Source organism: Peromyscus californicus, unplaced genomic scaffold, assembly GCF_007827085.1.
Source record: "Peromyscus californicus insignis strain IS unplaced genomic scaffold, ASM782708v3 Scaffold_3__1_contigs__length_106647218, whole genome shotgun sequence".
In the NCBI taxonomy this organism is placed as follows: Eukaryota; Metazoa; Chordata; class Mammalia; order Rodentia; family Cricetidae; genus Peromyscus; species Peromyscus californicus.
Genome location: NW_026294551.1, coordinates 52547096 through 52613375, shown reverse-complemented (window position 1 = coordinate 52613375; position 66280 = coordinate 52547096). Strand labels below are relative to the sequence as shown.

The 66280-nt window shown below is 50.3% G+C and overlaps 6 protein-coding genes and 2 long non-coding RNA genes across 23 annotated transcripts; 2 read left to right on the top strand and 6 right to left on the bottom strand.

Moving 5' to 3' along the window:
* Positions 1-9763: 9763 nt before the first annotated feature.
* Positions 9764-20517, bottom strand: LOC128121760 (uncharacterized). 5 transcript variants are annotated; one of them, XR_008222250.1, is made up of 6 exons: positions 20345-20517; positions 19137-19286; positions 17781-17924; positions 17579-17670; positions 12833-13953; positions 9764-12129 (listed from the first exon to the last, which is right to left on the bottom strand). It is a non-coding gene; the product is annotated as an uncharacterized LOC128121760 (long non-coding RNA). The 5 variants fall into 5 exon arrangements; XR_008222252.1 differs by having other exon boundaries at positions 13799-13953; XR_008222253.1 differs by lacking the exon at positions 12833-13953 and having other exon boundaries at positions 9764-11713; positions 11915-12129.
* On the top strand, positions 19512-22624 carry Slc16a11 (solute carrier family 16 member 11). 3 transcript variants are annotated; one of them, XM_052756729.1, is made up of 6 exons: positions 19512-20084; positions 20400-20484; positions 20586-20932; positions 21175-21318; positions 21496-22263; positions 22348-22624. In XM_052756729.1, exons 1-6 carry the CDS (start codon positions 19937-19939, stop codon positions 22575-22577), a joined length of 1722 nt encoding a protein of 573 aa, XP_052612689.1. In that variant the 5' UTR covers positions 19512-19936; the 3' UTR covers positions 22578-22624. The 3 variants fall into 3 exon arrangements, with proteins under 3 accessions (XP_052612689.1, XP_052612690.1, XP_052612688.1); XM_052756730.1 differs by having other exon boundaries at positions 19836-20084; positions 20722-20932; XM_052756728.1 differs by having other exon boundaries at positions 19838-20084; positions 20400-20932.
* Positions 22625-23273: 649 nt separating this feature from the next.
* On the bottom strand, positions 23274-27363 carry Slc16a13 (solute carrier family 16 member 13). Its single transcript, XM_052756734.1, has 4 exons — positions 26771-27363; positions 26475-26618; positions 24827-25564; positions 23274-24155 (listed from the first exon to the last, which is right to left on the bottom strand). The coding sequence occupies exons 1-4, from the start codon at positions 26967-26969 to the stop codon at positions 23950-23952; spliced, it is 1287 nt and encodes a 428-aa protein (XP_052612694.1). The 5' UTR covers positions 26970-27363; the 3' UTR covers positions 23274-23949.
* A 3417-nt stretch (positions 27364-30780) lies between these two features.
* Bcl6b (BCL6B transcription repressor) lies at positions 30781-36717 on the bottom strand. Of its 2 annotated transcripts, none has more exons than XM_052756733.1 (9): positions 36588-36717; positions 35854-36044; positions 35353-35574; positions 34893-35246; positions 34468-34592; positions 33678-33842; positions 33473-33603; positions 33248-33385; positions 30781-32920 (listed from the first exon to the last, which is right to left on the bottom strand). In XM_052756733.1, exons 2-9 carry the CDS (start codon positions 36030-36032, stop codon positions 32804-32806), a joined length of 1431 nt encoding a protein of 476 aa, XP_052612693.1. In that variant the 5' UTR covers positions 36033-36044; positions 36588-36717; the 3' UTR covers positions 30781-32803. The 2 variants fall into 2 exon arrangements, with proteins under 2 accessions (XP_052612693.1, XP_052612692.1); XM_052756732.1 differs by having other exon boundaries at positions 36523-36656.
* Positions 36718-41949: 5232 nt separating this feature from the next.
* On the bottom strand, positions 41950-44686 carry CUNH17orf49 (chromosome unknown C17orf49 homolog). Of its 8 annotated transcripts, none has more exons than XM_052756464.1 (6): positions 44553-44683; positions 44300-44394; positions 43619-43720; positions 42768-42955; positions 42443-42547; positions 41950-42211 (listed from the first exon to the last, which is right to left on the bottom strand). In XM_052756464.1, exons 1-6 carry the CDS (start codon positions 44571-44573, stop codon positions 42147-42149), a joined length of 576 nt encoding a protein of 191 aa, XP_052612424.1. In that variant the 5' UTR covers positions 44574-44683; the 3' UTR covers positions 41950-42146. The 8 variants fall into 8 exon arrangements, with proteins under 8 accessions (XP_052612424.1, XP_052612422.1, XP_052612423.1 ...); XM_052756462.1 differs by having other exon boundaries at positions 44481-44678; XM_052756463.1 differs by having other exon boundaries at positions 41950-42207; positions 44481-44677.
* Positions 44687-44906: 220 nt separating this feature from the next.
* On the bottom strand, positions 44907-46646 carry Rnasek (ribonuclease K). Its single transcript, XM_052757783.1, has 3 exons — positions 46450-46646; positions 45733-45809; positions 44907-45245 (listed from the first exon to the last, which is right to left on the bottom strand). The coding sequence occupies exons 1-3, from the start codon at positions 46525-46527 to the stop codon at positions 45104-45106; spliced, it is 297 nt and encodes a 98-aa protein (XP_052613743.1). The 5' UTR covers positions 46528-46646; the 3' UTR covers positions 44907-45103.
* Positions 46647-46810: 164 nt separating this feature from the next.
* LOC128122318 (uncharacterized) lies at positions 46811-51671 on the top strand. 2 transcript variants are annotated; one of them, XR_008222400.1, is made up of 3 exons: positions 46811-47065; positions 49263-49711; positions 51436-51671. It is a non-coding gene; the product is annotated as an uncharacterized LOC128122318 (long non-coding RNA). The 2 variants fall into 2 exon arrangements; XR_008222399.1 differs by having other exon boundaries at positions 46917-47065; positions 49263-49439.
* Positions 47072-61840, bottom strand: Alox12 (arachidonate 12-lipoxygenase, 12S type). The gene is made up of 14 exons (XM_052757784.1): positions 61597-61840; positions 60866-61067; positions 59752-59833; positions 59526-59648; positions 59328-59431; positions 58916-59076; positions 57917-58060; positions 56583-56792; positions 54021-54107; positions 53627-53796; positions 52661-52782; positions 49660-49760; positions 49372-49542; positions 47072-49268 (listed from the first exon to the last, which is right to left on the bottom strand). The coding sequence occupies exons 1-14, from the start codon at positions 61729-61731 to the stop codon at positions 49089-49091; spliced, it is 1992 nt and encodes a 663-aa protein (XP_052613744.1). The 5' UTR covers positions 61732-61840; the 3' UTR covers positions 47072-49088.
* Between the last annotated feature and the right edge of the window lie 4440 nt (positions 61841-66280).

Genomic DNA, 66280 nt, shown 5'->3' with positions numbered 1-66280 from the left:
CTGTGATGTGTGTGTGTGTGTGTGTGTGTGTGTGTGTGTGTGTGTGTGTGAATGTGTTGGTGTTTTTCTAAGCTGTAAGCTCCTGGTTTTTGGAGATCTGTCTCTTTAAAATTTTTCAGGAATGGTTTAATAGTGTTGTGTTTGCTTCAGCCAGCGTCTGGGGCCTGTCCAGTCTGGCAGTACTTTACTATAAATGCTCAGCTCTGGGTATCTCGGACCTCAGGTGTGTCGTGTGTGCGTGCGTGTGTGTGTGTGTGTGTGTGTGTGTGTGTGTGTGTGTGTGTGTGTGTGTGTATGCCCTGCTCTGATTTGGAACAGGCATTTCTGGTTATCTTCATTGTTTGTTTGTTTGTTTATTTATTTTTCAGACAGAGTTTCACTATGTAGCCCTGGTGGCCTGGAACTCTAGGTAGACCAGGCTGGCCTCAAACTCACAGAGCTCTGCCTACCTCCCCTTCCCAAGTGCTAGGGTTAAAAGCATGCACCTCCATACCCAGTACTAGTTCTGAATTTTAGGAGATGTTTCTTCCTTCTCTGCCCAGAGATGGGGATAAGACAAACCAGGTTTCCTTTTGCCTATTTTGTGTCTTTTCTGAGCCTGCTGTCACAATCCTGCCCTCCACCGTGAGTCTTTGGTAACCCACATGGGAATCCCCCGATTCCACTGTGTCCACGGTCTCTTGTGCACTCAGCCTTTGTTTGCGTCTTATAATTTACACTTTAGATTCACACCCGCCTCCCATTACTTTCTTTATAGCTAAGTTGCTAACTTAAAAGACACTTTTCTTTCTTATTCTTTTTGTTTCTTTGTTTGTTTTTGTTTTTTGTTTTTTGAGACAGGGTTTCTCTGTGTAGCTTTGCACCTTTCCTGGAACTCACTCTGTAGCCCAGGCTGGCCTCGAACTCACAGAGATCCACCTGGCTCTGCCTCTCTAGTGCTGGGATTAAAGGTGTGCGCCACCACTGCCTGGCTTCTTTCTTACTTTTTAACCTACCTTTGGGCAGTTCTGTAGTGGGAAGGTTCCAAGAAACTTACTTGCCCTGTTGTTAGATTAGGAAGTTAAAAGCACTGTTTTACACCTACATAGTTTGTATCCAGCCGTCTTGCCAAATTTTATTATTAATTCTGCTATTTCATACTAAAGTTTTTGTATTTTCTAGGTGTTTAGTCTGTAATTATGTACTTGCTTTTTGTTCTTGCTAGAATTTCCAGAAATTTGATAACTAGAAGCTACATGGAATATCTTGCTTATTTTTTGTTTAAATTAAATAGATTTGGTGATTTTTCTTTTTAGAAAATTTTTCTTTTTAAAGAAATAACCTGGGGTTGGAGAGATGGCTCAGAGGTTAAGAGCACAGGCTGTTCTTCCAGAGGTCCTGAGTTCATTTCCCAGCACCCACATGGTGGCTCACAACCATCTGTAATGAGATCTGGTACCCTCTTTTATATACATAATCAATGAATTAAAAAAATAACCTTTATTAAATTAATAAATTTCCTAATAGGCCTATTTTATTTCATTTATTTGTTTTTTTGAGACAGGGTTTCTCTGTGTTGCCCTGGCTGTCCTGGAACTTGCTCTGTAGACCAGGCTGGCCTCGAACTCACAGTTCGCCTGCCTCTGCCTCCCGAGAGCTGAGATTAAAGGTGTGTGCCACCACCGCCTGGCCCAGGCCCAGGCCTATTTTATTTAACATTACTCTTTTCTTACTAAATTAAAAAAAACCCACATTTTTATTTTATATGCGTGTCTTGACTACGTGTGCGTCTATGGACCACACGTGTGCAGTACCCATGGTGGACAGAAGAAGGCATCAGATCCCCTGGAACTGAACTGGCCTTAAGGACAGTTGAGAGCTGCCATGTGGGTGCTGGGACTCGAACTCGAATCCTTTCCAAGAGCAGTCAATGTTCTTACCCACTGAGCCCTCTCTCCAGCCCCCTAAAGTTATATTTTTTTAGTTAGACTATGGTTGTTGAAACTCATCCTGGCAGCCGGGGTCTGGGGTGGTGTCCATGGCTCCTGTTTCCACGGAGGGATCTGTAGATGCCCAGGGTCTAGTCACCTGCCTGGGACCACGTGGATGCCTGGGGGCCACGCTGCTGCTGGGACCATGCTGTGGGTGGCCTGGGCTCCTACAGAAGCCATGATGTCATCTGGGCCTGAGCTGCTGCCGAAGGCCATCATGTCTGGGTCCGTAGGCCTGCTGGAGTTGGAGTCGGTGGTGATGTCCATGACCTGTGTTAGCATTGGGGTCATTGAAACCATGCAGTGCTGGCCCGGCCTGCCCTTCACTGGCCCTGGAATGGCTAGCTCTGTCCCTTGCTGGATACTCAGCAGGCAAGCTGGCTCTACCCCTCAGGAGAGAGTTCATCCTGGCTCCATCCCTCACCACAGGCGTGCACCTCACCTGGGCAGCACACTAGAGTTGACCCTGTTGTTGGGGATGCAGGTGAGCCTGCCCTGAGGGCAAGAGTTGACCCCACCCACCATCGACCGCCATGTGGTGGTGTCAGTGAAGGAAAGATGCCCTCCTCCTCCACCCCTTGCTACCTGAGAGCTGGCCCCAGGGTCACGAGAGGGAGAGAACTAACCCTGTCCCACACCAGTTGCAGCACACAGGAGAGTGGGCCCTGTACCCTACCTGGGCAGCACAGTCGAGCTGATTCTGTTGTGTGGTGTCTGTGTGTGTGTGTGTGTGTGTGTGTGTGTGTGTGTGTGTGTGTGTGCAAGTGAGCCAACCCTGAGGGCATGAGAGCAGAAGAACTGAGCTCTCCCCCACTCCTCATATTCTCCCTACAGCAATCAGGAGAGCAGGCCCTGCACCTAGCCTGGGCAAAACAGTAGAGCTGGTGCTGGTGGTGTGAGTGTGGAAGAGCCAGATCTGCGGACCCGAGAGCAGAACGGTCCCATCCTTGCGGCAGGCTGCATTGGGTGAGCTGGCTGAGGCGGTGCTGGAGAGCTCGCCTGGGTAGTGATGATGAGGGAAAGCAGGCAGGCTGACCAACCCAGCTACCACACAGGCCCAGAACCACGACTATGAGTTGGCCCACCCCAGCATCCACCAAATCTATGAACTGTTGGAGTATGTGAAGGGGATGAACCTACAGATCCAAAATGGCAGGATCTCCATGACACAGGACAACAACAGGATATCCAAGGGAAGCCCCAGAGAGAGCAGAAACCAGAGGCTTTGAGCCAGACCAAGGACTCAAGGCAATGAACACTTGCAAGCGAAGATGAATGGACTACAGGGTGAACTGTTTGACTCAACAGGCCACACCACAGCTTCCATGACAAGGTTCTTCTCTTCCTTTTTCTCTCTTTTCCTTTTGTTTCTTTGTTTTGTTTTTGTTTTTTCTTTTACATTTGGTTTTGATTTGAGCAGGGGTGGGGGGTGTACAAGGGCAGAGGGTGAACACAAGGGGACAGGGAGATAAGTCAGATTGGAATGCATGATGTGAAACCCACAAAGAATCAATAAAAATTAAAAACAATCGCACAAGATGTTGTTCCACCTTTGAGATACTATAACAAACCACTGTAGACAGATAATAGTTTATAAATGATAGAAAGGTGTTGATCACCAATCTGGAGGCTGAAAAGCCGGCAGATTCAGCGTCTCATGAGAGCCATCTCTCTGCTTCACAGATGGTGCCTTCTAGCTGAGGACTCATGTGGCAGGAGGCATCACAAGCTCCCAGACCTTTTACAAAGACACTAATCTCATTCACCAGGGCTTCGCTTAATTGCTTCCTAAAGGTCCCCCGCTTTTGGATGCTGTTGCACTGGAGATCAGATCTCACATATGGATTTTGGAGGGATATAGACACTCAGACCATAGAATTTAACCATCATTTTTTCATGGATTAGGGAATCGTTACACAGTAAGATTAAATACTTCCTCTCATTCATATGGCCGCTAAGCAGCTAAGGCAGAGCTAGAAGCCAGCTGGCCTCCTTTTGGGATTCATATTCTAACCACAGTCGACAGGACCTCTTGAGACTGCATGTATTAAAACACTCATATTCCATGCTGAATACAACATTTTTACTGACAACGCGTTTTCTGTGGCACCCAAAGCCTCACACACGTTAAACAGGTACTGTACTGCCAAGCTGTCCCTCTGGGCCTTTTACTTTTCTTTCTTTGTGACAGGGTCTCAATGTGCAGCCCTGGCTGGCCTGGAGTTCAGGATGTAGACCACACTGTCATCCAATTACAATCTCCAGAGTGCTGGGATTAAAGGCATGAACTATCATGCCTGGCTCTTTTTACCTTTTATTTGGGGACAAGGGCTTACTAAATTGCCCAGGCTGGCCTTGAGCTCACTCTGTAGCCCAGGCAAGTCTTACATGTTCAATTTCCCTGCCTTGGGCTCTCAAGCAAATAGGCTTATCCGCCTGCTCTGCCAGGCTCAGTGGCTGTTAAGTTTTTGAAAGGACATGTGTTATTTAAAAAACACATTTGTCTACAAAGAGCTCACCGAGTCTGGTGTTGACTGATTTCTCATCAATCATTATGGATCATAATGAAACAGAGTCTTGGGCAGTGAGAAAAGTGTGGAGGGGCCCCCAAACAGCTTGACCACACAGCAGCCATGACAGGCTTAGGGGCCTAGACACAGCTTCTGTGACAGGCTTCCTGGCAAGCAACACCCAGACCCAGGAAAAGCCTTAAGCTGATACCACCCAGGGATCCACCCAGGGGTGAGGAAGTACCTGACATCCCAAACATTCTAACCATTAGAATAGGTGGCCAGAGAGATGTTTTTGTTTTACAGATACTCCTAGACAATTGTCAGCCAATCAGGATCCTGGACCCTGGAAATCCCCTGACCCCAACCTCCCCTATGATAAAAACTCTGCCCCACTTGAGCCCAGGGCTCTCTGCTCTCACCGCTGTGTCAGACAGACAGAGGGATCAAGCTCTGGAGCTTGAAATAAAGGCTCTTTGCTTTTACATGCGGGATTCGGTCTCCGTGGTGGTCTTTTGGGGGACCTCAGGATCTGAGCGTGACAAAAAGAAAATCAACTTTCAAGTTGTTTTTCGGTATAGACACTTTAGGAACACAGAATCAAACAAAGGAGTTGACTGGTTACTGTTATGTTTTGTAGACACGTACCTAAGCATTCATTATTTTAGAACTTTCCTTTCCGTATTTTAGAGTCCATAAAGGTGGCCACCACTCAAGCATTTATGTAAACACTGGAGAAAGGTTAGCTCTAAGCCCTGCTTACCCAAGGGACAAGTCACCTCTGCCTAAGGACAACAAGGAAATAAACTCAGAAACCACAAACCTCCCAAGAGCCACCAAGAAGCCGGGAGAGGTGGCACCCACTTGTGGGTTCCAGCTGCTCATGAGGTTGAGGATCATTTGAGCCCAGGAGTTTGGGTCAGCTTGGGCAATACAGTGAGACCTTCCCTCCAAAAAGACAAAGGAAGGAAGAGGAGGAAGATGAAGAGAGGGAGGGAGAGAGAGAGAGAGAGAGAGAGAGAGAGAGAGAGAGAGAGAGAGAGAAGAAAGGATAGCCAGCAGACTTTATACATTGTGGCGTTCATTATAGACTCTCAGCTCTCAGCTGCGCTGTGCTCAGCGCTCTGAGCACTCACTGGCCCCAGTCCTAAAACATCTGCTCCAAGGCCTTTGGCACCAACTTCTCATCTCCCAAATCCCTGGGTCCAGTGAGGTGTAAGCGCATCACCTATAAACCAGAATATATCCGGTTGCCCAGTGCCTTGCCTCACCTCACCTCCAGGTAAGATCATGACACCACCCTCACAAATATGTTTTGAATGAGAGGCAGTGTCCTTGCAAATGACTCTATGGATCAAGGAAAAAGGCGCACCGATGAGAGTTTGAAATTCAGTTACATAAAGCTTGGTAAAGCTATTTGTCTGAATATGCTAGAGAGGAGGAATCTCTAGGGAGAGGCTGCCAGGGTTTTTGAAAGGTTGAAAAACAGCGGGGCAGGAGAAAGCTTTCAGAGGAAATAACACTGGGTTGGACAAGGGCAAAGGAGATTTGTGGCAGATAAGAGGAACTCAGTTCAGAAGCAAGAGTACGGACAGGGAAAAGATTGCCCTGTGGATAAACAAGAAGAGGGTGTGACCGCCTCCAGGTCATGAAACCTGCGGTTGGGGGACTTTCCCAGGCTTAGCCAACCCTCCAACTTCACCCAGGCAGCTGCCTCCATGAAGAAAGCAGGGCCCCCTGCTTCCTTGGTTCAGAAGAACACTTTGGCCGGAGTGTTGCACAAGGCATGTTTTTGCCCGGAGTATTGTTATTTCGAGCCCCAGGACCTCCTGCATGTTCTGGTTTGTTAGCGCCCACAGGGTATCTAGTTTACATTCCCACAGCTGCAGGGAGACCTGTTATCCGACTCCCTGTCTCCTCCCTCTTCTGGCTTCTAGTCCCAGTTGACATGACTCAGCTAAGTAGAGATACCGGCCTGGCCAAGCCCCTGCACCTCAATGGGATTACCTAGGGTTTATGTAGACACATCCTCTAAGAGACGGAGTAAGTTATGTCCTGAGGTACTGGTTTGGGACTGAAAAGGCAGATAAATAGGCACAGAAAACTCAGTGGTAACTGAAAAAACTGGGCCCAAAAGAGAGAAAAATGACAGACCCACTCTCAACCCCTTCTAGTCTGTCTAGCCCTTCAAAGATCAAACAGGAGAAGTACCACAGCCTGGGGCAGAGAGGACTGGGTGGAGATGTAGGGGTGAGACCTGGTGGGGAGAAAATTAGGATGAAATGAACTGGAAGGACGCCCATATTAATAAGCAGTGAACCTACTGTGCGCCTGGGCTTGTGATGGGTCCCTAGAGCAGCACTGATAATCCTTGGTCAATAGTATTGACCTTCCTTTATAGATGCCTCGGAACTGCGGGAGTCACGAACAATACTTTTCTTAGGTCACCAGGTCCCGGATGTCATAGTAAGACGCATGCACGTATGCCATTCTCATGGTTCATTCCTTTCTGATTGAGACAATCTGCTTACGTTTGGACTAAAACAGTTAAAAGCCACTGTGAACGGCTTTGAATCTGGACTCTTTCTTTTTAGAAATCCCTTACCTCATTGTTTATTTATTTGTGTGTTATTTTTAAGACAAGATCTTGCTATGTAGTCCAGGCTGGCCTTGCTCCTTCTTTCTCAGCCTCCTGAGTCCTGGGATCACAGGCATGTACCTCCTCACAAGGTTTTTGTTTGTTTGTTTTTTATATTTGTTTGTCTTTAATTCATTTATTTTTCAGAGAAAAATGTTTTGCTGTGTTTCCGACTCCTGACTTATTCTCCCGCCTCAGCCTCCAGAGAGGCTGGGATGACAGGTGTGCCCTTCTGGGTGTGGCTTTACCGTCCATCTGCAGACACAGAAAGCATGTGTTTGCTTTCCTGGCGCTCCATCACTCGAGGTTGAGCACACAGGACTAAGGCTGAAGAGGCCAGGACCATGGCTTTGAACTTAAATTTGGGAACTCGTGTCAAGAAGCGGAGAACATTTCCGAAGAGGAGCAAAGGCCACGAGACCCAGTGTCTGCAGAAGGCTGCCGGCAGCGACCCCTAGTGTCCTAGCGGTGGCTTGTGTCAGTCCCGTCCTGCCAAACCTGTTTCTGTAGCCTGGATGATTTTGTGGGTTATGCACTATCACGTAACCAATCATTTCTTTCCTTAGCTATGTTAGAGTTTCTATCTACGGATTTTTAGAAAAGGTTTATTTATAAGTGTATGTGTGAGTGCCTGTGTGAGTTTATATACACCACATGCATGCAGGTGCCTGGGGAGGCCAGAAGAGGCTGTCATATGCCCTGGAACTGGAGTTTCAGGTCGTTGTGCTCCCTCCACTGGATGTGGGTACTGGGAACCTGCCCTCTGCAAGAGCACTGAACCATCTCTCCAACGCTGACACAGATTTTAAACTCTAACACAGACGTTGGCCAAAGTCCCAGAACCAAAATATTCCAAATAAATCAAGTTGGGGCACAGAGTGCTTTTGTGAGGAATTCAGGACACAGTTCCTTCATACAAACTGTTAGCATGTTAACAGAGGTGGGAAGTGGGGGGAGGGGACAGAGGGGACGGATGGGGACAGCATGGAAAGAGGTAACAGTAACAGATTTGGTAGGGGAGTTGAGAGGGTGGTCATGTCGGGGAGGACTCCTATCTCAGTATAGGCTTTGGCTGATCCAAACCACAGCCCCCAACACACACACACACACACACACACACACACACACACACACACACATACACACACACACACACACAGGCTCAGGGAACTCAATGTGGTTTTCTTTTCTTTTTTTTTTTTTTTGGTTTTTTTGAGACAGGGTTTCTCTGTGTAGCCCTAGTTGTCCTGGAACTCACTCTGTAGACCAGGCTGGCCTCGAACTCACAGAGATCCGCCTGGCTCTGCCTCCCGAGTGCTGGGATTCAAGGCGTGCGCCACCACCGCCCAGCTCACAAGACCCTATCGTAAGCAAACAAACAAGTCTGGTAGGCCAGCAGTTCTCAACCTGTGGGTCACGACCTATAGCGGGGTGTCAAACAACCTTTTCACAGGAGTTGCCTAAAACCAACCGAAAACACAGAGATTTACATTACAACTCCTAACAGTAGCAAAATTGCAGTTATGAAGTAGCAACAAAATAATTTTATGGTTGGGGGTCAGACAACATGAGGACCTGTGTTAAAGGGTCGCAGCACTAGGAAGGTTGAGAACAGCTGCTGTAGGCAGATTTGGTGTGGTCTGGGGAGACTTCCTGGAGGAGTCCTTCTGTTCAATCTATGGGTATGTCACCCTTAACGGCAGTGTGCCAGGGCAAACAATAGCTTGGAACGATTGTGTGCATCTTCCTGGAGTGTTTTCCTTTTCTTGAAGAAATGAGGAGACAATGTGTAAGCATTCGTTTCCTATAAATAGTCATAAAAGTAAGGTGTAAAATTCCCTCTGAATTTTCAACATTAAACATGACGTTTTGAGAACTTCCTCCTGTGTAAAAGCCTGTCCTTTATATTCTCCTCAATCCTCTGACTATGGCATGACTCCTCTCTCCCGTGTCCAGCTTCCCATTTTAGTGGCCCCTCCTTCCACAGAAACTCGGGGGACATATCTCCTGGAAAACATTTCCGCTCTTTTGCTTGGCCTCAAGGCCTTCCAGACAGGCCTCCCTACCCCAAAATGTCCCCCCACCACTGCCCTACACAGTGACTTTTTCCAGCTCTGCAAACAGTAGACAATATGCCAAGCTACTTCATGCCTTCTCAACTTTCTCCAAGTTTTGCCATTTGCCTGGAATGCCTCGTACCCACCATATTCATCTGGCGAACTCCTACTCATCCTTCGAGGCCTTGCTTAAGGGATCCTCTTCTGTGAAGCCTGCAAGGAGGCCCAAACTAAATGAGTCAGTTTCCTCTCATGGGCCACTCCAGAGTAGTTTTCTTTGTCCTTGTGCTGAGGTTTCTTTTCTGTGACTGTTTCTCTGACTTGATTGTGGGGACTAGGAGAAGGAAGACTTAAATTATTATTCATGCATGTCTCCTTACTCCTCAGCCCAGGGATGGATATGATAGATGTCTATAAACACACACACACACACACACACACACACACACACACACACACACACACAGAGTTTTTCAGACAGGGCCTTCTGTATATAGCAGTGTATGACTTTTCCTGGAGAAGTGTGAACACACTCCTATTCACCCCCAGACTAGTGCGATGATGATAGAATAAAGGAAACAGTCTGGCTTGGTGAAACGATGAGTTTAGTTGGAGTTATTTACAGGATATTTACAGGATACGGGCAATCGGTGAGTGACACCATGAAAGACATGCCTCCCTTCTCAGCAATTATTAGCCACTTGAGTATCCCCAAGGGAGGATGGGAGCCTGAGACATCTCACGAGTCCCTCAAACACCACTCACGCCACCTTGTGAGCTTTGGGAGCTCTGCCCACTTCCGCATGGGGGATATTAGTAGGCCCAGTCATGTGAGTGTCTCATGCAGACAGCCACATGATTCCAAGATAGAAACAGTCCTGTCATGTCCAGAGCACACAGTTCCACAATATTCCACTCTTTTCTCCAGCTCTTATATTCTTTCCTCTCTCTCTTCTGCCATGTTTCCTGAGCCTTGGAGGAGGTGATATGGACATATGATTATTTTTCCCCACTTAAAGCTGAGCATTGTTCCACTCTACCACAGCAATTGTCATTTATACTTTCAATAGTAACCTCCACCCACTCTATAAAGAAGCTTCCAGCCAAGACCCACAAGAGCAATAACCTAGGGATCTAAACATAATGTTTACAAGGCAATTTGACAGGCATATCATATCCATTTCGGGAAACAACAGCAATAACTTCTCCACTAGGGATTTTTGTCTTACAATACCAAACACGTGTCATTTCCTGTAAAGGGGGCCTTAAAGTCAACTAGAGGGGGCTGGAGAGATGGTTCAGAGGTTAAGAGCACTGGCTGTTCTTCTAAAGGTCCTGAGTTCAATTCCCAGCAACCACATGGTGGCTCACAACCATCTGTAATGAGATCTGGCGCCCTCTTCTGGCCTGCAGGGATGCGTGCAGACAGAACACTACACATAATAAGTAAATCTGAAAAAAAAAGTCAACTAGAAAGCCGTGGGTTGCACTGGTAACAGTTGTACTGCTACTGGACCCGTGGGCACATCTTGCGTGGCATGTCATAGTGTAGCATGCAGGGTCCATAACCAAACAAGACTGTAGATGACAATCCTCCCCCGGAAGTCTGCAGAGTACCTTCTGGTACCACGAAAGCCAGTGAGCAAAGAAGGCCCTCTGGGTTCAATTCCAATCTGATTTCCCCATTTCTTGCAACTAAAGTGTGTGGTGTCTTCAGCAACAGGGTCTTGAAGTCTAGTTCTGGCATGCACCCAAAGACAGTGGCAATAGCCAGTCTTCAGCAGGGGGCATCTCTGATCAACATCTCATAAGATGGAGGCCCATTTCTGCCACTGAGATTTTCATTCAATAACCTTACAGCACTGGATGGTGGCGGTGAACACCTTGAATCCCAGCACTCAGGAGGCAGAGGCAGGCAGATGACTGAGTTTGAGGCCAGCCTGGTCTACAGAGTAAGTTACAGGATAGCCAGGGATACACAGAGAAATCCTGTCTCAAAACAAACAAACAAACAAAAAACTCTTACAGTTTCTGGGAATGCCTTTTCCCACCCAGACAAGGTACCTTAATTCAAAGTCTTTAACCATTATTTTAACTTACAGGCACTAGCTGTTGTTGTAGGATTCTTGTCAATCATCTTGTTGGGTGTCACACCTTAGGCAACCATAAACCCCCCCAAATAGCACCACTGTACCCGGCCCTTGTCCCTGTGTGGACTGTTCCCCACCGTCTCCATTAGGTACCTTCATCACTTTCCATGCTTGTCTAAACGGGTAAAACACTTGGAGGTGAGCATCCAATAATGAAACCTTTTCACAAAGGGTGGGCAGGATCTCAGACGTCCCACCAACAACCATTTCAGGCGAGTGCCAGTTGATCTTGGGATCTGTCAGCTAAACTGATGTTAGAAAATAATGTTAGGCCAGGCAGTGGTGATGGTGCACGCCTTTAATCCCAGCATTCGGGAAGCAGAGTTGGAGGCCAGCCTGGGCTACAGAGTGAGTTCCAGGACACGCTCCAAAGCTACACAGAGAAACCCTGTCTCGAAAAACCAAAAAAGAAAGAAAAGAAAAAAAAAAGAAAAAATAATGTTAGTAAGGTCCAAGCCAGCATGAAAATATTCCATCACTTTGCATCAGCTGCTTCCTCAAAAGAGCAATACTGGTTACAGCATCACAGATGAGAGGCGTGATCTGATTTTGGTTTCTGTCATTCTCCATAGCTATTCCATTTCCTCACCCTGGGTGCTGCTGCACTGTCTCCACACATCTTCACTCCCGAAGGGTCCAGTAAGTCTGGCTCGTGCTGTTCCATCTGCTATGAGGCCAGCCCAGGAGAAGGGCTGTACTGCTGTTTGCCATACACGTTCCGGCTTCCTGAATCTGATAGGCTCTAGGGTTGTCGCTGCCGTTCTGCTGGTCACATTTGCCTGGGCTTCGTGAGCAACCTCCTCCCTTGGAAAAGAAATATATTCAGCATCCTCTGGTGAGATAATTGCCCTCCCTTGGGAACAACGTACTCTGTTCCACATGCTCTGGTCTGTCGTTCACTCCTTTTGCCCCCACAGAGGCTCACGAGCACTGACTTTGGCTTTCTAACAGCTTTTCCCCCTAGGGACTCCAACTCCACAAAAACCTGCTACATTTGCTTTTGAGTGACCTGGAAAAGTCCCATGTCTGCTTTTCCTTTTTCTGATCCTGTATTGCTTGCTTTGGCACTCTATGAACATGATTTACATGCCAGCATCACTCAGATCTTCCAGCACTTCTCTTATCTTGTAAAGAAAATAGCCCACCGCAGGGCTCAGCCAAACCACTAAGCACTGATGTCAGGCCTTCTTTCCCGGCTCTCCTGTGCACAGAGTCCTATCAGGTCAGGGAAACGTCAGTTTGATGACAAACTCTCTCTCTCTTGTTTTTTTTTTTTTTTTTTTTTTTTGAGACAGGGTTTTTCTGTGTAGCTTTGCGCCTTTCCTGGAACTCACTCTGTAGCCCAGGCTGGCCTCGAACTCACAGAGATCCGCCTGCCTCTGCCTCCTGAGTGCTGGGATTAAAGGTGTGCGCCACCACTGCCCAGCTTACACTGCCTCTCTTACACACCCCCAAGTCCCCCAAGTGCTTGTCCTTCCTCTGTTATCTTCCAGTCCCCGATACTCACAGGGACCTCAACCAGTAACAAGCAAGTATCGCCAACAGGACTGCTTTCTCTCATGTTGTCTGAGATACACAATCTTTGAGTCAAGGATGAAGGAGTAGCTGTATTACTCAGTCTCTTTGCTTCCACAGCATCCAGACTGACTCCCCCCACCCCCCGCCCATGTCTCATATTCTCACCAGCCAAGGTTGGAGACACTGTATAATTTTTTGGTCTTTTCCAGCTAAAGCAGTTCAGAGTAGTCTCTGATTATCGTGGTTTTCTGCTCTGGACCACTATCAAGGTCTCTACCTGCTTGCTGAATCATGGGTTTTCCCTTCCTCTGTATTACAGGCTGGCCCTGAAGGGTATCTCCTGTCCCCCTACCCCTCTTCACTGTCAGATTTTTTCCTATGGGTTCTGTGTTTTTGGATCTCAAGTGGGGCTATTTAACACAGATCTAATTTGTATTCTCTTTCCCTTATATTCTTCACATGCCCCATCCTATGAAACAGCAAGTCAATGCCTTCCCTTTTTTCCTCTTGTTTTTCCACATTTCCTACCAATTAAGAGGCTATTGAAAAGGATAGACTCCAAACGTATTTTTCATGTTGCAATTTGTCCCTTAGATGAGCAGGTTCTTTCTGGGCAGACAGTTGAGCTACAGTTGTATGCCTTCCCTTCACCACACACACTTATGTGTGCATGCACACATATGTAGTCAGAGGAGAGCTTGTGGGAGTCAGTTTTCTCCTTCTACCATGTGGGTGTAGCAGATCAAGCTCAGGTCATCATGTATGGTGGTGACACGTGTCTTTATCCACTGAGTCGTCTTCAGGATCCTCGTGCCTTATCATCATAGCAAATGTCACACAACTGATACCAAAGCCTTCTTAGGAACTTGTCCCATATGTGCTCCTTTAGGGGACTGCAAAGTATTTTCTACCCATCAGCCATTTGGTGGGGTTGGGCAATGATTCTCATGGTTACGTGGCAGACTCTACTCATCAAGGAGGTGTGTCATTTCTAGCACATAGAAGAGGATGGTCATACTGGGATCCCTTCCATAGACGTTTCACCTTCAGATGGCACAGCCTTGGTTGAACAGCAGCAACAATATGACTGCTACCACAGCAAGAAGGATACTATGACATACAAGCAGGGAATAATGTAGACTATTGTTTTAAGATGGTTACATTTGTTTATGCTGTGGAACATTTGCTTAATGATGCAAAGATGTTAATGCTGCTTAATGATGCAGCATTCCTTTATGCTGCATTTGTTTAACTCTGTGAAGCTGAGTTACTTTGCCTGTCTAAAACACCTGATGGTCTAATAAAGAACTGAATGGCCAATAGCGAGGCAGGAGAAAGGATAGGTGGGGCTGGCAGGCAGAGAGAATAAATAGGAGAAATCTGGGAGGAAAAGGAAGAAGGAGCAAGAGAACAAGGAGAGAAGGATGCTAGGGGCCAGCCACATAGCCACACAGCCACACAGTCACACAGCCACACAGCCAGCCATGGAGTAAGAGTGAAAGTAAGATTACAGAAGTAAGAAGAGGAAAAAGCCCAGAGGCAAAAGGTAGATGGGATAATTTAAGAAAAGCTGGCAAGCAACAAGCCAAGCTAAGGCTGGGCACTGATAAGTAATAATAAGCCTCCGTCAGTGTGTATTTATTTGGGAGCTGGGTGGCAGGCCCCCAAAAGAGTAAAAACAACCAACAACCTTATGGCATGCCAAGGTGGGGCTAGAGTAAAAGAAAACCCAACAACAACAAAGTAAGGGTGCTTATCTCAGGATCCCCCCTGAAGATACTCCACCTTCAAATAGATCATCTTCAGCTGCATGTCTTATCATCCAGAGCGGGGGGACAAGGCAGCTGCTTCTCCCAAAATCATCTTTGGTTTTGTTGTATGGTTGTTTGGCTGCCAACGGGTACATAATTTTCCAGGGGAGATGTAAAAAAGTCTGTCCACCCCAGATGGGGCACTGAGGACAGACAAAAGAAATGCTTTCAGCCAGGCCTGGCAGTGAACACCCTTAACCCCTGCCCTTTAGCCCCAGTTTCCTCGTCAGATGGATCTCTGTGAGTTTGAGGCCAGCCTGGTCTACTGCATAAGAGGTTCAGGCTGGTCAAGAGTTCATGGTGAGATTCTGTTGTCCCCATCTCCCCCAAAAGGTGCCACTGAAGTCTAGCTTGGTGAGTCAATGAATTTAACTGGGATTACTTACAGAAGCATGGGTGAGGAAGAATTTCAGAAAGCCTGAGTTTCATCCTTATCAGTGCAAAAACAAACCCGGACCTGCAACACATCCCTGAAGGGGTGGCAGGGCCACTTACCGCCAGCTGAACCAGCAGAGGATCTTTTTCTGCAGCAGTTACTGGATGCTTGTGTATTCTCAAGAGGTGGTGGGGCCTTGTGAGTACCTCATGCACTGACTGCCTTTGTGCCTCCTGGTGATCTACCCCTGTGTCTCCACACGACCTTTGTGAGTCCTCTCCCATCCACAAGGAACTGTTAGTGTGCATCTCACACACAGGTAGCCACAGCGACTCTGGTGTCAAGATGGCAATGGCCATGTCATCCCTTAAGGACAGAGTTCCACAACAATACAACTGACCTGGAACTGTGTATGTAGCTCTATTATGTACTATTATGTAGCTCAGGCTGGCCTGGACCTTGTGACCCCTCTGTCCCTGCCACCTGAGTGCTAGGATTATAGGTGTACATTACCACTCTGTAAATATATAAAAATGAATACAACTTATTTTGATTCCTCTTTTGGTTTTGGAGTCAAGATAAGGAAGTTGGCATGTTCTCACAAACTTGGAAAGCACAAGAAAAACAAAAATGCCACAATGATTAAAAACAAAATTCTCTGTACCAGAGCAAGGTCTCTGGAGGAACAGAATAAATACATGTATTTATACATATGTGTGTGTAACAAAGATTCTGTGGGCTGGAGCTGAAGATCGGTTGAGAAATGTTTGCTTTGTGTGTGCGGGAGGTCTCAGGCTTCATCCTCAGCCCTGCAAAAACCAACCAAAACCAATGGCACATCCTGAAGGGGTGACAGAAATGAGTGCCACCATCAAGGACTTGAAAGATGCAGGGGTGGCGGTCCTTACAGTTCCCTTTAACCCTTCCATTTGGTCCATGCAGAAGACAGACGGATCATGGAGAATGACAGTTGAATGTCACAAACCTAATCAAGCAGAGATTCCAATCGTAATTGCTGTTCGATGTGATGTCCTTATTTGAGCAGATTAACACAACTCCTAGCACCTAGTATGCAGTGAGTGACCTAGACGATTTTTTTTCTTAGCACATGTACCTAAGGACCGCCAGAGACAAGTTGCTTTCACCTAACAAGGCCAGTAGTACACATTTACAGTTATACCTCAAAGGTATATTGATTCTCCAGCCTTGTTCAAAGTGACCTTGATCACATTTTCTTTCCACAAATTATCACACCAGTCCGCTGTATTGACAACATTATGCTGATTGGACCAAGTGAGCAGAGGATAGCAACCACTTTGAACTCATTGGTAACACGTATGCAAATCAGAAGATGGGAAATAAATCCAACCAAAATTCAAGGGTCTTCTACTTCAGTGAAATTCTTAAGAGTCCAATGGTGTGGGGCATGCCGGGATAGTCCTTCTAAGGTGAAGGGTAAGTTATCGCACCTGGCCCCTCCTATCACCAAGAGAGAAGCACAATGTCTAGTGGGCCTGTTTGGATTCTGGAGACAGCACATTCCTCACTTGGGTGTGCTATTCTGGCCCATATACCAAGTGACTTCGAAAGCTGCTAGCTCTGTGTGGGGCCTGGAAAGGAGAAGGCTCTTCACAGCAGGTCCAGGCTGCAGTGCAGGCTGATCTACCACTTGGACCATATGATCCAGCGGACCCGATGGTACTTGAGGTGTCAGTGGCAGATAGGGATGCTGTGTGGAGTCTCTGGCAGGCCGCTATAGGTGAACCACAGTGGAGGCCCTTGGGATTTTGGAGCATGGCTCTCCACCACGCTACTGGACCTTAGTGGAAACTGAACTTTTTTTAAAAAAATTATTGATTTTATTTTCTGTTTTATGTGCATTGGTGTTGCCTGCACGTGTGTCTGTGTGAAGGTGTCAGAACTCCTGGAGCTGCAATTACAGACCATTGTGAGCTGCCACGTGGTTGCTGGGAATTGAACCTATGTCCTATGGAAGAGCAGCCAGTGCTCTTAACTGGTAAGCCATCTCTCCAGCCCTAGAAACTAAACTTTTGATGATGAATTACCAGGTTACCATGTGACGTGAGCTGCCCATTATGAGCTAGGTGTTATCTGACCCGCCAAGTCACAAAGCTGTACATACACAGCTGCAATCCGTTGTCAAATGGAAGTGGTATCTATGTAACTGGGCCCGAGAAAAGCAAGTATATGAAGAAGCTGCCCAAATGCCTCTGATTTCTGCCCCTTTTGCCATGCTTTCTGTCCCCAGGCACACACCTACAGCTTCATGGGGTGTGCCTCATGGTGTGATGACTAAGGAAGAGAAGACTAGGTCCTGTTTTACAAATGCTCTGCACGCTGTGCAGACACCACCAAGAAATGAACCGCTGCAGCAATCCAGTCTCTGTCTGGGACTAGGGAACCTTAAATGGCGCAGGAAGGGACTCCTTACAGTGGTCAGAACTTCTGACAATGCACACGGCCATACATTTTGCTTGGAAGGAGAAACGGCCAGATGTGGGATTATATATTCATTCAAAGGGATTACCTGTGGTCCCAGCACGTAGCAGAAGTTCAAAGTCATTCTTGGCTACACAGTGAACTTGGGATCAGCCTGGGCTTCATGAGCCCCTGCCTCCCCTGCAAAAAGGAAAGGTGTCACAATTTCCGTTTAAATTCCTTATAAATATTCATACTTTATAACCCACGTGATTCTGCTAAAACTCACCGGATTGATGTGGTTCACTGACCTTGAATTTGCTAGCTCCGTTTTGAGTCGGAAGTAGCCACCTGGCAAAGGGAAACAATGCTGCGGAGTCTCGTCAAGTTGCCCTGAGTTACAGTGGTGACCATGGAGCACAGATCGTCTTCAGACTTTGTTCTAAGTCTCTTACCTGCACACGCATACACCATGACAAATTTAATCCTTATGACAACCCTATCAGGTAACTATTATTATAACCATTTTTAAAAATGAGGAAACAGACACTTGTTTGCAATCAGATAAGCGATAGAGCTGAGAATCAGGCTCAGTAAGTCTTGTTGGGGGTCCGTCTTTCCAATGCTATATTACCTCCAAGAACAACACACAACAATTCTGGCTAAGTCTTGTTGGGGGTCCATCTTTCCAATGCTATATTACCTCCAAGAACAACACACAACAATTCTGGCTAAGTCTTGTTGGGGGTCCGTTTTTCCAATGCTATATTACCTCCAAGAACAACACACAACAATTCTGGCTAAGTCTTGTTGGGGGTCCATCTTTCCAATGCTATATTACCTCCAAGAACAACACACAACAATTCTGGCTAAGTCTTGTTGGGGGTCCGTTTTTCCAATGCTATATTACCTCCAAGAACAACACACAACAATTCTGACTAAGTCTTGTTGGGGGTCCATCTTTCCAATGCTATATTACTTCCAAGAACAACACACAACAATTCTGGCTAAGTCTTGTTGGGGGTCCATTTTTCCAATGCTATATTACCTCCAAGAACAACACACAACAATTCTGGCTAAGTCTTGTGGGGGTCCGTTTTTCCAATGCTATATTACCTCCAAGAACAACACACAACAATTCTGGCTAAGAACATAAGGCAGAAGAGGAATGTGCCCTTTCACAACCGGTCATCCCAGGCTTCCGGGTTTTTCATACTGCCAAGGTGCACAGCATTACTTGGTACAACCCAGACCTAGAGGCCCCAGTCTCCTCCCTGGCTATATCTCTACTTCACCATGGAGAGAGCGATTTCTTTCGGTTGACCTGGTTCAACTTACAGCAGAGTCCTTACCAGCCTTCTGGGGAAACCAGTTCCCTGCCTCCCTGGTGACTGAGTACCTGCAGGCTCCACCACCCCAGTGGCTTTTACAAAGACAACTCCTGGCTGGTGAAACCAGTGAGGCCACTTTCCTAAGGCGTATGTAGCAGGGCCTTAAGCCTTCAAGGTCTCCTGTAATAGGACATTTCAGCAGAGAAAAGTGGCATATGCTAGAATTGACAAAAGAATAGACAGACTGGAGTAGGGAAGAAGCTAATTCCCCAGGGCAGGAGGGTGGGATGGAAAGGTAGCCTGGCTTGCCTTTGATGATTGTGGGGCTTTACCCACCATGGTCTGCCGCTGAAAGTCTGTCTGCGTTCTTTAGTTTCACAACTTTTGAACTGTTTTTCTTCTCTTTTTTCTAGCCAGATGCTTTCTCATTAGGAAACACTGCCATCCTGTGGCTATGGGTTGATACATGCTCCAACCTGCAAATTGCTGAAATTTCAATGGCATTGTTTAATGATTAAACCAAAGAACACACCTATTGAGTCAAACCAGCGAAGTAAAGCAAGAGCGATCTTTAAAGAGGGATGCTCACTAGAGTCTTCAAACAAACAAAAACATACAAAAACATCTGGTTCATTTCTCTGAACTCTTACTTTGCTTTTAAAAAAAAAAATCTAGCCTAAGCCTTTAGCGATTCTGGTGGCAAAGATGTCATCTATTCCCAGCCACCCTTGGTTTAGAATCCCACGTATTGTGGCTCTGCATAGATGCTGCCCGTTCCAGGGCAGTCCACATCAATCTGTCTCCAGGCTATTTCCCTCGACTGTGGCGGGCTCTGTTTTCACTCCTAGGTCTGTTCAGCCTATATCCTCCCACAGTACGCTAAACCTAAATTCAAATATTTCCCCTTTCTTTTTTGAAGCTGAACGATTTGGGGGTATGTCACCTAACCTCTTTAAGCATCAGTTACTCCATTTCTAAAATGGGGATAGCGCCTTCGTCATAGAGGTATTGTGAAGACAAAATGACAAAGTGTGTGTGTGTGTGAAGACAGCCTGGAACATCACAGGTCTTGGTACTGGGAAGTCATCTTCCCGGTGAGGGCTTGCTAGTATTGTCCATTGGAGGCCAGTGATTTGATGTCGGAGGTTTACAGGATCCTCAGCAACAAATGCGAGAATCGAAGAACTCTTTTAGGCTTTGGAGACCACCGCTATTTTCACGCGTGGGCAGCCGGCCGAGCAGGGATTGCAACCCGGCTGGTCTTGCGTGCGCAGCCGGCTGCAGGTGCGTGGGCGTGAGCCCCGCGGCGCCGAGAGGCGCGGGGAGGGGCGGGGCGCGGCCACCGGGCACACTCATTCCCCGCGGTTCCCTCTCCAGGACTGGGGGTTGTGTGTGGATAATTCAATCCCCGTGGGACTCGGCGTCAGGCCTGGGCCCAGGCTTGGTGGATTGGCTGTCTCGCTTGCCCCCGCCCTCGCAACTCACACCCCCACCCCCACCCCGCGTCCCAGGTGGCTCGGGCCCCTGTGGTGATCTCTGTTTACCGAGAGAGCGGGTCCAAGTTGGGCTCCATCTCTGCCCTGGTTGGCTGCTCGGCAGAACCCTGCCTGCCTGGAACGCGCAGAGAAAATCCGGCCGAACCCACCTTCGCCCTTTCCCTACCCCCAACGCCGGGAGAGGTCGGGTAAGAGAAAGAGGGTTTGGGAAGGAGGAGCCCCGGACCTGGGGGATCCTGCTGCCCCCCCATTCCAGGACCTCACGCGCACCCAGGACTTCTATCCCTAGGCCTGGTTCCCGCGCCCATGCTCGGGGCGACGTGCCCACCCTGGGCGAGCAGCCCGAGGCTGGATCTCAGGGACGTCAGCTCCCTAGCGGAGGCCCAGGCGTGGAGACTTCATTCACAGGTGTTTCCCCACCCCAGCAGACGGCGATGACCCCCAAGCCGGCCGGACCCCCGGACGGGGGCTGGGGCTGGGTGGTGGCGGCCGCAGCATTCGCCGTGAACGGGCTCTCCTACGGGCTCTTACGCTCCCTGGGCCTTGCCCTCCCCGACCTCGCGGAGCACTTTGAACGAAGCGCCCAGGACACTGCGTGGGTCAGCGCCCTGGCCTTGGCCGTGCAGCAGGCAGCCAGTGAGGGGGGGCCCCCGAGGTGGGAGGCGGGAACCGGGTGGAGAGGCCGTGAATGTAGTGATGGGAGACAGCAGACTTGATTACCAGACAACCTGAGAGCTACTGGTGGAACCAAGTTCTAGAAGAGTGGGTCTTGAGGTCAAAGGGAGGAGTTACCAGGCCAGGCAAAACAGCCAATGAGAAGTGTTGGAGATAGTTTGGGGGTCCCGGGGCATGTCTTCGTTGACTCCGCCCCCTTCTAGGCCCAGTGGGCAGCGCCCTGAGCACTCGCTGGGGGGCACGCCCCGTGGTGATGGTTGGGGGCGTCCTAACCTCGCTTGGCTTGGTCTTCTCGGCTTTCGCCCGAAGCCTCCTGCACCTCTACCTCGGCCTGGGCCTCCTCGCTGGTAAGAAGAGTGGGATGCTCGTATGCTTCAGGGGTGATAATGGGGGAGCCTCTTGTGGGGTAGGACACCGAACAAGGCGGGGTGTGTGTGTGTGTCCGCGCGCGCGCGGTAGAAGCAGGGCTAAGGAATGCTAGAACCACCATCCTCGGACCCTCATTCTGTCCTATCCGTTTGCAGGCTCCGGCTGGGCCCTGGTGTTCGCCCCTGCCCTGGGTACCCTCTCTCGGTACTTCTCCCGCCGCCGGGTCTTGGCGGTGGGGTTGGCGCTCACCGGTAATGGGGCATCCTCGCTGCTGCTGGCACCTGCCTTGCAGTTCCTCCTTGATACTTTCGGCTGGCGGGGTGCCTTGCTCCTCCTTGGCGCTGTCACCCTCCACCTCACGCCCTGTGGCGCCTTGCTACGACCCTTAGCTCTCTCTGGTGACCCCCTGGCCCCACCTCGCACCCCGCTAGCTGCCCTTGGCCTAGGTCTCTTCAGGCGCCGAGCCTTTTCCATCTTTGCTTTGGGCACCGCCTTGATTGGGGGCGGATACTTCGTCCCCTACGTGCACTTGGGTCCGCACGCTTTAGACCAGGGCATGGGGGGCTACGGGGCAGCGTTGGTGGTGGCTGTCGCTGCCGTGGGAGATGCAAGTGCCCGACTGGTCAGCGGATGGCTAGCAGACCAGGGCTGGGTGCCCCTTCCGCGGCTTCTGGTTGTGTTTGGGTCTCTGACTGGGCTAGGGGTACTGGCAGTGGGGCTAGTGCCCACTGAGGGGACGGAGGACGGATGGGGGGTGCCCCTGCTAGCCGCGGCTGGGGCCTACGGCCTGAGCGCCGGGAGTTACGCCCCGCTGGTTTTCGGTGTGCTCCCGGGGCTGGTGGGCATTGGCGGTGTGGTGCAGGCTACAGGGCTGGTGATGATGCTGATGAGCCTCGGGGGACTCCTGGGCCCTCCCCTGTCAGGTAAGGGCTGAGCCTGCCGATTCTCGCTCCAGACTTCTGCCCCTGGGATGCCAGGCCTCTAAATTCCTTTACCCCTTTTCTCAGGTTTCCTAAGGGATAAGACAGGAGACTTCAGTGCCTCTTTCGTGGTGTGCAGCTCTTTCATCCTCTCTGGCAGCTTCATCTACATGGGGCTGCCCAGGGCCCTCCCAACTTGCCGTCCAGTCTCACCTCCAGCAACCCCTCCCCCTGAGAGAGGGGAGCTGCTCCCAGTTCCACAGGTCCCCCTGCGCTCGGCAGGGGGCGCTGACTCCCCCCGGGACACCACTTGTTGATTATTTCCTTGTTGGAGTCCCTTCCCTAATAAAGGATTTTTATCTGACTCTCTTGGGAAAAATAAGTGAGTGAATGAATGAATGAATGAATGAATAAATAAATAAAATTCTAGCTGAAAGCAATAGGACCCCAGGGGCCCTGGCGGTGAGGAAGGATGCCTGTCTAGTCAGTTTTCCTTGGCTCAAATCCTTGCCTTAAGTGGGCCTTTGAGAAGTTGTGAGCTAGTCAGTTTCAATTTGTTAGGGAGCATATCTAAATCTTATACTTTAAATTTTTATTTGTGTGGGTTTGTGGAGGCCAGATCTCTTGGAGCTGGACTTCCAGGCAGTTGTGAGCTGCCTGGGGTGGATGCCCTGAGCCAAACGGCACCAGGAGGAGCAGCAAGCCCTCTGCTGAGCTCTGTCTCCAGGCCTATTTTAAAAAAGATTGATTTTTATTTATGCTATATGTGTGTGTGCGTTTGTGTGAATGTATGCCACGTGTGTGGGTGTCTACGGAAGCCAGGAGGACATCTGATCCCCGGGATCTGGATTAATAGGTGGTTGTGAACTACCATGTGTGGGTGTCTCTGGCCCTCTGGAAGAGCAGGAAGTGCTTTTAACTGCTGAGCTTTCTCTCCAGCTCCAAAACTTCATACTTTTTCTTGCATTTTGATCTGCCTTTGTTAGCCTAAGAGAAACAAAAATCCATCTGGGTATGATTGTGAGCACCTGTAATCTCAGCATTTGGGAGGAGGCCAGGTCTCAAGTTCAAGAGCAGCCTGGGCTACACGGTGAGGCTCTTGTCTTAAAAGTACAAGGATCTTAGGTTGCAGCTGGTGCTCCCAAGCCACATTCCTCCACACATAGATGTTTCTCTTCATTTTCTTCCTTCTGTATCACAGGAATAGTGGAGAAGAGGGAGGTAAGTGGATGGAGAGAAGAACTCTGGGTCACCAGAGCTCATGGACATCTCCACCTCTCTGCTCCGCCATGACCCCATTAGCAGCCCCAAACACCTGGGCCTCTGGCTCTTTTTGAGGTTACAATTATTGTCCAGTTTCCTTATTTGTTTTATATCCGAGGGACACCAGAAATCACATATAAATCATGAGAAGGCCCTCGACCTTTGATTTTCAGATTTGATTCAGAACTCAGTGGGTTGAGATCTCCTGGATCCTTCAGAAAAATCTTGGGAGAACAAAGGAGGTGATATGAGAGTCGTCCACAAAATACAAAGGGTTGGCACATAAATCGCAGGAACCCCAGGTCTGCTCTGGTGGAGGCAGATCAAGAATCCTAAGGCACTGTGCTTCTGTGGATGCCTTGATGGGGTAGAAGACCCGGTGCTGCCAAGCTCTGGCTCTCCATGACCACTGTCTCCTGGTGGAGTTCAGTCTTCTCCTAACCCCTCCTCCTTGGGCAGGGGAATTTTGGTATCCAGTGTCTCTATTCTAAGGTCCCGGGGTCTGGAGGTAGAAGCTGAGATGCAGGAGAAGAAATGGGGCAAGGTGGTAAGAACTCCACTTCCTGCCAGAAGGAAGGCCCCGGCCACCATAAAGGAAACCATGTAGTTGCCTGTCACATCCCGGAGGTAGCCTGGGTCCGAGAGAGAAAAACAAATACACATGGGTGATCTGCACACTGGGGCTAATGGCCTAGGTCCGTTTGGGGGCAAAGGAAGACCCATTATCTTAGAAGAGATGGGATTCCCAAGGTAGGACTGAATGAATATGAGCCTCTAGTCTCTTAAACAGCCTCAAATGTCATTTCAGCCACCGCCCTCCCTGGAGAAGACCTCAAACCAGCCTGTGGTAATCTGGTGAGCCATACTAAGTCAAGCATATCTGTGTGTTTTGTTCTGGCAACAGTGGCCCTTCTAAGCCTTCAGTTAATAGTTAAGAGGAAGGTGTTTAAAGATCAGGAGGTTCTGGCATCTTAAACATGGAGAACTTTAACCAGATGTTTCAGACATTTGGGCAGGGGCCCAGTGGGCCAAAGGAAAAGAAGACGGTATTAGGTCAAGCTAGGTCTTCTAAAAACCCAGCCTGCAGTTTCACTGGGCTCCTCTTCGTCTTTCCACCCAGACCTTCTCAGACCCAAGTTCTGTCCTTCTGTGACCCAACCTCAGGACCGTTATGACTGGCTATGCAGGCTGTGTACTGTAACATACTAAAGGGCAACATTAACATACCATAGTGAGAGTGGTTCCTTCCTCCAATTATGCAACATGACATCCCTGGCCCAGTTGGTGACCCCATTTCCCTTACCTGATAGAGGAGCTCCCAAGAGCCCTCCGATGCTCTCTATCATCTGCACCAGTCCCAGGCCACAGTAAATCCTTCCAGTCCCCACCAGTTCAGGAATCACGGAGAAGGCCACTGGGGTCAGGGCCCCTGATGTGAAGCCATAGGTCACAGCCAGAACCACCAGGGTTGTGGGAGACTGAGCCACGGGGAACAGAACCAGTGACACCCCAGTCAGGGTGGTCCAAAGCATCAACAGCCGCGCCACAGGTCCCGGGACGGCATCTCCCAGCCAACCAGATGCCACCCGGCCCACGAGGTCAGAAATAGCGGCCACTGATAGCAGGAAGGCAGCAGGCAGTGGGTCCCAACCCAGGTCCTGCAGATGGGCCACCAAATGGACGTAGGGGATGAAGTAGCCAGTGTTAATCAGAGTAAGGGCAAGTGTGTAACGGATGAAGGGGCCGTGACGGAGGAGGGAGGTGAGCTGGGACCCAGGGCCACCCACAGAAGTGTCTTCAGTCAGGGAGAGTGGGCGGAGGAGAGCACCACAGGCCATCAAGTGTAGGGAGAGGGCAGACACGAGCAAGAGGGCTCCCCGCCAGGCATAGCGGCTGATCAGCCACTGGAAGAGGGGAGCGAACGCAAAAGACGAGAGGCCCACTCCAGTCAGTGCCAGCCCCATGGCCAGAGATCGGCGACGAGAGAAGTAACGGGAGAGGCAGGCCAGGGTCGGAGTGAAGGTCAGGGCCCAGCCAGAGCCTGTCAAAAAGGAAATCGGGGCAGGCTGTGGACTTCGGAGGTGCTCAGAACTCCCAGGAATCCCAGTTCTACCTAGCAGAAGACCAGCCCCAGCTCTGGACTCCCACAGCTCTGGGTTATCTTAGTGCTGGCTTTGACACTTTCTAGCTCTGTGACCTTGAGTGTTCTGCTTACTCTCCCAGGCTCAATTATCTCATCCACAAAATGGGGTTAACACACTTTATGGAGGTGGTTCTCAACCTTCCTGATGCTGCGACCCTTTAACAGTTCCTCATGTTGTGGTGACCCCCTCCCCCCCGCATCATAAAATTATTTTCGTTGTTAACTTCATAACTGCAGTTTTGCTACTGTTATGAATGGTAATGTAAATATCTGATATGCAGGATATCTGAATGTGACCCCCGTGAAAGGGTCATTCAGTTCCTAAGGGGGCACAACTGACAGGTTGAGAACTGCTGCTTTATGGGATCTGGGAAGACAAGAGATGGTGTTCCTAAAGTAACTAAAACAGAACTTTGTAATTAGAGCCCCGTCTCTACGGTTTCTGGCTGCGTTAATCTTCCTTTGCCCAGGTGTATAAACATTGATAAGCATTGAAAGCCTTATTATTATTATTATTATTATTATTATTATTATTATTATTATTATTATTATTATTAAATAGGCCAATGATATCTATTTCAGTTAATACCTAGCACAATCTTAAAGAAATTCTCCCTTTTCCACGCCAGGCCGATGGGTTTGGGCTTGTATTTTCAGGATTCATTATCTCTGGTTTAGTCATTCAGCTTAAGAATTCCCTGCAGGGCACAGGTTCTTCCTAAGCCTTTTTGGAAAGAGGTGGAAGAAGGTGAAAATCCAGAGGCTTAAGATCCAGGCCTTGGACTTCTGCCCTTGCCCAGGGTCTCACCTGACAGCAGCCCAATACTCAGGTAGAGGTGGGTCAAGGAGGTAGCAAATGAAGCAAGCAGCATCCCCAGCGCGGCCAAGATGCCTCCAGTCATCACCACAGGCCTGGGCCCCAACTTCGTGCTCAGGGCACTGCCTATTGGGCCTGGGGAATTGGAAGGGGTTCTGCGAGGTGGTCTCCGCCGTCCTCCCTCAGCATCCTCCCGACCCTTCGCCTTCCCCTTTTCTGGTCCCCAGATTCCCTCTCTCTTTTCCGAGGGTGGTAGGCCATGGCAGGCACCCAGGCACAGCACTCACTCCCGAACTGCTGCACCGCGATCCCTATGGAAGCGATCCAGGAGACTCTGGCTGCCTGCTCCTCAAACGCCGCCACAAATTCCACGAAGAAGACACCGAAGGAACGGAGCACCCCAAACACGAGCGCCGACTGGATGAACGCTGATAGCACCACCATCCACCCCCAGCCCCCGTCGGGGGGCTCAGCCCTGCGCGCCATTCGGGAAGGAACAAAGCCGCCGCGGCCCCGAGGAGCCCGTGCCTGATCGGGGCTTTAGACCGCCCACTTTAACCCACCCACCCCGCAGGACGCTCGGCGCTAAGCTGTGGCTGGTCGCTAGGAAGTTCCTGCTAAAGCGTGGGGCGCCTGCGCCTTTTCCCCGACAGGAGGGAGGCCTACGAGTCGGGACCTGCCACGGAGACTGGGACCGGTTAGCCCACAGCTCAGAATCCAGACCCGGGCCAGATGATTTCTTTAGAAGCCAGAGAACAAAACTGGACTCGGGCCACAACCCCGAGGAGAGTCTGGATGTGGATTATGTTATCTTTGAGGATTCAGCACCTGCCTAAGTGGGCCCACATCCAACCCCCCAGCTCGCCAATTAGGATGCAGGTCTCTGGAGCAGGGGGTGGGCCCGGAGGGGTGGGCGGGGCTTACAGCAATGTTCCGAACCTGTAGTAAGGGGGGCGCATGCGTAAGGAGGGACATGAGGAAGCTAGATCCCACGTGACCAGGGACCTACCGCGAGGGTTCTGCGGGTGCTGGGGTCATTCACATTTCAAGACGTGCATCTAAGGGCTGGTGGTGGATGAACTGGTCCTGGCCAGGCAGGAACTAACTTGCTTAGTGAGGGATCCGAGAATTGCCAGGCAGCGTGGGTACGAAGGGATAGGTGAGGCAAGAGTTAAACAAACATAGAGCACCTGGGGCGGCTTTTTAGAAAAGCCTTGAAAATTCTAGACCGCTGGGGCCGAGAGGGGCAGAGGCAGAGGGGAAGACAGGAGAGCCCAGCCTGTGATTCTAGCTGCTCCCGAGGCAGAGGCAAACTCATGGTCAGCGTGGGCGATTTAGCAAACTCTGTCTCAAAATTGTAAAATAATTAAAGAGCCAGGCGGCGGTGGCGCACGCCTTTAATCCCAGCACTCGGGAGGCAGAGCCAGGCGGATCTCTGTGAGTTCGAGGCCAGCCTGGGCTACTGAGTTCCAGGAAAGGCGCAAAGCTACACAGAGAAACCCTGTCTCGAAAAACCATAAATAAACAAACAAACAAATAAATAAAAACAAAAATTAAAATAAAATAATTAAAGGGGGCATACAGTTTTGTGTAGGTCCTGGTTCAATCCCTACTGCTGTTGTGTTAAGGGGAGGGGAGTGGACGGACTTGTTGGACTCCTGGCATTCATGTCAGTAATGAGAATTTGTTCCTGCAGTTTCCAGACCCACTGACAGGAAACTTGCAGGTCACTGAGACCAAAAATAACTGAGGAGAGGAAGGCGGCTGTCCGACCATCAGTGTTGCCCAGGACCACCTACCTTTTCCTCCCTCCGCGGTGCTGGGAGCGTTCCCTTTGCCTTGTAGTGATGGCCACTTCCTGACCAGTTTTTGATCTCAAGCTGAACTGTTGTTACACAAGAGACAAGCCATAACCCTGGTCACTGGAGCAGTCAGCCCCGTTCATCTAGCCGGATCTCTAGCAGGCACTCCCTCACCTCATGACAGCAATGACGCGGGCTTTTCTGTTCCATTATTATACCTCAGGCTCCCCAGGACTCTGACCTTGAAACCTTGGGCTCAGAATTCATACCAGACCAGTGGGGAAAGAGGCAAACGAGGGGGATGGGATAAGGAGCTATGCTTTTAAGAAGTCTCAGCAGTTAAGAGCACTTGCTGTTCTTACAGAGCAGCAGGGTTCGGTTCTTGCCTGCACCCACACGAGTCAACACAGTGGCCTGTAACTCCTGTTCCAGGAGATCTGACACCCTCTTCTAGCCTCCACAGGCACTGTACCCATGTGGGTCACTTAAATTCACAGAGGGAAAAAACTCATCTACATAAAAATAAATATATAAACCAAGTTTGATTGCACAGGCCTGTCTGCAACCCCAGCTGTTTAAGGGACGGAGGTAAGAGGATGGCAAGCTCAAGGCTTGCCTGGACTACAGAGTGAAGGAAAAGCCAGCCTGAGCGACATAAGACTGTCTCAAAAACCCAAGGAGGGAGCCGGGTGGTGGTGGCGCAATCCTTTAGTCCCAGCACTCGGGAGGCAGAGGCAGGTGGATCTCTGTGAGTTTGAGGCCAGCCTGGTCTACAGAGTGAGATCCAGGCCAGGCTCCAAAACTACACAGAGAAACCCTGTCTCGAAAAACCAAAACCAAAACAAAACAAACAAAAAAACAAACAATCAAAAAAAAAAAAAAACAAATAAACAGACAAAAAACCCAGGGAGGGGCTAGAGAGATGGCTTAGTAGGGAAGGTGCTGATGACCTGAGTTCAATCCCTGGAACCCACAGAAACATGGAAGGGGAGAACTGACTCCACAGAGTTGTCCTCTGACCTCCACATGTACACATGCCATGGTGTATGCACACAAAAACATCATACACACATGTACAGTAATAGATATGTTAATAAAATTTGTGAAAACAAAAGCCCCTTCCCTAAACCCCAAGGGGGTTTTGGCTTAACAGGTTCAACCCCTTGCACCAAGCAAAACCAAACCAAACCATATTAACTTTCTCAGTTGCATATATGGAAAATAAAATAACTATGCCAAAATACCACGGGTCTGCAATCTCGTTGTAATTAGTCATAAGTAGGGGTACATCAATAGTATAGGAAATAGTTGAATCTCAGGAGTCGAGAGTCCAGTCTGGAGATCTCCAGATTCAGGGTACAGCCCCAGTCTTGACTTTATCACTTATTACTTGGTCAAGGCAGGTAACTTCTCAGTTCTTCCTCACCTGTAAACTGGGGAGAACACTCCCTACCTTTTAGGGCCACCAGGGGGCTAAATTAGTAAGTCTTGTGCACTAAAATGCTCTATTTAAGACCTGCCATTTAATAGATGGTAAGTAGCTGGTCTTATTTTCAAAAAGGGGACAAGCTGGAGTGGAAGGCGACAGAAACTTTTGCTTAGTATTTTGCCGCTTTTTTTTGTTTTTCAAATATAACCTAGGTTATGGACTTGTAAAAAAAAAAAAAATGAAGAAATCCAAGCAGTCCCTAAAATAGATGATCAGGCAGAACACTAGACTGAAGAAACATAATCACATTCATCTTTGTCACAGCTGAGGAAAGACCAGAGTGAGGTAACACTAGAATTAGTGACTTTTGGCCTTGGGCTAGAACACACCTGTGCACCCTGGACACATGGGTCAAGGGAAAAAAAGACATGTAGTGGACATTGGATAGATTCCAAGACATTAGGGCTGGGAGGTGGAGCGGGCACAGAGTGATGCACTCGGCCTTCTCCTGCTTGTTCTAGCTCACCTCGGTTGTTCCTTTTGTCTTTGTTTTCAAAACAGGGTTTCTCTGTATAGCTTTGGAGTCTGTCCTGGAACTTGCTCTGTAGACCAGGCTGGCCTTGAACTCAGAGAGATCTGCCTGGCTCTGCCTCCCGAGTGCTGGGATTAAATGCGTGTGCCACCGCCACCCAGCACCTCTGTTGTTCTTATGGGACCCAAGCCCTACCCATTTTCTTTGGAGATGGTTGTGTGTGACGGGTGGGTAGGTCACAAGTGTTAAGAACCCCTACTTGCATGGATGCATTTCCCAGCTTCTTGGTGCTTCCTACTTTCTCCCTGCAGCCTCCACACCTCAAGTCAGGAAGTGACTTCAGCAGGATGCAGGTGGCTCCGATAAGCTTCATGAAGTCACTGGTTCCTACACAATGAGCCGGAAGGCTTGGGCAGGGAGGGGAGAACCAGGACCATTGAAGAGGACTGGTGGGATGAACAGTGACATGAACACAGAATCCAAGTCCCCAGCCCCCTTCCCCTCCCCATAAACAGAAGCCTAGGACACACAGAGGGCATGAGAGGCTTCTTTATTCCAAGGATCTGATCTTGCAGGAGCTAACATCTCACCCCGGTACTTCCCACATGCCCATCCAGTCCGCCACACAGAAACCATAATACCTTCTCAATCTCTCCTCTGTTCCCACCCACCTTCAATTCTACATTCAGGTGATAGGAAAGGGGAGGAATGGCTTGCTCACCAGCCCTCAGCTGACTTAATTCTGGAAGCTCCGCCTTACAAATTCAAGTCTTCTTACCCAAGTCCTATCATCAAATAGGTCTCAGGGCAGCAAGAAGCAGGACTATAAATCAAGGCTCCCAAATACTGTCTAACATTCCAGACACTCCGTCTAACCAGGGAACTCCATCCCTAACACTTTCATCTACATGGTCTATACCGGGACCTGCAGCCCTCAGCTAACCTCATACACTATCTGGTAACCTGTTCACATAGAAGGGGCCTTTGGCCAATCCACCAACCAGTCTTTTAAAGCCTCGAAGCACGTAATTCCAAACACTAATCCTCCAATGACAACACATCCAGCATGGGACTCAGCCCCCTTTATCTTCCCCTGTAAAGTCCAGTATGTTCACTGGTCGCATGGAACTCGGCCCCCTTTATCTTCCCCTGTAAAGTCCAGTATGTTCACTGGTCGCATGGAACTCGGCCCCCTTTATCTTCCCCTGTAAAGTCCAGTACGTTCACTGGTCGCATGGAACTCGGCCCCCTTTAATCTTCCCCTGTAAAGTCCAGTACGTTCACTGGTCGCACACAGGAGTGTAGTGGGAGAAGACTGAGTCACAGACCCAGGTTCCCAGGTAAGAAAACTACCAAGCACCCATGAAAGAGGAAAGTTTTGTAATCTGGACACTTTCCAGAAGCTGTCCAAAAACATATTCAAAGACAAAGGGGCATATTGAACCCTAAGGAACATTCCAACCCAGCTGCTCATGCACTAAAGGATGGGTCAGACTTGTATTCAAGGTAAGGAATGTCATTAATTCTCTGGAGGTCATAACATTCTTAGGAACTGGACAGATAAGAACAGGTCGTAAAATCTCTGGTACAGATCTTTAGCTCTCTCCCCATGGAGATCCTAACTCAGTCCCAGTGGATCATGGGCTCAGCTCAGACCCTGAGGCAGGCTCTGTCTGAGATGGACACAGTGCATTCAAACCCAGGTGGATAGCTCAATGGAACAGTTTAGATGGTATGCCTTGTTGCAGGAAAGACTACCCACATCCATTTAGAATGAGGAGGAGGAGGAGGAATCCAGCCCCCACATCCCCAACCTTCAGGAGGAATTTATCATCTATATTTTGTGTTCATCAAAAAGTTCCCATCACCCTCCCAGACCTGAAAGGTTTCTTTCTATGACTAGCCTGCTAACAGGAGTTGCACCATCGGAATACCAGAGAGGATTCCTTACCCAATCTTCCATGTTCTCAGGGTTTGCCCCAGGAAAGCTGAAGGTTGCAGTCCTAGAACTGACAGACAAACCAACAGGCAGACAGACAGAAAAGGGACGATTCCAGAGAGAAAAGCCACCACAAAAACAAAGGAGAGAGCCAAGTGCTAGGTCGCCCTGCCAGCAGAGCAGCGCCCTCACCTTCTGTGATTCGGGTCACTTTTGATCACACTTGTGGAAGAGGCAAGTCAGAAATGCAAACAGAACAAAGGCCCTGTGCCGCCCACAGGCCTTAATAAATTATATTTACAGACAAACCATTTGAAATTGGGGGGGGGGGGGGGCGGTTCCCGTGAAGAGAGCAAGTTGTGTCTCTCCTTTTCCCCAGCCCCCTAGCTACCCAATCTGGATTGTGGGGAAGAGGTTTTGACCAGCAAAACGGAGACAGATCTAGCCAGGATCTGCCACCCCTGCTCTCCCCAGTACGAAATTAAGGTGACAGAAGTTTCTGATACCAGAGTGGCCTGGCACACTCCCATATTAAGCCCGTCAGGGAAGCCAAGCCTGGGCCTGGAGCTTTTGCAGCCCCCAGGGAGCAAGTGTGGTTCGGGTGTGGGGGGGACCCAGCTATGGCCCCCCGAGGATGTGGTAGCGCACTTTCGTGTTGGTGGCGGCCCCGTGTTTCTGACGCAGGTGCAGCCGTAGTTGACTCTTGTGCCGAAAATGCAGGCCGCAGGGGTCGCACTGTGGGAGGACAGGTCTGTTAGGGCCCCACCTTCCCACAACCACCTTTTGGTTGGGGCGGGAAGGGGAACTGTCCAGCTCTCCGCGGACAATCAGCCCTTCAGCATTCACACCCAGAATTCCCCTGGGGCGCCCAGGGCCTTGCCTTACTTAACAAACGCATCAACACCTGTTAGCGCCTTGGGACAACAATTACCCCGCCTCTCTCCGCAGTCCAAGCCCCTGATTCACTCGGACTCTTTTTCCAAGGAATCTAGCCCCGGTGGCCAGACCAGGCCCCTGCCTGCGTACGTGGGGGATAACGGCTGGGCCGTGTAGGGTACCCACGTGGTACGGCTTCTCCCCCGTGTGGATGCGAACGTGGCTTTTGAGGGTCTGTAGGTGGCGGAAGCGGGTTCCGCAGGTGGGGCATGGATAGGGCTTCTCTCCGGTGTGGATCAGCACGTGTGCGCGGAGGTGCGCCACCTGAGGAGGGGCGGAGCCTTGAGAGCGCCCCCGGGAGGGGCGGAACCCTCAACGCTCCTCCCACTCGCCTTCCAGCCCTCTCCCAACCTGGACGAATCGCGAGCCGCAGGTCTCACACTTGTACGGTTTCTCTCCAGAATGGATGCGGCTGTGCGTTTTTAGGTTAGCTGGTCGGTTAAAACGTGCTCCGCAGATGGAGCAGCGGTAGGGCTTTTCTCCTGCAAGTAGGGAGGAAGACAGTCAGATCGCCTTAAGAGAACGATGGGCGTGAAGACCAAGACCCCCCTCCTACCTGTGTGCACCGTGCGGTGACTAGCCAGGTTGCCCTTATAGCGGAAGGCAGAGCGGCACAGCTGGCATTTATAGGGCTTCTCCTCGTCCCCTGGAGCTAAGGCGTCCAGCCCCGAAGAGCAACCGGCCACAGTCTCACAGTTCTGGCAGCCGAAAAACTCACCTCCTGGGAAGGGTGGAGAGCAATGACAACCTTAGTTTTTATTCATCGAGGACTTCCCAGGTACCAGTGAATCCACAACAGAACACTAGTAGGATCTGTTTGCCTCTTTAACCCCTAATTTACTGTGAAGGCTCCTGGGGACTCACTTGGCTTGCTCACAGCCATATAGTCTGTAGGATAGTTAGTAGTATGCTTATAATTTTTCGATGGTAGTGACAGTATGTGGAGGTTCTTGCAAGTGGGTGGAGGTTTCTGTTTCTCTCCTTTCTTGCCTCACTCTGGGTGACAGACTGCCAGAGAAGGCCTGCCAAACTCTGGGCAGATTGTTCAGTCCTGGATTGGGCTAGGCCAGAACTTCCCAAACTGTGCTGCTTCTTGGAAGTACATGGAGAACTTAAATTTTTTTTTTTTTTTTTTTTTTTTTTTTTTTTTTTTTTTTTTTTTTTTTTTTTTATGATTGGTCGCCACTCAGATATTCTGACTGATGAGGTGAAACTTCACAGAAGGGTCCAATTTGCAGTCAAGTTTGGGAACTGTTAAACAGGTCTTTTCTGAGGTCTTTTGGTCCAGATTGACCTGGAACAGCCACAGGAGAGAAGCCAGAAGAGAAAGAAGGGCTCTTTCTTACCTGGTGGTGGGTGAGGCTGCTTAGAAGTTGATCCAGAAGTCTCTTGTGCGCGGGGTGTGAAGAGGTAGGGGGTATTTGCTGGAGCTCCACATTTGAATCGCGCAGTGGTAGTAGTTAGAGATAGCCTAGGCAGATGGTAGGAGCCACAGAAAAGGTTAGGGATTAACCTACACACACACACACACACACACACACATGTCCCGGGGTGGGGAGGAGAGAATGCTGCCTTTTTTCCTGGAAAATATGGACCTATATCTTCTGGAAGGGAGCTAATGTTAATCAATAAGCCACATGCCCTCTGGCCTCTGACCAGCTCCCTGAGGTGGGCTAGTTTCTCTGAAACCCACCCCCAGATTGCCCCTCAATGGCTCTGCCTCCTAGAGCAGGCCAGTCTCTAAAACTCTCGGGAGCTGCAGATTCTCTACCTGCTCTGGAGACCAGGCATGGGTCCTTCTTCGCTGCTGCTGCTGCTGCTGTTGCTGGAGGCTTCGTCCCCACTAGGGAGCCTGGCTTGGGGGCAAGGTTGACCAGAGCTCTCCCCAACCAGGCTCCCTGCTTGTGAAGTCTGAGAATTTAGCACAATAAATTTGTACTTTTTCCAGTTGCAGGCCTTAGGGTCTGGGCTGGCTGGACTCGGGGAGCCTTGACTGCAGCTTCGAGACTCAGTAGGGGGGTCTGGGTGTCCTTCTGAGCGCCTGGGACTACCTGGTGGAGGGGCTGTCGGCGGGCTTGGGGGTTCTGCCTCCAGGGGCCGCAGGGAGATGCCTAGAGGTTCATAGCTAGAGAAAGTATGACGGCCATTAACACCGTTTCCTAATCCTGTTTTTGCCCATAATCCGCGGAGCACCACTTCCACAGAGACCACAAACCCCGTGGTTCATTCACCTGGCTTGGATGAAGCGGTGGCAGGCTTGGACCACATGTTCCATCTGCAAATAAGTGGCAGCCGCAAGGACAGCTGGTACGGTGGCCTGAGAGAGGCGAAGCCTTGAAGTGTACATGAAGTCCAGAAGCGGAGCAAAGCCCCTGGCTTCTGGCCCCCCAGGCAGAGAGAGTACATCCACTCCGACTCCTGCCCGGCCTCGGAAAACTGAATAGAAGAAGCCACTGGAGAAGAGACGATTGGGCCATGTTAGGAAGTGGGGGACCAAAGGAGACACAGGACACTTTAGAGTCTTGCTTCCCAACTAGCACGGCTGCCCCAATTCTTGGCTGCTCCTCCAGGCTTCTCTTCTTCCTTCCCATCCCCTCCCCTCTGCCTCCCCAGTTCTGGATTACAGGTGGGGGCCACTATCCCCAACTTCCCTCGTGCGCCGGATTGCCTCTCCACGGCCTTGTGACTCTGTTCTCTACCCAGTTAGTCCCAGGACCCCTACCCCCTCGAACCTGCAGGCGATAAGAACTGCCTTGTGTGCTCTTAGGGGTTGCCCGCCAACCAGCAGCGTGACGTCAGTGAGGATCCCGCGCAGGCGCAGCTCGTTCAGATTGCCAAGCACGTCGGAGGAGTGGCGCGTGAACTCTCGGACGTAGCCCAGCGCTCCCTCTGGAGCCGCTGGGGAACCCATAGCGACCCAGGCCTGCGCCAGCCACGGAGAAAGTTAGGGGATCCAGGCATGCCTAAGATACATTCTCTTTTCTGCTGGTGCTTTCTTCCCGGGGTGCCCCTAGAGTCAAAGCCATCAGATAGCGGGCCCAGCGTCACCAGCCCCACTTAATTCATCTCGTTCATCTTGCCCTCAGCCGTCGCTTCTTTGCCTTTGCTGGATCGCAGAGCTCTTGAAACAGGTTAGAAATTCTCGTACCTCCGCCTGAAGGGCGAGCGTGAGGACTTCCGCACCCCCCGCAAGCAGTGCGTTGGTTCGACTCCAGCTACCTCATCCATTACCTTCCTTTTCTCTGCTTTCCCGCGCGCCTGGGTCCCAGGTACCAGACCTTGCCTGGGGACCACATATGATCTGCAGCCCACACCCTTCCACGCCCATGCGCCTCCTATCTCTAGATCCCATACTCCCCAATCTCTTTTTAGCATAATTTCTGGGATTCAAGTCTTCTTACCATCAACAAACCCCAGCCCACTTTGGGGACCCAGAAGTCTGATTTCTTCAAGGTCTGGTTCTTACCCCTGTCCTGCAGGGGCTGCGGCTTCTCTCCTCGAGGGGGGCGGGGTCTCTCTTCTCTTTCGGCCTCGGCTCCTTTATCCGGCCGGGATGTCGGGGGCGGGGGTAGAGGTGGGGTGAACCCGTGGGTCGGTATCCTTCCTTCCTCTTTCGCTCTCCAGATGGTGAGCCCGGGGCGGGGTCTCTGTCTTAAACGCTGTATCTCAGAATCGTGGGGTGGTCGTATCGTGGGGGGGGGGGGGTTGGTTCATTAAACGAGCACCCGAGGATGAGGATGTTAGAATTGGAGAGGTTAGTGATGTAGAAGGTGGTAATATGGGAGCCTTGTGTCGTCGGAGGACCTGGGACAGCGAGAATTGAGTTTTGGGTTTTGGAAGAGAGTGCCTGTTGAAGGAGAAAGGAAATACCGTAAAACTCCCCTTTCCAATGTACTGGAATCAGGGAGCAAATAGAGAGCCCAAGTGGTATCTGGTTTGGGCGGGCGGTAGTGGACTCCCGAGGGGGCTCAGACAGTGGGAAAAGGAGGCGTGATTGACAGGCAGGGTCCACAAAAGGAGGGGCTCTGACCAGGCGGGGTAAGGAGAGGGCGGATATGATTTCTAGTTCGTTTCCTTCCATTGTCCTGCGACCGGACGGCTCCTGCAGCTGCTTCCCCTCGAGGAGGTGGGGAAAGCCCCGGGTGGGGACCGAGAGACGTTCGGGAGACCTAGGCGTCCGGCCTCTTTCTCCAGACTCTCTCCTGAACCCTTTTAGGGATCCAGAGAGACAGACTCCCTCCCAAAGCCCTGCTGCTCTCGGTCAGTCCTAGCTCACTAGGGCCTCGAGCACCCGCCGGTCGGCTGCGCTTAGAGTCTGGCGGGACGCCGGGGTCCAGCGCGGCAAGTAGGCAAAGCTCGGCAATGTGTGCATCCTTCCACGAGGGGGCGGACGAGCACTAGCCTCGCTTCGCCCCTAGGTCTCCTCCCGGCTGGGGATGTGCTCAGACCAGGGAGCTGGATGCGTTCAGTCTGGGCCACCGAAACCTTCCGCTGCCTTCTCTTTGCGAGAGTTTATTCTGCACCTCTGTCTCTTAGTGGGGCACTTAGGTAGAGGACGGAAGAGTTAGGGCCTCCGAAGGAAACTCAGGCTGGAACTCTCGTGGAACTGGCCTTGGAATGAGGGGAGTGGTTGGGACGAGGAGTGGGGTCTTGAGCCTGGGAACACAGGACTGTCTTTTCTAATTAGATAGGCGTGAATTTTTACTGAACATTAATATGAACGTTGGGTGGAGTAAACAAAGACAGGGTTGAGGAGAAAGGGAGGAAGAAGCGGTAACCTTATTTTAAGTACTCCATCCAGGAGACAGGCAGGGACCACACCCTTAGATTTTTGTTTGGGGAGCCTTGTGGTGGGAGGATGAGGTTTGCTTGAAGAAGAGGGGCTAGAGCTGAGCCCAGGGGCAAAGCAGGAGCTCTTTGGTTATGGCGTCAGGAGCATATGTAGCTGACCAAGAATGACCGGCCATGGAGCTGCAGAAGTGGGCCTGAGGCCTCTCCCTTCCGTTCCAGGGGGGCGTTTTTTTTTTGTTTGTTTGTTTGTTGTTTTTGAGCAAACAGACACACAACAAACAAAACAGCAGATCAGGATAACCTAAGGATTCTGGATGAAGATGTGTCTTTCCTTTGTCAGGGTTATTTTGGTCTCTATCCAATTTTTAACCTCCAAATTCGAGGTGAAAACACCAAGGGCTCCCTTTGATGTCAGGATGGAGTTAGGTATGTGGCCAGTTTTGGGGTGCTGCTTGCCATAGGATGTTATTATAGCCCATGGGGCCTGTTTTTTAGTCTTGAGAGCTAATAGCAAGTTGGAAGTTTTAAAGGTTGGGCGTGGGATTCTGATGACCCTGATTTTGAGCCTGCCCATCTCTGTTGTTTTGGTCTACTGGGAGATCCTTCCGAGTGTTCTGTGTTTCAAGGTTTAGAAGAGATTGTTTGGGGACATAAAATTCAATTTGGAGCTTTTTAGGAAACATACATTGAGTTGGAGGCAGAGCAGGAAGCTCGGAGCAAGTTCGAAGGCCTTTGTAGTTGAGGACTTGTTTTGGGGGGCAAAGTTTTATATCTGAATCTTGTGGAAACTCATTTTGAGGGGAGGATATTCCTGTGTACATGTTTAGGTATGAAACTCTTCTGGGGGAGAGACTATGAGAACACCCCTCCCCCTGTAGGATAGTTTGGGGGTGTCCGATTTGGGGGTGTCTTGTCACTGGCCACCTTTGGTGACGCGGAGATAGATCTTAAACTGAGATCAGCCTAGAAGCTCACCTATTCTAGAGCACATTTCTGGTTTAGGTTGTCTTTTGCTGATGGCCCCCTCTTGCCCCAAATTCCAGAAAGTTCTATTTTAGTGAACCCCCAAATAAGCCAAGGGTTTGAAGGGAGAAGCCTGGAAAAAGCGGTATGTTTCATCATAGACTTATTAGGATATGGCTTATTGAGCTGAGGGGGAAGAGGTGGCTTCGCACTCTGAACCCCGATTTCTCATGGAAGAAAAAAAAAAATCAGTTTAGAGGAAAACGAGGTGTCTCTTGTTAAAGTGGGTGCGTCTGACCAATGTAGTGTTGCTGAAACTGACAAGGAGGGCCTGAAGTGGGCTACAAGGAGTTGATTCCTGCACCCTGATTTTTTAGGATAAAAGCCCCAAACAGAAAGCAGACTAGGAATGAGGGTGAACTGAGGGGGAGGGGTTCCCAGCGGCAGCAGGGGCTAGAGGGTAAGCCAGGCCAGATATTCCCGCCTAGGTCCCTGTTCTCTTCGGCTCTCCTCCCCTCTCTCCCTCCCACCGCCCACCCCCCCAACCCAAGGAAAAAAAAAAAAACCTGCCTGTGCAATAGCAATGGCAGATTCCAGTCCTCCAGGCTTTCCTAAACCACCACGGAGACCAGCCAGGGGGGAGGGAAGGGGAGGGGAGGATCGGGCTTTCCTGCTTCCTTGAGACAGGGGCAATGAGCTTGACCTCTTGGCCCCTAGCCCTCTAAAGAGTGTCCCCTGGTCTGGAAGCCAGGTGTCCTGGACCCTAGCCCCCAAGCGGGGGGGCCTGGAGAAACGGGAGGAGGAAGGAGGGAGGGAGTGACTTCCAAAATTGGCATCGGGACAGAGCAGGGCTGGCGGGAGGCAGGAGAAAGACAGAATTTTCCTGAAAAAACGGGGGTATCTAAGGACCCCAAATTTGGGTAGCTAGTCCAGGACCGTCTTCCCAACGTCCTAGATTTTTTTGGGATTTTTTGGGGGCCCCGGGACCCCTCTAGATGGGGTGAGGAATGTAGTGTTGGGGGAATCTGACTGGGGCATTGCAGCTGCCTCTCCCGCCGAGTTGGAGACGGATGGGCTGGGACGGGTTTTGGGGGGGGTGTCCCCAGTTCTGACTGGGAGTGGAGGAACCCCTCCAGAGCTCTCTTGTGGGGGTCCCCCTCCCCAGGGCACCCCCCAGTCCTTGAGCCAGCTGAGAGGAAGGAGGCCAGCGATGCGACTGGGCGACTCTTTTCTCCTGCACCCCAAATGTGAGGGATGCACCCCCAAATTTGCTCCTTTCAAAATAGGGGACCAGGATCTCAGGGGAGAGTAGCTGAGGTAAGTGGGGAGGAGAGTGTCCCCTGTTTTCAGGAGAGACGTGGCGGTTGGGGGGGAGGTTTGGAGGTGCGTGCTGGGGTGGGGTTGGGCTCTGTAACTCTTGGAATTGGGGGGATGACCAGAGAACCTTTCTCTTGTACCCCTAAGATGTAGCCCCCCAGATTGAAACCAAAGCCTGAGACTTGAGAGCCTCCCAGGATCCCCAGACATTAGGATAGTGTTTGATAATTTTTACCCCCCACAAAAGCTTTGCTGAGATGGGCGCTGGGTATAGCAGTTGTTTGGGGGGCTCTGGAAGGTCTAAGGAGCAGGAGGCCTTGGCAGGGCTTGATATAGAACAGGTAGTAGTCTTGGAGAGGGTCTGACATCCTCAGGGGGGCCTAAAAAGACTGCTTACACACACCATCTTAGATTTTTTTGATTGCTAAGAGTTTTGGGGGGTGTGTCGGAAGCTTGGTGGTGGTTAAGGGTGGGATGAGAGTTGGGAGATTAATATTTGGGTATTACAGAGTTTTTCGTTTTAATTTCCAGAAGAAACTTTTGCCTTCTGGGAGATTCTTTTTAAAATCAAGTCTTGGACAGGAGGAAAAGGCTAAGGGAAGGCCTACGGTTGGGGGTGGGGAGAGACATGTTTGTCTCTGCTTAAACGTGGCTCTCAGGGGTGGGCCTGCCTGCCTGGGCCTGGTGAATGGGCTAATGAGTGTTGCTGTAGGGGTGGGGCGTGGGTCTTGGGGGGCCATGGGGATGGCAGCAGCACTTGGGGTTGAATACTTGGCCCTCAGGTCCAGATGGGCTTCTCCCTGGGCTCTGCTGCTCCCCTTTCTCCCTGGCCTCCATTTCCTGCCTTTGGCCTCCATCTTGTGGCAGGCCCAGGGCCCAGGGTGACTTCCGGCCCCCCTCTCTCAACCGTGTTCCAGCCCCACCACCTCTGGACTGCCAACTCCCAACCCTGCTGTCCTTGGCCCTGTCTCTTCTAGCATTTCTCTTGGGTTCTGACCTAGGGAGGGAGGAATGGACACAGAAAGCCTTCGGTCCCTGCCTTTGTCGGGAGGCAGTCTGTTGGTCTTCCCTGGTCATTCTGTTTCCTCTGCCCCTAGCCTCAGGATCCCCAGAGCTGAATTCCTCCAGAGGTGAACAGTGTGCCAAGCTTATCACACTGAAGCCATCTCCCAGGCCCTATCCTTCCTATTGCCTGCTAAACTACGATTGCTGGGGGGCCATGTTTTTGGGGGGCCATGTTTGCCGTCCGCACCTCCTCCACCCTCCATCCCGGGGGGTCTTCACGGTGCTGCCTTGTGCCGTCTTCCTCCCGACCCATCCGAGTCCTGCCCCCGCCCCAGCAGCACACTGTGGTTTGTGCGGCACTGTGGCCACGTCCAAACCACACTGTGGTGTTAGAGCGAGGGTGGGGGAGGCCGCCCTGGAGGAGCAGCACAGGAACAAAACCTGTCCGCGCTATTGTCGTGGAGTTCTGGCAAGGTGGGGCAGGGGAGTCTGAACACCGGAAAGAGCCCCTCTAAAATCCCCAGGTAGTCAGTACCAGTTGTCAGCAGCCCTGGGAGTAAGTTCTGGCCCCACAGAGCAGAGTGGAGCCTTGGTTGCCCACACCCAGCTCTCCTGGCTCTAGCAGCACAGAAATATTGGCACTGGGAAGTGAGTCTGCCAATATTGGCTGTGCTGCTCCGGGCAGGGTGGTGAGAGCTACTGAGAAGGGGCCGGCCCGAGGGCTGAGGAGAGGGAGAGCAGCAGCAGCAGCATGCCGAGAGAATGTTTTATTATAATTTTCTGTATAAAAATGTCCATCAGACGGAGGTCAGAGGGTGAGGGCACATGTTTCTCAGGAACAAGGTGGACAGCTCCAGTGGCTTTCGGACCCTCTCTCACGCAGTCCTTGCTTAGAGTCCCCGGTGATCCACAGGTCCACGGTGAACAGTGAGGGTCAGAGGTGGCAGGCTCAGCAGGAGAGTAGAGGAGCATCAGCAGAGGTCGAGAGAAGGCCAGAGTCCAGGGTCAGGCTGTCTGGAACAGGAAGTAAAACGGACCGAGATGGAGCAAGCCCGGAGGATGTTTCCAAGAAAGCCTCACCTCCTCAAACATCATATTACTAACTGACCCAACCCCCTGCACTGAGTGTCTTCCCTTCTGAAGCCCTTGCACGAGAACGGGGCTTCTGCTGGGACCCTCCCCGGCCATCCAGGTGAGCGCTGCTTCACCACCCCAGCCATGTGGGAGGGGGAGGACGACTCCTACCCTGGTCAAAGTTGAGTTTCTTGGCTGGAGGAGTTTCTCCTAGCCCTTCTACGTCCACCAGGTCGCTGTTGGCGTCCGAGTCGTGCAGAGCACTGAGTGTCACATCTGGGGGGGGGGGGGGCATAGGCTAGGTTCTAGGTTTCCTGACTGCTTTCCCTCCTCCCGGTTCTCCAAAGCCTCATGCTCGACACACCCCTCTACCCGGTCTGAAATCACCACAGAGTACAGAGGAGCGACCTGTCCTTTGACCCAGGCCCAATTCTCTCATTGAGTCTCAGATAGGACCTTTAACCCCTACCCTAGGCAGCAACTCCACAGCCCTCACCAGCCTTCTGTTTCTTTAGGGGAGGACCCCCAGCTTCAGGGACACTGGAGCTGCTGGGTGGAGGGGCGGTTGGAGGTGAGAGGACCCCAGATGTCATCTTCTTGGGCCCTTTCTTAGGTGACTCAGTTGGAAGAGGGATGCCAGAGTCTTCATATACTTTTCGCTTTACAGTGGTCTTTATCTGAGCCCTGAAGATAAGAGAAAGCAGATTAGGGAGACTCATCAGAGAAGCCGAGGGAAGAGGGGAGGGGAGGAATAATGGACCACTTTGAAGGAATTCTAGGAGTTCTTCATAAATATCCAGATCAAGGCCCTAATCCATGTGGAATAAGGGGTCCCCCCCCACACTCAGCAGCTTTGCGCCCCCTTAGGGCTAATGGGTTATGAAGAAAGGAGTCCCTGAACAGAGCAGCCAGGAAGGCCCTTTTCATGATCCTCTGGGAGAGATGTATGGATGTACAGGGCCACCAGGTATGTTGTGGTGACAGAAAGGTAGACTGAGACTTTTTTATGGATCCTGAACAACTAACTAGTCCAGAATGCATCTCTGGAAATACTAGTCTCAAGGATTTATATAAATAGCTAGGGAACCCTCATCATCAAATACACCCATTAAGTATCTGGGCACCTGAAAATAAAATTCTCTGAAGGTCCTAATTAACACTGCATCTCCTGAACTTCCGACCAATTGCCACAATTATTATGTTCTTTCAGTCTTCAAGGAAATGCTTTAAAACAAACAAGCAACGAAGTAGGAAAGATGCTGAGCTGGGGGTTCTGAGAAAGGACGATGGGTAAGGAGAAGAAAGGTGCCCACCCCTCCCCTTTCTCTGCCAGCCACCCCCCCTCACACTGTCCGTTCCTTGATGACACAGCTGATGTGATTAAGATCGTCCCCAAACCGCTTCACAGCAGCCCTCAGCATCTCTATCTCCGTCTCCGTCCACTTGGCACTGTCGGAAGGGGAGAAGGGTGGTAGCAAAAATGGAAGGGGTGTGTGGAGCCAGCCCACAGGCTATTCCGTCCACAGCCAAGCAGCCTCTTCCCCCTAGTCTCCGGGGCACCTTTCAAAGATTGGTAAAGAGGACCTCCTTAAGAAAAGCCCTGGGACAAACCGCTAGCCACATGAAACTGCATCCAGAGCCACTTGAAAACATCTCTTTTCATCAAGTACCAGCTGCTACAAACAACCCACAGAAACCAATGCAAAAAGTAGGGGGGCTTACAAACAGAACCCTTGAAAGATGTGTAGCAACACTCTGAGGGATTGATTCCACAAGGCTCGGGGTGGGTGGGAGACAGTACGTCGGTTTGCAGCGGGGGGGGGGGGGGGGGGGGGAACGGGGGACTGTGGACCTGGCAGTATCTTCAACCTGTCATTCACTAATTCAACAATGATCAACAACTACACTGCCCTGGGCCAAGCAGCACAGAGGAATTAATATGATCTCCCTGCGCTAGAGAGGGTCGTGTCTGTGACCGGATCCAAGCGACTGCTCTCGGCGTCCAGGTCCTAGGCTGGTCTCACGTACCCGGCAGGGGAAGAGTCCGACACTGGATGCAGCTGCATAGTCAGCTCCCCGAGCTTCGTGAAGGCGGCGCCGGCCGCCGAGAAGATCTCTCCAACCTAGGGGCGGAGCAGCATTACGGGGGGCCGGCAGCGCGCCGTCCCACCCCAGCCTCCGATCAGCCCGCCCCCCGCCCAGCGCGCACCAGCCGGGAGCCAGGCAGGGGGCCCACCCTCCCGTGGCCGCCAGGGAGCGCAGTCCGCGAGGGAGGTCGAACCTTGGTGGACGCTGACGTCATGGCCCCGCGCACCTCCTCACGGAGACGCTCCGCCGCCGCCGCCACCACGCGAGCTGGAAACCACGGAGCGCCGGGCAGCCGGCCGCTCTGGCGCCCGCGCAGGAAGTCCCGCCCTCCTTGCAGCCGATTGGCTGACACCCGACCTTCCCCCCCCCCGCCCGCCCAGTCACTCCGGTCGCCTCGCTGCGCGGAGGAAGACGCGATGGAAGACGTCGCCTCACTTCCGGCTGGCTTCATTCTACTTCCGTCGAAGGGACGGGACTCCTCGGAGAGGCTAGGCTCAAGTCTTTCGAGCCCAGGCCCGCCCCCTCCCTGAAAGCACAGACGCCAAGCTCAGGAGAACCGCTGCTTTTTATTGTGGTTCAGGATAGGGCGCGGTCAGCACCGGCCCCCTCCAGGGTTTGCAGGGCCAGGGATGCGGTCCTGCCGGGGGTAACTCGGCCCCGGAGGACGCCAGATGGGTGGGACAGACGGGGCCGAGGAGTCCTTAAATAGAGAAGGGGGGTGGGGAGGGAGAGCCCGGCTGCGCTCTAGCGCACCATGTATTCCTTTCGCTTATTGAGCCGAACTTGGCAGAAGGAGAAGCCGCCGAGGAGGAGGTAGAGGCCCGCGGCGATGAAGCAGTTGTAACTGACCTGCTCGTACAGGCTGTATATGTTCTGAGGGCCGTTCCTGGAGGGTGGCGAGTAAGCAGGGACATGTCAGTCACCCGGCATCCAATACGCACGTAGTACTGTGCACCAGACACCATGCTAAACGCGTTGACGTCTCTAATAGTCTTCCTGACAACCATACGGGATGAGTTCTATCATGGGATCCATTTTTGCAGAAGTAGATGAAGGCTCAGGAAGGCCAAACATTAGAAGAGGCCACATCTAAGCTGGTGGGCTTGGGGTGGCCACGGAAGCCTAGCTTGCAAGACTGCTCCCCAAATGCATTTTTTTAAAACACTTTTTATGCTGGGGATTGAAACTAGGGCCTTGCATGTTAAGCACACGTTTGCCACTGAACTACTTTATAGACAGCAGCTCTCTTCTTGCAGTCCCTCACTTAAGGCCATAAACGTCCAGCCTTCAGCAGTGTCTCCCACATAATTCTGAGCCCAGACCCTGCTACTTCTCATCTGCGCCCAGGATTGCCTAAGTCCCCGACCACTTACTCAAAATCTTTCTCTGTGAAGGGAACGTCCTCAATTAACACAGCAGAGTGGACATTGAAAAATATCCCGAGCATTATCTGGAAGAACAAAGGTATAGGTAGGTAGGTTGTCAAATTCTGGCACCTTACCCCTTGGTGGCTCCCTAAGCTCCTCCCATTTCTAATGTTGGCCCAACACATGCCCCTTAGATAACCAGAAAGGGCTAGGAGCAGGGTGGTTGTAGCTGGATTCGGACTCAGCCATCTGGAGTAGGGCATGAGGTAGGACACTGGGAAGAGTGGCTGGGTACAAGGGGGTATAGCAAACAGCTCTCCAAGACGCGTCATTATCATGGGACCAGGCGTAAGAGAGGAGGGAAACCCAGCACTTCATATTTCTGAATGTGAAGGCCGGTAGAGCCCTGGAGAAGAGCAAGCACACTTCTTCCTCGCCTCCATCCAACTCAAGCATGTCTCAGGGGCCTAGCTCTTGTTTACCTTGAGGGGTCCGCAAACTTACCAGCGTTGGCTCCCATTCCCAGGGTCCTGCCCCATCACCCTGTCGCTCTAGTTCCCATTTTTTTTTCCGATCTAAGTTCCGTCTCGTTTTCCAGAGACTAGCTAGCCAGACCCTTAATCTGTCTGCTACTTCCAAAGGCCTGGGGGTTCCCGGCCTCCCAACCCTTCAACCCCGGAGCCCCTCAGGCCGGCTCCGATTCTCGGGGGGCAGCCCTCTCACCAACATGATCACTCCCCAGGCGCTGAGGACAATGCCACAGGCGGCCAGCTTCGGCCCACAGCACAGGAGCGACGCCATGGAGGAAGGAGGGAGGGATCGCTAGAGACTGAAGATCGAGGCGCAGAAGCGGCGAGAGGGAACCCTGGAGACGCCGGGGACACGGAGCTGGATTTGGGGACTTGCGCGGCGCCGAGCGGCGGGGGCGTGGCCTTGGGCGCGGACCACTCTGGGGCGGGCAGGGAGCGCTGCGCCAGGCGGAGGGCCAAGCCTCGGGCGGAGGACGCGGGGCCAGAATCCGAAGCAGCAACTCTGTAAGTCCTCCCTGATCTAGGTAGTAGGGACGTGAGTGATGCAGGAACTAGGGCCTGATGGTTCTTCCTCTTCACCTACCCCGTCTTGGAATGGAAGGAGCGGGCATCTCACGTGACCGACTTGGCAGGTCACATGACCAGGAACTAGCTTTAACCTGGCGTCAGGAAAGAATCTAGTGGGAATGAGCGCCGGCTGAGTTGAGTATTGGACTGTTCGGTTAGGTCGAGAAGCTCGGGATCGTCTAATTCCTCACCCCCTACACGCATCCCTTAGTCTCCGGTGGTCTTCTGTGATGGGGGAAACGGTAAGCGAGATGGTGAGATTACTCGGCGTGGAGGTCTATCGCCTCTATCCAGGTCCCCCTTTCGAAAGATGCTTTGACACTTTCAGAGGAAAGAGGAAGAGCCCCTACCCGAGGCTGAGCATCTGGCTTGGAGGACGCTTTTTAAATAGTTGAGGTCTTCTTGACCCTGGAAATGCTTCACTTGAAATACAGTATCGTTCTAATGCCACGTTCAGGGAAAAATATGGGGCTAGGAAAGCAGACTCATTGGACACATTATGAAGGCAAGCAGACTTGCTAAGTGTGGGGGAGAAAGGAGGAAATACACTAAAATGTGGCTGTTGCTTCTCTCTCCACTGAAAAAGCTCCAGGCACTTTAAGCCAGAACATAAGATGTGTCGTGGTCACAGTGCTGTGAGGAGACACCACAACCAAGGCAACTCTTAGAAAGCATTTAACTGGGGCTCCCTTACAGTTGCAGAGGTTTAGTCCGCTATCATCATAGTGGGGAGCGTGGCGGCAGACATGGCGTGACCTGGAGCAGAACTACATCCTGATCAGTGGCGCGGAGGGCCGTACTGACTGCGCCTGGCATGGGCTTTTGAAACCAAAGCCCACTCCCAGTGACATACTTCCTCTAACAAGGCCTCAGCTCGCCTAATCCTTGTAGTCCTTTCGAACAGTTCCACTCTCAACCAAACATTCAAATATATGATCCTATGGGGCCATTCTCATTCAAACCACCACAGGATGTAAAAATAAGAATAGGCCTTCCTCTCCAAAACAAATTTGGTAACTTCACTAGTGAGAAATATATTTGTACTAATTAGATATGTTTAAAGAACACCCCCTCCTCTCCAGGGCTGGGGTTCAAGCTCAGGGCCACTGATGAAGAAAAATTTTGCACTGAGTTCGGTATACCCATGCTCGTAAGGACAATAGCCACAGAACGGTTGGGAGAATACACTTTAATTTCAAGACCCCAGCACCAAACAGAGGAACCCTGTCATCGACTAGAATCTTGTGGCATTTTTTTTTTTTGTTTATTTTGTGGATCTTGGTCTCGAAATGGTTGTGAAAGAGAACCTGTGATTACTGCGTGGTAAGCAGGCGTGAAACAAGGGTTCTCTGCCTCTCTTGTTTGTGACTGTTGGGGAGGGAAGCTGTTTTGGGAAATGTTTTCTACTTGGGGCCAGCAACACCTTTATTAGGGCTATCCAGGGTTTGTGTTCAAATTGGAAAAGTGGGGGTAGAGGGGGAATTGTCAAGGAAGAGAGTCAGGAATTTACAAGTTGGCTATCAAACATGAGGTCTGGTTCCTGGCAAGGGGAATTAGCTGAAATAGTTGATTTCATTCAGAAATATCGATGTCCTCTCCACAACCCTGGCTCTTGGATGTTTTTCTAGAAATTGGAATTTTAGGCCTGAGGCTTGTATGAGGTTAGACCAAATCTGTTCTGAAACTGTGCATGACCCTCAAGCAAAGCACTTTTATTTTTGCTTGTTTGCTTGTTGTTTGTTGTTTGTTTGTTTGTTTGTTTGTTTGTTTTGAGACAGGGTTTTTCTCTGTGTCTGTCCTGGAATTTACTCTGTAGACCAGGCTGGCCTTGAACTCAGAATTCTGCCTGCCTCTGCCTCCCAAGTGCTGGGATTAAAGGTGAGTGTCACCACTGCCTGGCTTTGTTTTTGTTTTTAAATGGCTGGGGGAAAAAAAAAGCCAAAATACTGTGTGGTGACATGTGAAGTTCACATCTCAGTGTCCATACATAAAGTTTTATTGGAAGATAGTCACACTCATAATGTTGGTGGCTGCTTTAATGGTACAGAGAGAGCTAAGTAATTGTGGCAGAAAGTATATGGCCTACAAAGACTGTTCCTCTTTACAGCAGAACATTTAGTGCCCTGTGGTAGACTCCTGCTGTGGAGTGTGCTTAGTCGGGAGAGGAATTAGAGTCTTAGCAGCAGATGTGAGAAGGCACGGAACCAAGAGAGCGGCAGCAGCCCTAGAGCTGATGGGATTCTTCTGGGTGCCGCCACCTCAGCCTCAGATGGTGATACTGTTCTCTATGCGGCTGGGCTTGAGGTATTCATAGGGCAGGTCAAGTTGCTCATTCCGGGCTATAATCTCTCTTTCCAAATTCCCCAAATCTGCTTGAAATCGGCTGAGCACAGTTTTGGTCCTGGGGTCTGAGAAATATTTTTCTTTGTGTTGTCCTAGGGGTACCTGGGACAGAACGGATCATTCAGGTTCCAGCCGGAAGACACCCAGCCCCTCACACTGATACTTCCTCCCAATTGTTACTTTCCTCTCCTTGATCTGTACTCACCATGTCTGGCTGGAGGCGACCCAGATGCCATGTGATGGTCATTTGAAGACAGGACTTGTGAATGTCAGGTAGCGAGCCCATCACCGTCTCCATAGTAACATCTTCCTTGTTGGTGGGTGGGGGCATCCTCATTGTGCATGGAGCATTAGGTACCCAACCGAACCAGTCCAGCTGGGGAAGGAAAGTGACTCAGAACCAGGTAGTAGGATCTGAATCCCCACCTCTGCCTTGGCTATCCCAAGGTCCAAACACTTGCTTCCTGGGCCCTGGGCCCTCTTCTCTCTGTACCTGGCCCTGGTTGATGGCGGCATGCTGGGAAGTGCATGTGAAGATACACATGGTAAGGAAATGGCCCAGCTGAGCCCGGGTCTGGAAGGAGACAGGGAAACCTGCAGGGAGAAGAGCGAGATCTAAAGACTGCAGAATAAGAGGAGAGAAAGCAAGGACACTCTGTGTTTTAGAACGGATGTGTGTTTTTTTTTTTAAGTGTGTTAACAGGGTATCTTTTTTTTTTTAGACTTATTTATTATGTATACAGTGTTCTGTCTGCATGTATCCCTGTATGCCAGAAAAGGGCACCAGATCTCATTACAGATGGTTTCGAGCCACCATGTGGTTGCTGGGAATTGAACTCAGGACCTCAAGAAGAGCAGCCAGTGCTCTTAACCACTGAGCCATCTCTCCAGCCCCTGGGGTTTTTATTTATGCAGATATATTTGTATCAGATATAGGTTCCAATACTGGCCTATTACTTTAGACCAGAGGTTCTCAGCCTGTGGGTCTTGAACCTCCACAGGGGTCCTATATCAGATGTTCTGCATATCAGATATTTACATTTTGATTTATGACAATAGTAAAATTACAGTTCCGAAGTAGCAACAAACTAATGCAAAGGTTGGAAGTCCGCATAACATGAGGAACTGCATTAAAGGTCGCAGCAGTAGGAAAGTTGAGAGCCACTGCTCTAGACCAATTACCTAACCTCTCCACATTCCAGTTTTTCCCATCTGCACAATGGATGTAGTGGTGCATGTATGTAATCCCAGCTCAGAGGCAGGAGGCTTGTGAGTTCCTGGCCAGCCCAGCCTACGTGTAAAGTTCCAAGCCAGCCTGCACCATTGTCTGGACTACACAGTGAGAGCCTGTCTTAAAAAAAAAAGCATCAAAATCATCTGTTTTTAAATAGTGCTCAGCAAATAATAGATACTCTTATTATGGAAGGATTAGGGGCTGGGCAATCAGTTATCCCTAGTTGATTAAAAATTAATGATGTGCCAGGCAGTGGTGGCACATACCTTTAATCCCAGCACTTGGGAGGCAAAGCCAGGCAGATCTCTGTGAGTCTGAGGCCAGCCTGGTCTACAGAGCAAGATCCAGGACAGGCACCAAAAACTACACAGAGAAAACCTGTCTTGAAAAACAAACAAACAAACAAAACAACCCCCCCCCCAAAAAAAAAGAATTAATGATGCTTCTTCCTATTTCTAGACAGGGAATTATAGTCTCTTAGTTACACAATGGAGAATAAGAGAAGTCCTGAGCTGGGCCTGGTGGCACATGCCTGTAACCCCAGCACTTAGGAGGCTGAGGCAGGAAGAGCATGAGTTCAAGGCCAGCATTCACTATGTAGTAAGTTTGAGGCCCAGCTAGGCTAAATGAGCCTGTCTCCAAACAACAACAAAGTCCTGATTTACCTCATGCCAGTTATTTTACAGTACGTGTGGGAGCTTTGAGTTGAGCTGGCGCATAGATAATCACACCTGTTTTCTAGATAAGAAAATCAAAGACCAGCGAGAGTAAATGCTTGTCAAGATTACCCAGTGGGGAAAACCAGAAGCTGACTTTGAACTCGGGTTCCTGACTGCTATTCTATTACCCATTTTAATTTTAGCATACTTCCTCTAAGTGCAGCAGGAAAGTTAGGCAAACGTGAGCTCTGTGAGTTGAGAGAATAGAGAGGCGAGGGGCTGAGAAGCTGTTTGTGGAGGTTAAAGTAATATTTATGTTATGGAATGAATGCTTGTGTTTCCACCCCCAAGTTAATACTCTGAAATTATTTGCCAGTGTGATGGTATTTGAACACAGGAGTCACTGGAAGTTTATAAGGTCATGAGGTTGGAGCTCTCATGAGAGATGGCGGTGTCCTTATGAGACAGGACGGACATCTAGTTCTCTCTCTGCCATGGAAGTCACTTGGGTCAACCGGAAGAGTGCCCACCAGAACCAAACATACAGGCACTCTGCCTCAGACCTTCAGCCTCCAGAATGGTGAGAAATAAACATCTGATATTTAAGCTACACTATCTGTCTCATTATTTCGATCCAAACAAACTAAGACACTGAATATTTGTTGTAAATTTCAAGATGTAGATACTGCTTGAGGAGAAGGCTAGGAGAAGAAGGTCTGTTTGGACACATGAAGCCAAAAGGTCAGGACCGAGAAACACTAGAGAAACACTCCTGCCAGAGTGGAGGTGGGGAACCCTTGCCTCCTCGATGAGAGGCTCTCTCCAGGATACAGGGGTTTGCTGCATTGCAGAGTCTGGCCATGGGGGCTCCGCTGTGCCATAAAGAAGCAGTGGATGGGACTCAAGGTGGTGGAAGTCAGAGGGGCAGTGACCGAAAGGAACCTCAAAGCCGGAGAGGAGGAGGCGGCCTTGTGTTTAGATAGCGCAGGAAAGGCTAGTTCTTTCGGGAGTTAAGGAGGAGGATGGAAGCTGACCAGAAGTAGTGGCTGCACCCTGACTGGTGGTACGGGAGCTGGATAGTGAGGATCAGGTTAACCAAAGCCCCAAGGGTCAGGACACTGAGTTCAGATTTGAGCCATAGCGTGCAGATAGTGTTGAGGTGTAGAAATGACATTGCAGTCTGGCAAATGTGCAACATGCCAGAACCCTCTGTGTGTGGACAGTAGCAGGCAGGAAGAAAAGGGATAGCCACGGTGGGACATGATGGGCTTTGGTGGGAAATTTTTCCCATTTATGTCTCTATGTAGAGAAATAGGGAACCATGAGCACAGAACTCCACAAACCCCGGCAGGGACTGGACAGAACTCATTGTAGTTCTGCGCTAGCTGAGTCCCATGCTATGGCAAGTTATAGACATGACTGAGGACCTGAGTATGAGTTGATGGTCAGGGCCTCCTAAGGAGGGACAACCTGGGTATATAGGATGGTTCTCGGTATTTGGAGGCATGGAGGATGCTTTCATGAATGGAAGGGCAGGTTTGATTGGGGAGTTCTGTTCCTGAGGTCTGGGGAGGAACGCTTGTCTCTGGGACAGATCTTACCTCTGTCCTGGGCATGGCACAGCCCCACCTCAGTGATCTCCCGACACCAGGCCTGCAGCTCTGGGTCTCCCCTTACAATGTCATCACTCTGGTAGAAGAGGTGGACCATCCCTTCCACGTACCTGCCCAGAGAAGGAAACTGAGCCCAGAGCAGAGGCTCCAACCTCTCACCTCTTTTCTGGGGTCACCTCTCATCTGGCTCTCACTCTGCTTGGGTTGGATCCTACCAGATTTGTGTTTTGAAATTAATTTATTGCAGCATTAGGGATCAAAATGAAGGCTTTGCTCATGCTAAGCAAGCATCCTGTGATTGAGTTACACCCCAGGGCTCGGGTATATTCATGTAAGGAAAAGAGATGTTAGTCATTCTACACATCCTCACATGACTGCTAGTCACTCCTGACAAAACCCTGGTTCTTCCAGATCCCCCAGCCTCCGCTCTAACTGCTGTCCTCGTCTGTGTCCTGCCCCTACTCTAGTCTCTTTGTTTTGTTTTGTTTTTTTTTTTTGTTTTTTTTTTTTTTTTGGTTTTTCGAGACAGGGTTTCTCTGTGTAGCTTTGCGCCTGTCCTGGAACTCACTTGGTAGCCCAGGCTGGCCTCGAACTCACAGAGATCCACCTGGCTCTGCCTCCCGAGTGCTGGGATTAAAGGCGTGCGCCACCACCGCCCGGCTAGTCTCTTTGTTTTTTTTGTTTTGTTTTTTTTTTTTTTATTTTGCAATACAATTCAGTTCTACATATCAGCCACGGATTCCCTTGTTTCTCCCCCCTCCCGTCCCCCTCACCTTCCCCCCAACCCCCCCCCCCCCCCATTCCCATCTCCTCCAGGGCAAAGCCTTCCCCACAGTAGTCTCTTTGTTTTTAAACCTGACAACTGACTCCACCTTTTCCTCTCCTCTCTCTCTGGGGAGAGACTTCCCGCCTCAAGCCAGATCTCACCCATTCCCTTACACTCACCCCGCTCACCTGGCAGTGACTTCCCAGAGCTGCAAAGCATCCTGAGCATAGAGAGCACTTGGGAGTCTCAGCAGGCCTCGGTCAGCCAGGTCGTCAGGAGGACAGAGGGAGCAGTAAGTCAGCTGAGCCATTGCCCGAGTGAGCAGCTGAACATGGCCCCCTCCACCTGTGCTCACTACCTGGGACAAGCAAGTTGACAGGTCTTGATGGATGGAAGCAGGGTTAGAGAAGCACGGGCTATATGGTGCCCAGGCATGGAGTTTTCAGATTTAAAGTCATGTATATGAATGAGCAGGACTCATAGGTTAAGGCTTAAGATTTCCATGGAAGTTGGCCTGGCATCCCCAAATGTTCAGACTGTCAACGGAAGCTGGGAGATTGGGTGGCACCATACCCCCCTTACCTGATCAAATATTCCCCCATCTGAGATGAGCTGGGTCCGGCTTCGTGTGTTGATTTCCATAGTGTAACGGATGTGGGGAACTAGGAGCTGGAGTGGAGATTGAAGGGGCTGTACTTGAGACCGGCCATGTAGGACCTGACACCAATGTCCTACTGTCCTCTTGATGCGTTCGATCTGCTGCTGCCTTGACAGGCTGGACCCTTAGTTCTCTGATCACTCATCACACTTTCTAAATTCCTCAGCAGTTGTCCTGTAGAGCCATGGTGACTAGGATTTCAGCCCACACCTTAACACTCTGATACTTAACCAAGTTAATTACTATTTAATGTGCAATATCCCCAGCTGCCAACAGGGGGCAATAACAGGCTCTTATCCGAGGGAGCTGTAGTGATGTGTGTGTGTGACCCTGTAGGTGAAGTGTCTACATAAAGGATCCCCCAATCATTCTCTTTCCTTCCACCTCGAGTGTGGGTGTCTTTTAGGGGCTCTCAGCGCCTTTTGATTTTCTTATATTCTATCGTTTATATCCTCATAGCTTAAATTAGCCTGCATATTCCTTGAATGCTCCTCCATTCTTTGGTTACTTGCCGATTGGGTTTCTTTGGGAGTGGCTTGTGGGGGAGGGCTTATGAAGCTTTCTGCTTACACAGAGGAGTGTCAGCATCCAATCTGTCCCCCAGCCTTGATGGTACTGCTGGGTCTCCTCTCCTTTTCCTTGGCTGGTATAAAAATCCACCTCATTCTCATACATTCCTTTTGTCCTCTTTTTTTTTACACAGTACATACTCATATTTCGTCTAATTTTGGTGTTTATCTGAATTGCTTATGCCAAACACAGGAAGTGCTAACTGATCACTTTGATCTTGAGATATCAAAGCAGCTCACATGAGTCTGAGGTTTTTGTTTTTTGTTTTTTTTTTGGAAAAACCACACAGGATTCTGAATGTCATAGAAAGCCCCAAGTCATATGAGAAGAAAAGATGCCTGGAAACAACTCTGAAGAAAAATTGCAAGAACTTATTAGATAGCATTTCGTGTGCGTCACATTACAGTTTATGTCGTGCATCCTTTAACAGTCCTAACAGAGACCTCCCGTCATAGTTTTAAAATGTGCACATCTAGGCTGCAGATGTATCTTGGGTGGCAAAATGCTTGGGTATCATGTACAAAGCCTTCAGGTTCAGTTTCCAGAGCTCCATAAACTGGGTGTGGTGGTGCATGCCTCTGATCCAAGCATGTGGGAGGTGGATGAAGGAGGATCAGAGAAGTTCAAGGATGTCTTTAGTTAGAGAGAGTTTGAGGCCAGCCTGGGTTGGATGAGACCCCTGTCTCAAAAGCAAAACAAAACAAAACAAAAGTGAACATTTGGAAAATATCAGGTAAGATTTAGGACTTAGACCCTGACCATCAAAGTCCAGATTCTGCACAGTAAGGTAGCCCTTGGGACATCGGCACATTTAGCCCTCCGGTGTCCTGTGATGGAGTTGTTAGGGTGGATGGAGACAGGAGGAGGCTGAGCCAGAAAAGAAAATTTCAAGTGTGAATATAGGCTTTAACTATACACAGTGAGTAGAAGATGCAGGTGGCATTGTGGGGTAAATGAAACCCAGGGTACTATTAATCAGCCTGTGTTACCCAAGGGGTAATTCCAAAGGGGTCCCAGCTATATTGGCCAGGCTTGGGCAGTCAAACGGAAGCACCCAGCTGGAGGGATTGGTTCTTACCATATTCCTCACTCGAATACCCCAACAACGCTTTCCATACCATGCAGCTAAAACAGATGCCTCATTTTGCCCCAAAACTAGCCCTGACAGTCACCCCCCTTTTATACGCTTGCACCAGTTTTGGGATGTGTGGGATATTCTCTATATGTGAAATGTTATGAAGATTTTTCAAATCTTTTTATTTTTATTACATTATTTTATTTGCACATGAGTAAGTGTGTATGGGCACACGTCTGTCATGGTGCCTATGTGGAGGTCGGAGGACAACTTTTGGAAGTTGGTTCCCTCTGTCCCCCCACCATCACACTGCTGGGGCTACAGATGAGCCACTGTACTTGGATTTTGCGTGGGTGCCGGGGATCCACACTCGGGTCCTCACGCTTGAGTGGCAAGCATTTTATCCACTGGCCATCTCCCCCACCCCCAGTTGGTTCTTACCCATTTGTCTTCTGAGGTGGGAGTAATGCTCCCTCCACCCCCAAGTGATGGTGTCTCGACTATATTGTAAGCCCACTGTGACACGGTCAGATGTTTGAGAATTTCAGAGCTCTCCCTCAATAATGGTCCTGAAGAGGTCTTAAATGACTCAGCTTGATTAAAATGAGTTCCAAAGTGTTGGTAGTTTCTGTCCCCCAATTTTCACTCAGAGATTGCTCTGAAGATTTTTGCTGTTGTATCTACCTCCTTTGAGTTGTGGAGGGTGGAGACAGGTAGATTCCAGGGACTTGATGGCCAGCCACTCTAGCCGAAATGGTGAGCTCCCGGTCTAGTTAGAGACTTTGTCTCAAAACATCTCATTGGGTTGTAAGGGAGATGGGACAGAGGGCAGAGTCTGTACCTTGAAGATAGGGTGCAGTCCTGGGAGGCACCTCATGGTGGCAACAGCGATGACCTCAGCCACCAGATGAGTGTTCAGCAAATGGAACTGGAGCTCCTGCAGTTGGAAATCTGAACTTCGGACCCAGATCTTAGCCAAGAGCCAGGCAAGAGGAGGATCTGAGGGCAGGAACAATGTTGGAGCTGGGGAGCTGGAACTGGGAGGCTGAATCTGGGAGAAATTGAAATTGAGTATTCATGGAACTTCCCCTCTGTGACATGGTGACAGTTCTTGGGGAATTCGCTGACTAAATAAAACTGTTTCCTTCTAGCGGCTTACACTCAGGTAGAAGGAATGAGACACCTGCCCCTCTGCTTTCCTCGCTAGAATGCCACACTGGGCGGGCTGAATGCAGGCTGAGTGATGGGAAGCAGGGGTCCAGCAAAAATGTGGTGGGGCTCAGAGATCAGGTGATAAAATGGAGAGCAGAAGCGGCTTAGATGCGAGCCAGGTGTGGTGGTGTTCCTCTTTAGTTACTCAGGGAGCAGAGGCAGGCGGATCTCTGTGGTTTCAAGGCCCATCTGGTTTACATGGTAATTTCCAGACCAGCCAACTACGTAGTGAAACTCTGCCTCAGAGAACAACAAAACGGGACAAAGATGATGTGTAAGATCGTTGCCAGTGCTCGCCAATGACTGATGTGAGTGTGGGTGAGAAGAGTTATTCAACAATGGATTCCTAGATGCGAGGACGCTGGGTGATTAAATATGGCTCTCAGTGTGGTCCTCAGCTACTTAATCTCAGCATTCATTTGGAACTAGCAAGGAAAGTACTTTCTTAGATCCACCTCAAATACACTGAACCAGAAAGTCTGGGGGTGGGACTTAACACATTTCCTTACCCCTGACGGCCCCATGCAGGGCCTTGTGCATGCTAGGTAAGTGCTGTGCATGGAGCTACACCCACCAAGTACTTGAGGTGATCCAGAAGCACACTAGTATTTGAAAATTGCTGGGAATAGGTGAGAATTGTTTGTTTGTTTGTTTGTTTGAAGATCTTAATATGTAGGTCAGGCTGGCCCGAAACTTGTCATGTATCCTTGGGTAGTCTTGAACTCAGGATCCTTCTGCCTCCAGAGTATTGGGATTATGGGTATGCACCACCACACCCAGCTGCTTCTGTGACTCATGAGCAAACACTTCCATTTGGGTGAGCTGGGGGAACTAGGCTGTGCAGTGAGGGTAGCTCTCAGAAGAGAGAGGGCCTGGGAGCCAAGCCTAGACACTGGGGTTCTGGGTGCAGAGGTCTAAGGGACAGAGAACAGTGTTAGGAATGAGATACTTAGGGAGCCTTACCTGGATAGCCATGGGTAGCAGCTTCCCGCTGGGGTCCATCCTCAGCATGACAAGAGGGGCAGCCAGGTACTGCTGCTCGCCTCGGATCACGTTGGCTGGAATCCCATCCAGCAGAATAAAGTCAACTTCAAACAGGGAACCATTCTGGAGAAAGGGATGCACCCGTTTTTAGAGGTCAAAGTTCACACAGAGGGACCAAGACAAAGGGAAGACATTTACAGACATGGCTTCCAGTTTCTTGTCATTGTCCATCAATCCTATTGGCAGAGCTACGGTATCTGGTTGGTCCAGTTCCTCTCATCTTTAAGTGAAATAACCACCCAAAACACAAACCACGCTGATGAGCGTAGGTGTCTTGTGTGGGGTATGTGCAGCCGATCTGGGTTCAGAATAGGCCTGCTCAATCCAGTTTGTACCATAAGCACTAGCAACCTGACTCTGTGTCCAGATGGCCAATCCCCTGTCCTATCATTCCCAGTGGTCTTCTCTCTGCTCTTGGCTCCCATCAGCTCAGCAAGCCCTCCTCTGCTCTGTAAGAATCTCACCTACTCTGAGGAATATTCCACGGAGTCTCCTGAGCCGTTGCCACTGAACACAGTGTGCATAGGCCTATCCTCCTGGTGACCAGTTCATCCTTCCCAAACTCAGCTCTTTACAATTTTCCAGAAGACCTCTTAATCGCCCCACTCCATAGCACAGGTGTCACCTTTTCACCTGCCAAGATCACTGGGATCCAGGAAAATGACAGCAGCTAGAGTATCATGATTCCTTCTAATGTCTCTGGACCCAGCCTGTGCCCTAGGGATCCATCCTCTTCCCGCGTTCATACTGGAGTTCCTTGGAGCTACATGGCATTGCTATTTTTCAGATTTTTTTCTTCTCTAGCAAAAGGCATGCACCAAGGGGTGCCTCCTTTTCTGTCACCTGATATTGGTGTCCCAACCTCAACAGGTCTTACACACTAGTAATGAGAAAACAAGGCCAGGCGGAGGGAGGTACCTGGAGTTCTTTTTCCAACTGGGCTTGGAGCTCCTCTGTCCCAGAGGGCAGTACCAGCCTGGAGGGCAGAGAGGTGGAGCGTCTCAACAGCATGGGGTTGGCACCATTGAGGAACTGGTAGCCAAAAAGCTCATCATCCTGCCAGCACCGGTGAACCTTCTCTGTGGTGTGGGGGTGAGGCACAGAAAGGAGGAAGAGATTTACCATAGTCTAGATGTTTCTGTTCTTCACGCTGGACCTCGGGGATTTAGACTATCCTATGCTCTGCCCATTTTTAATTTTTGTCATTTTGGAGGCCTTGGTGAGAATATCAGGTGTAATACATTTTAATTTGCCAAGGAGCTGCAGGAACCATGCATGGTAATGAAAAGGGACCCCTGGGAGTTCATGGAGATCTGGGAAAGCCACTCACCAGCCAAGGCACTCTTCTGGCCCCAGAAGATCTGATCAAAGTCCTCCAGACGGTTCCAGCTTCTCAGGAGGGTGTAAACACGTTTGAGACCCATTTCCAGAACCCTAGGGCAGGTGTTAAGATGTGATCCCCTCGTCTGAGCCTTAGTTCCTCACCAGGCACCCCGGTGCTTGGCTCTCCCAGGCTCCCTTTTCTTACCCCGCCTTCAGCGTCCATTCAAAGTCCAGCCTCTTCTCCTCGTGGAATCTCATATTGAGAGGCAGGTCATCCTTACAGTCTGCCGCTATTGTCTGAGGTAAGCCTTCCTTCCAGGTGGCCCAGCTAGAAGTTGGGGACAGCACTTCAGGGAGAGTGTTGAGATGAGTGGTGGGGGTGGGGCGGGGAGAGGCGGGGGCAGTTGGGAGGCCTGTGGGTGGACGGTCACCAGTAGGTCTGCTGTCTTTCCTTCAGTTCCTTCTCTCGATGCTTCTGGAAGACATCCAAGGCATTGTCTCCTGCCAGGCGGGCTGGGGAGAGTTAGAATTAGCTGCGCTTCTTGTCTGTTTTGGAGCACGCTCTTCCTCCTGTCCCTGTTCTTTCTGTAGCCAGTCTGTGTTTGCTGCTGAGTTCCGATGTCTTATCTCTGGCTTTACCTCACTTGACTGGCTGATCCCCTGACCTATCCATCCGGTTCTTGCCTGAGCTCACAGTTTCTCTGACTTCCACCGGCATCTTGCTTCCAGACCAGATATCTGCCATGTTTCCTGGTTCCTTAAGCTCATAATCCCCTACCGACCTTATTTCATCAATGTGTAAAGTTGGGGGAAAGTCACCCTAATTAAGGTGACAAAGTCTTGGTCACTGACACCACACCTGTCTGTTGCTCTGGCTAATCTCACACCCTAAACATGTGGACACCTTTACTCTTACATTCATTGCCTGGTTTCACTCTCCTGAGCCCATGGCCACTCTGTAGTTACCGACTTGTCCCTGCTGTCGCTTAGATTAGATCCACCCATCTCAACACGCTGGTTCGTGTTTCTACCCACGCCACCCTGGCTTTCCTTTCAGCTCTTTCTCTTGTTTCCCATGGTAAGTATTTGAAGTTTTGTAGCTCTTATGCATGCCCTCTCCTGCCAGGTGGTCCCCACTACTCCAATCAAACCAGCTGCCCATCATCCCTTCCCGGCTGGCTGTTGCTTGCTGTTCTGTGAGCCTGTCACCTGTCCCTGCCCTAACTTGTTCTGAATTACAGAACTCATCCTGTTGTTCTTTGCTTTTCTGTGTCCACAGCTCCGTGACCTACTTCGTATTTAGGAAAACGGGGTCTCCTGATCGATTATTGCCCTCTTTAATTCATTCGCAACATCACTTCCTCTGGGAAACGCCTGGAAAATTCATAACTTCTTCCCATTTCCTCACCTGCATCTCGGAAACTCACTGCTCCAGCGCCTGTCCATCCTTTCTCTTTAGCCCCGCCCCGTCCCCCATCACCTCCAGCACTCCTCTCTCCCTCAGGCCTTCGCCCACTTCCCCAGGGTGAGACGCTGCCAGCTCACCTGTACCCTCGGGCAGGCTTAGTACTCCCTCTCCCTGCACCCAGCGGTAGCAGGGGAACACTGCCTCCGCGCTTGTTCCGGGCCCCTGAACCACGATGAGGTTGCAGAACCAGGCGTCGTCCACCACTGTGTGCTGTTTGTGCAGTTTCACAAACTGCAGTGGTCCCAAGTCCTCGGCAACATCGAAGGCAAACTCCTCCTCCTGTGGGGACCAGACTCGCCGGACTTAGTGGCAGGAATTGGGAGAAGCCTTAGGGAGACGGAGCCGCCCTCTGTGGAGCCTCAGTTTACCGCAGCGGTCAAAGAACTCCCCTCGCTCCCGCTCTCCCTCCCTCTTCCACCCCTAACCTGTCTGGTGGGTCTAAGGTGTCCCGTTTCTGTGGGCAGACCAGAGTCTACAGCGCGCTGACCAGAGATCTGAGCGGATGATGGAGCAGCAGCAGCATCACCTGCCTCATTCTGGTCCTTGAGCTCCCACCACACTGGAGCTCGGAGGAGCGTCAGGACTGACCACAAGTCCTGTATTTACATCCGCTCTGGGGCTCTCTTTGCAGGAGGAGTCAGGGGCTGCCTGGGCCAGGGTCCGGGAAAGGAGACCAGCCTAGGCCAGTAATTGACCTCACTCCCTGCGTCCCACTTCCCCAAAACTCCATTGCGGCGGTGCAGTCACAGCCCCTAGACCCCTGTTCCTTGCCAACCTCCCACGCCCAGCCCGGACACTGCCCGCTAACCTTGCCCCGCGCCGGCCTCAGCTGCAGCTCCAGTTTCGCCTCCCGATGCGCCCCAACCAGCCACAGCCCCACTCGGTTGAGGGATCCCGAGAAGAGCCAGGCCCCAGTGACCACTCGGACGCGGTAGCGGCCCATGGCGCCCTCTGGCCTCTCCGGGGAGGCGATCCAAGCAAAGCTCAGTTCGAAGACCGCCCAGGGCCGCTGTCGTCGCCTCAGGGCCAGTTCCAAGGCTTTAAAAGATGGATCTGTGTCCTCGCCCTCACAACTTCTAGACCCTCCTCCCAAGTCCCCGCCCTAGACTAGCCTGAACCTGCTAGTCTAGCAGGCTTTGGGGAAGGGCTCTGCCTTTGGGTTAGCTATGGTGTGGAAGAAACTAAAGGTGCCCTGGCAGCGTGTGTGTGTGTGTGTGTGTGTGTGTGTGTGTGTGTGTGTGTGTGTGTGTGTGTGTGTGTGTGTGTGTGTAGGTTTAGAGCTAGATAGGACAGAACTCTCTAGAGCAGCGGTTCTCAACTTTCTCAACCCTTTAATATAGGTCCTCATGTTGTGGTGACCCCCCCAACCATAAAATTATTTTCGTTGCTGCTTCATAACTGCAACTTTACTACTGTTAGGAACTGTAATGTAAATATCTTGGTTTCCGATGGTTTTAGGCAACCCCTGTGAAGAGTCTTCAAAGGGGTCGTGACTCATAGGTTGAGAACCACTGTTCTAGATTAACAGAGGATTCCCCCAGGGCAGGACCATCCAGGCTGGAGCTAAGAAGGCTTAGGAGACTCCCCAAGGTCTCTGGGTCTTTAGGAGAACTTGCAGAAGGGTTGGACCCAGTTTTCTTTTTTTTTTTTTTTTTTTTTTTTTTTTTGGTTTTTCGAGACAGGGTTTCTCTGTGTAGCTTTGCGCCTTTCCTGGAACTCACTTGGTAGTCCAGGCTGGCCTCGAACTCACAGAGATCCGCCTGGCTCTGCCTCCCGAGTGCTGGGATTAAAGGCGTGCGCCACCACCGCCCGGCTAGGACCCAGTTTTCAAATGGAGGAGGGAAACGTCTCTTTTCTGGGCTGAGACCAAGCGAATGCTTCTAGAAGGTGAGACTGGGAGCGTCTGAGGGATGCCCAGCTGCTAGGCCAGCTCTGGCCCTCCAACACCCCCAGTCGCTGCTCTCTACTGCTTTTGAAACCTGCCCTTCAACAGAACCCCAGGGATTCCCAGGCTGCCTTGAGCCCCAAAGGACAGCGTTTCCAGACTTACAACCTCAGCCCTCCCTTCACCCCCACCCTCAGCTTCCCTTCCACTCACCTGAATATCAAGACTTTAAGATTTCAAATACACCAAATGTCATGGGCCAGACATCTTGAGAGAGGCCCAAAACAATTAATGCCGCATTTTGTCCAACCTCCAGACAGGGGGTGCAGAAAAGCGTAGGTACCCAAGAACACCAGGCTATGAGGGTGCAGTGTAGAATCAGTTAGGGATCCAGCAGATGTGGGTGGGCCCCTGAATTCACTCCTCTCAGGGAAGGAAAGTGAGCCCCTTTTCAGTGGATCCCAGGTTGGGTTTTCTTCCCAGGCTTTCTTTTTCAGTGGATCCCAGGTTGGGTTTTCTTCCCAGGCTTTCTTTTTCAGTGGATCCCAGGTCGGGTTTTCTTCGCAGGCTTTCTTTTTCAGTGGATCCCAGGTTGGGTTTTCTTCCCAGGCTTTCTTTTTCAGTGAATCCCAGGTCGGGTTTTCTTCGCAGGCTATCTCCTGGTCTTGGGTCTCAGAATAGGAAAGTCATGAACTCAGAGTGATGCTTGTTAAGGACTTTGTAAACATTGAAAACTGGTTTAGGACTCCGACTTTGTCACCTGTACAAGTCCCTGTCTAGGTTTGTATGAACTTAGATGCTAAAGTTATGGTAGCTTGGGGTAGGCTAGGGCCAGACAGATCCATTTTCTGGAGCTGGCATGCTGATTGTTGGTTGGGAAAGCCAGGGGTTTCTAGGCTCTAAACTTGAGGCATGTCCGGTCTTGGTGGGTTACCACTCCACATCTAGGCTCATTTCTGTCTATATGTTCTGTGTTCTGGATTGGGTGTCTGTCAGGTGACAGTCCCCCTTTCTTTCAGTGTTTTGATGTCGCCCTTTTCTGTACCTTCCCCATGGTTCATGACAGCAGGATTGGCCCTCTTCGTGTGCATTTTCATAGGTCCTGTTCAGCATTCTCGAAGAGTTTGGTTCACATCTGCTAGGTGATTCCTTAATTCAAAACTGCTTCCCCAGTGCCTTGTGACTAGTTTTTTCTGCTACTTTAGTGTGCTACAGGGTTACATGGAGAGAGAGAGAGAGAGAGAGAGAGAGAGAGAGAGAGAGAGAGAGAGAGAATAACGAAGAAAAAGAACCCGAGCTGCTGCATAAGCTTAGTGAGTTAACATGTTCAAACACTGAGCACAATGTTTGACACATAGCTACCCTCTATGTTTATTATTATTATTATTATTATTATTATTTTCCAGTACTTTATTTTTCCTTTTTTATTTGCCCTCTATGTTTTAACGTATTATTATTCGCAACGGAATGTCAGCTTCTATCTTAGAAGTTCCTCTCCCGTTTCCTACCACCCCCTGCTTCCCCCACAAGCCCCCACACCCTACTTGGGTCTTCACTTCTCAAGACCTGCACCCTCCTTCATTTTTCACTGGTTTTTTTTTTTAAGCACATGTGGTATATTGGGAAGATACATCCAATTTTTAATTGTATTCTGTGGTGCTGAGTATTGAGCTCAGAACCTCAAGTATGCTAGGCAGGCATTCTACCACTGAGCTACACCCCAAGTCAAGGAGGATATATTTAAAATAAAAATCTTCTCCCAACCCTAAAAACCTCTTCCCAACGGTAGCAGAGAAAGAAAACAACTTTATCACTGGAGGAGCCTTAAAGCGGAGTGTGATGGATATCACACATGTAGAAATTACGAAGATAAGAGGAACTCCTTCTGGCAGATGCACAGGTACAGCCCACTGCAGTCCCCAAAGTAAATCATAACTAAGCTCAAGGCAGGTATGGTGGCTCCCGTTTATAATGCCAGTATTTGAGAGGCTGAGGCAGGAAGAGTGTCAAAATTTAAAAGTCAGCTCCAGTTACATAGTTCCAAGCTGGTCTGGGTTACAGAGTGAGATCCTGACTCAGAAACAAACAGGTACTGGAGAAATAGCTCAGAGGTTAGGGAGCACTGGATACTCTTGCAGAGGACCTGGGTTCGATTCCCATCACCCACATGATGGTTTATAACCATCTGTAATTCTAGTCCTAGGGGATCTGATGCTCTCTTCTGCACATGGTACAAAGATATTCATGTAAGCAAAACACTCATACACATAAAATAAAATATAAACAAAGTCTAAAACAAACAACAAATTCTAAACAAAACAAATGAACCTCCCCCCCCACTCCCCCAAGCCTCAGGTAAGAGGACTTGATGGTGCCCTGAGTCATACACAGCACATCCTAGACCACTTGGGAACTGGAGTGACCATCAGTGTTTGCTTAAATGGCTTAATCAGAGGAACAAACAGGCTCCTCCTGTGTTTCTGAAAGGAGACTAGCTCTCAATTCAAAGAAAGTGCCTGTCTGAGTTAGGATCTCACCTCTCACTGAAGCTTAGACTAGAGACCCTGTCTCCCTTCACACACATGCTGCAAATCTCCCAGGGCCTGGAGACGTGCGTTCCTGAGCAATAAAGTTGGTTCAAGGCTTGTATAGGTTTGTAGATCCACACAAGTTCCTCAGAGATGGAGAACTTGCAAGTTTCCTAACACATCCTCCCAGATCCTTCCTTCCTTCCTCCCTTCTTCTCTCCCTTCCTTCCTTCCTTCCTCCCTCCCTCCCTTCCTCCCTTCTTCTCTCCCTTCCTTCCTTCCTTCCTTCCTTCCTCCCTCCCTCCCTCCCTTCCTCCCTCCTTCCTCCCTCCCTTCTTTTTATTTTTTTGAGAGACAATTTCACTATGTAGACCAGGCTGGCCTCAAACTCACAGAGATCCACCTGCCTCTGCCTCCGGAGTGCTGGGATTAAAGGCATGTGCCACCATGCCCAGCTCCTTTCTTTGCTTTTTAAGGGAGAGAATTCAGCACTGTATTTTTAAATCTGTCCTCTGATGCTATGGTCTCCCTACACACAGCACAAGAAGGATCAAGGCCTTGGTTTTGTCCGGCCCTTTGCAGTGGGAAGTTCACATCGTCACAGGTGCACACTTCAAAGCTAAACTCTCTCGGTTCAGACTTCCAGTGCCTGATGTCTGTGCCAAAAGCCAACTCCTACATTCCCATGACCTGTCTCTGCAACTTTTAACTTCTTGATCAAAGCTCCCTTCACTGGGTTATGCCCCGGGGATGCGGACGAATAAGGTGACCCTTGAATCCCATAGCCAAAGATGCTTCTTGAAACTTTTTCTAAACACAACAATCCCATCCTTCTTCTTCTCCCAAGCCACTATGCCTCATTCTGCAGCCACTTTTAGGGGGATGATGCCTCTATTGTCTTTGCTGTGTTATTACTTGGAGCTCATGTATGGCATGGGGCTATATAAACTCATCTTAGTTTCTTGAGGCATTTACTCATAAGAAAGTCATTATTAACCATGTACTTTTTAGTGTGTGATCTTAGGATATGATTTCAAGGCAGATAATGTAACATTTACTTTTCTAATTACTAATTTGGG

What these genes read in the sequence shown, in the direction of transcription:
- CUNH17orf49 (XM_052756462.1), bottom strand. Translation starts at nt 44,573, where the DNA reads ATGACGTCAGCGTCCACCAAGGTTCGACCTCCCTCGCGGACTGCGCTC. An exon ending in TCGGACTCTTCCCCTGCCGG is followed by an intron (nt 43,721 to 44,299) that starts GTACGTGAGACC and finishes CCCTTCCGACAG; the next exon opens with TGCCAAGTGGACGGAGACGG. An exon ending in CCTAAAGAAACAGAAGGCTG is followed by an intron (nt 42,548 to 42,767) that starts GTGAGGGCTGTG and finishes CCCCCCCCCCAG; the next exon opens with ATGTGACACTCAGTGCTCTG.
- Slc16a11 (XM_052756728.1), top strand. Translation starts at nt 19,969, where the DNA reads ATGCGAGAATCGAAGAACTCTTTTAGGCTTTGGAGACCACCGCTATTT. An exon ending in GCGTGCGCAGCCGGCTGCAG is followed by an intron (nt 20,085 to 20,399) that starts GTGCGTGGGCGT and finishes GCTGCTCGGCAG; the next exon opens with AACCCTGCCTGCCTGGAACG. An exon ending in CGGCCTGGGCCTCCTCGCTG is followed by an intron (nt 21,319 to 21,495) that starts GTAAGAAGAGTG and finishes ATCCGTTTGCAG; the next exon opens with GCTCCGGCTGGGCCCTGGTG.
- Alox12 (XM_052757784.1), bottom strand. Translation starts at nt 61,731, where the DNA reads ATGGGCCGCTACCGCGTCCGAGTGGTCACTGGGGCCTGGCTCTTCTCG. An exon ending in TGAGGCCGGCGCGGGGCAAG is followed by an intron (nt 61,068 to 61,596) that starts GTTAGCGGGCAG and finishes TGGTCCCCACAG; the next exon opens with GAGGAGGAGTTTGCCTTCGA. An exon ending in TGCTACCCATGGCTATCCAG is followed by an intron (nt 56,793 to 57,916) that starts GTAAGGCTCCCT and finishes AATTTCTCCCAG; the next exon opens with ATTCAGCCTCCCAGTTCCAG.
- Bcl6b (XM_052756732.1), bottom strand. An exon ending in CACCGCTTCATCCAAGCCAG is followed by an intron (nt 35,247 to 35,352) that starts GTGAATGAACCA and finishes TACTTTCTCTAG; the next exon opens with CTATGAACCTCTAGGCATCT. An exon ending in GCAGCCTCACCCACCACCAG is followed by an intron (nt 33,843 to 34,467) that starts GTAAGAAAGAGC and finishes CACCCTTCCCAG; the next exon opens with GAGGTGAGTTTTTCGGCTGC.
- Slc16a13 (XM_052756734.1), bottom strand. Translation starts at nt 26,969, where the DNA reads ATGGCGCGCAGGGCTGAGCCCCCCGACGGGGGCTGGGGGTGGATGGTG. An exon ending in GAGTATTGGGCTGCTGTCAG is followed by an intron (nt 25,565 to 26,474) that starts GTGAGACCCTGG and finishes CCTTTTTGACAG; the next exon opens with GCTCTGGCTGGGCCCTGACC. An exon ending in CTTGGGAGCTCCTCTATCAG is followed by an intron (nt 24,156 to 24,826) that starts GTAAGGGAAATG and finishes TCTCGGACCCAG; the next exon opens with GCTACCTCCGGGATGTGACA.
- Rnasek (XM_052757783.1), bottom strand. Translation starts at nt 46,527, where the DNA reads ATGGCGTCGCTCCTGTGCTGTGGGCCGAAGCTGGCCGCCTGTGGCATT. An exon ending in CCTGGGGAGTGATCATGTTG is followed by an intron (nt 45,810 to 46,449) that starts GTGAGAGGGCTG and finishes TTGTTCTTCCAG; the next exon opens with ATAATGCTCGGGATATTTTT. An exon ending in TTCACAGAGAAAGATTTTGA is followed by an intron (nt 45,246 to 45,732) that starts GTAAGTGGTCGG and finishes GCCACCCTCCAG; the next exon opens with GAACGGCCCTCAGAACATAT.